The sequence below is a fragment of the Rhipicephalus microplus genome, chromosome 4 (genome assembly GCF_043290135.1).
Source record: "Rhipicephalus microplus isolate Deutch F79 chromosome 4, USDA_Rmic, whole genome shotgun sequence".
Classification (NCBI taxonomy): domain Eukaryota; kingdom Metazoa; phylum Arthropoda; class Arachnida; order Ixodida; family Ixodidae; genus Rhipicephalus; species Rhipicephalus microplus.
Genome location: NC_134703.1, coordinates 181,108,260 through 181,161,968, shown reverse-complemented (window position 1 = coordinate 181,161,968; position 53,709 = coordinate 181,108,260). Strand labels below are relative to the sequence as shown.

At 47.3% G+C, this 53,709-nt stretch overlaps 1 protein-coding gene across 1 annotated transcript; it reads right to left on the bottom strand.

The window, feature by feature from the left end:
* Positions 1-19,417: 19,417 nt before the first annotated feature.
* Positions 19,418-48,573, bottom strand: LOC119172570 (toll-like receptor 6). The gene is made up of 3 exons (XM_037423728.2): positions 47,828-48,573; positions 20,558-20,709; positions 19,418-19,624 (listed from the first exon to the last, which is right to left on the bottom strand). The coding sequence occupies exons 1-3, from the start codon at positions 48,469-48,471 to the stop codon at positions 19,473-19,475; spliced, it is 948 nt and encodes a 315-aa protein (XP_037279625.1). The 5' UTR covers positions 48,472-48,573; the 3' UTR covers positions 19,418-19,472.
* Positions 48,574-53,709: the final 5,136 nt, after the last annotated feature.

The following is a 53,709-nucleotide window of genomic DNA, read 5'->3' as shown; positions in this document are numbered from 1 at the left end:
AGATACAATCGCATATCGTACATAAATATGCCAACATATAACGTGTAAACAGCAAATTTATATATATAACTTAAACGCTACCGCACTGTTCAGCGCGAATAGCTTAGCAAGTTAACGCATTTAGTCCACGTACGCGAGCACAACTATGGGGCGCAAGTTCGAATCCCGCCTTATCTAATTTTTTTCAATGTTTTTAATGTACTGCTATCTTTTCTAATGCGTTAGGTACTAAAACAAAATAAAAGCAATATCGCGTTCAAGTACGTATGTGGGACTGTGTTTCTTGCGCAACAGTTATTGGTATTTTTATTTTCATTACTACATTTTTTCTTTATTTCATAATATAACAAAATTAAGCACTAAGGTGACATTGGGTCTGCTTGATTGTGAAGGGACTAGAGAAATGAGAAAACTCAAACCAAAAAATTTATTTGAGAAAAAACTGAGCATTTCACAGCCATTTCACAGCCCTAGGTATGCGGGAGACTTGCTATATGACTCACCTAAAGCTGTGGCAGTTGAGGGAAGGCAATATCACCGAGAAGCAGTTCCAAAATATATTTTGGTTGATGTTTTTGATTCCTTCAAAATAAGGGCTGCACAATTGTGATCGAGCCAAACCAAGAATTGCGGGCACGAAGTCATGAGACAGAAAATGAATAATGTTCATTGTTTGAAAAATTGGCCGTAATAAAAGGAAAAGTTATGGAGTGCTACGTAGCTTAACTCGCAGTAGGAATTTTATATATACACATAGATTGTTTAAAATGGACAATGTTGCACACACAGGCATTGGTTAAATTTCTTTGCAGCACAGTTGAAGCATCTATGTAGAACTGAAGCATCAAGAGAAGTTCATGCGTCCTCATTTTATTGCGCTTTACATAGCTTGTTTGCGTCCATGCAGTCATGATATATTTTAAAGCATTTGTTTCACCTATAATCTTCTTATTCATTAAAGCTGGCCCATAAGTTGTGTCTTATGTAGCACTACAATTGAAGCGTAATCTGCATGGTGGTCTGAAACAATGCTTTTGAAAATCTCAAAACGACCCAGCTCTATACGCGACCTTCCGAGCATCAATGATAAGCACCATTATGTGTCCGTACATATCAGTTGTGCTCTCATACTTAATTTTCTGACCACTCCCTCTACCCCTACCTCGTTTCTGTCGTGAAGCTGTGACAAGTTGTGTATAGCTGTATTTATATTGTAGGAGCACATTCTATCAAGAAAGAATTATTTTTAGGCTCCTTGCAATTAGTTTTTATAGATTTTCATTTCTTTTGTCGGTGCTCAGGAGGGCTAAGCTCATGGTCGATATTTTAAAGTGACATTTCTCTTTGCCTATGTTAATAAAAACAGTTTCATTAATATTGACAAGTTCATTCGCATTGAATTTAGTTCTCATTATTATTGTTTCTACCAAAAAAACGAGCCCTTGAAGTTATGCTTTGCTTGATTTGTTTTCGTGTGACAGCATAAGAGTAAACTCATAGTTATTGTCATTCCTTGTGAATGACACATTTTCCATGTGACAGACTTTAGCACCTGGTCATCTGCAGAAGTTGTATTCATTCTGGAAAGCGGCGAACAGCGGTGACTGACAACACAGACTAGCCTGCGTTATTCCTTTGTGCTATATATGTCACTGTGCATTCATTTATAACTTTTTAGAGCTCGGATTTCCTGCTAAAAATGTGACAACAAATGTAGATTTTCCACATTTTTGCAACAATCCACATTCCTTTCATACACTATTGCACAATGTCGTAAGCACCTTACAAAATCGGTATATTTCCGTAAGACCTTACGTTCCGCATTTTCCTTATGAAAGCTTCTGTACACTCCATACACTTTCCTTATCCTTCCATATTGTCACGGAGTCGTGACGTGGCCGAAGACAAGAGGCTTCGTGTTGGGATTTAACTGTTTATTTGGGCGAACCTGTGCCTCGTAAACGGAAAGTCTAATTACAGCAGTAGTCTTGCACAGATAGCAGTCTCGGACGAATAGCGGCGAACGGAGCGTCGGCCTTCGATCACCTACTGACAAGCGGCGAAGCGCGTCGGCATTTCTACTCTTGCTATCGAATGTTCTAGCGTTATTGCTGGCGGTGGCGTAGGTTTCAGAACAATCTGTACCGTTCTCACAGTGGGCGTGATCTTATCGAAATGATCTACTACAGTCCGGAACCTTCTCGAAAACTGCAGGCGCGGTTTGCGCTGAGAATCGTGTGGTGTTTTGGGATGATAACAAAACTTGGGAAATGGAACGTGGCATTGCCCCCCTCTGAAAAAAGGCATCGTCCCGATGCTTTAAATAAAGATGAAGGTACAATAATAATGCAAGAAAGTACAATGAATAAATTACGATACAACAATAATACAAAAAACACTGTTTCAGTTTGTTAACGTGCATGAAACGGCTTGAGGCGCGCGACATGTACGACTTCAGGTCGCCATTGGCGTCGTTGAGAGTTCGTGATGCCGTCGGGGACAACCTCGTAGTCAAGTGGGCCGAGATGTCGAACCACCCTGTACGGTCCGAAGTACCGCCGCAGAAGCTTTTCACTTAGTCCACGTCGGCGTATCAGCGTCCACACCCAAACACGTTCACCGGGCTGGTATTCCACGAAGCGTCGTCGAAGGTTGTAACGGTGGCTGTCGGTCGTCTGTTGATTCTTGATATGGAGACGCGCAAGTTGTCGGGCTTCTTTGGTGCGTTGAAGGTACTCGCTCACATCGAGGTTTTCTTCGTCAGTGACGTTGGGTAACATGGCATCGAGCGTCGTTGCCGGGCTCCTTCCGTAAAACCAATTTGTATGGAGATATCTGCGTCGTCTCCTGCACCGCCGTGTTGTATGCGAAGGTCACATACGGAAGAATGGCGTCCCACGGCTTGTGTTCGACATCGACGTACATTGACAGCATGTCGGCGATCGTCTTGTTAAGCCGCTCGGTGAGGCCGTTGGTTTGTGGGTGGTACGCTGTCGTCCGGCGGTGGTTTGTTTGGCTGTATGCCAAGATCGCTTGAGTTAAGTCGGCAGTGAATGCCGTTCCTCTGTCGGTGATAAGGACCTCCGGGGCGCCGTGACGTAGGACGATATTTTCGACGAAAAACTTAGCTACCTCGGATGCACTGCCTTTTGGCAGGGCTTGTGTCTCGGCGTAGCAGGTGAGGTAGTCAGTAGCTACCACGATCCACTTGTTTCCGAAAGCCGACGTCGGGAACAGCCCCAGTAGGTCTCTACCAATCTGCTGGAAAGGTCGGCAAGGTGGATCAATTGGCTGCAGAAGTCCCGCTGGCCTTGTCGGCGGTGTCTTGCGTCGCTGACAGTCCCGGCATGTCCTCACATAACGAGTGACATCGGCGGTAAGACGTGGCCAGTAGTACCTTTCTTGTATCCTCGCGAGCTTGCGAGAAACACCGAGGTGCCCTGCCGTCGGATCGTCGTGCAGGGCCTGCAGGAGTTCTGGTCGCAGAGCTGAAGGCACCACAAGGAGGTACTTAGCTCGAAGCGGTGAAAAGTTTTTCTTTTGTAGAAGACCGTTTCGTAGAAAGAACGACGCAAGTGCGCGCTTGAATACCTTCGGGACTTCGGCGGTCCTGCCTTCGAGGTATTCTATTAGGGCCTTAAGTTCCGGGTCGGCCCGCTGTCATTCAGCGAAGTCGTCGGTAGTTATCGTTCCCAAGAAGTACTCGTCATCCGGGTCGTCGGGTAGCGGTTGGTCGACAGGTGCACGAGAGAGACAGTCGGCGTCGGAGTGTTTTTTGACGGACTTGTAAATGACAGTAATGTCATACTCTTCATGTCTCAGGCTCCATCGTGCGAGGCGACCTGAAGGGTCCTTCAAGGTGGCTAGCCAACACAAGGCGTGGTGGTCGCTCACAACTTTGCAGGGCCTGCCGTAGAGGTAGGGGCGAAATTTCGACGTAGCCCAGATGATGGCGAGGCACTCCTTTTCTGTATTGGAATAATTTGCTTCTGCTTTGGATAGCGATCGGCTGGCGTAACTAATAACCCTTTAGAGTCCATCAGCCCTCTGCACAAGAACGGCGCCAAGACCTACGCTGCTTGCGTCAGTATGTATTTCTGTCTCGGCGAATTCGTCGAAATGGGCAAGTAACGGAGGCGTCTGGAGGCGATGTTTAAGCTCCTGGAAAGCGTGTTCCTGTGGCGTTTCCCACTCGAACTCCACGTCGGCCTTGGTAAGGTTAGTGAGAGGATCGGCGATGCGGGCGAAGTTTTTCACGAACCGCCTATAATAGGCGCACAGGCCCAGAAATCGGCGCACGGCCTTCTTGTCAGTGGCCGCCGGGAAGTCGGCGATGGCGGCTGTTTTCCGTGGATCGGGACGAACTCCAGACTTGCTGATAACGTGTCCCAGGAACAACAGCTCCTCATACGCAAATCTACACTTTTCTGGCTTCAGTGTGAGTCCGGACGTCTTGATGGCTTGAAGTACAGCTTCAAGGCGCCGAAGATGCTCGTCGAAACTCGAGGAAAACACGACGACGTCGTCCAAGTACACAAGGCAAGTCTGCCACTTCAATCCTGCCAGTACTGTATCCATAACGCGTTGAAACGTTGCAGGCGCTGAGCAAAGGCCGAAGGGCATCACCTTAAACTCGAAGAGGCCGTACGGTGTTATAAACGCCGTCTTCTCTCGGTCTCTTTCGTCGACTTCGATTTGCCAATAGCCAGTCTTGAGGTCCATTGACGAAAAGTACTTGGCGTTATGGAGCCGATCAAGTGCGTCGTCTATTCGTGGGAGAGGATACACGTCCTTTCTTGTGATTTTGTTCAGGCGGCGATAATCGACGCAGAAACGTAGGGTCCCATCCTTTTTCTTCACTAACACCACGGGGGATGCCCATGGACTCTTGGACGACTGGATAATGTCATCCCGCAGCATTTCATCAACTTGTCTCTTCATGGCCTCACGTTCTCACGTCGAAACCCTGTACGGACTCTGACGGAGTGGTCTGGCATTTTCTTCGGTTATGACGCGATGTTTCGTGATTGGGGTCTGCCGAATTTTCGATGACGATGAAAAGCAATCTTTGTATTGCAGGAGCAGGGCCTTGAGCTGTTCTTGCTTATCGTTCGGAAGTCTGGGATTGACGTCGAAAGCTATGGGAGGGGCTTGGTTCTTCTGAGCAGGTTCCGCAGAATCGGCGAGGGCGAAAGCACTGGTGGCTTCGACAATTTCTTCGATGTATGCGACCGTTGTTCCTTTGTTCACATGTTTGTACTCATTGCTGAAATTTGTGAGCATAACCGTTGCTTTGCCTCCCCGCAGCTCTGCAATTCCTCTTGCGACGCAAATATTTCGGGTGACCAACAGATGCTGACTGCCTTCAACGACGCCTTTCAAGTCAGGTGATTTAGGAGCGCTGACTGAAATAATGACGCTTGAGCGAGGCGGAATGGTGACTTGTTCTTCCAGCACATTCAAGGCATGGTGTCCTGACGGCGTGCGCGGTGGTAGTGCTTCTTCTGTAGATAACGTTATTGACTTCATTTTTAGGTTGATGACAGCACCATGGAGGCATAAGAAGTCCATGCCAAGGATGACATCTCTCGAGCAACGCTGTAGGACTACGAAGTCTGTAGGATAAATACGGCTGTTAATGGTGACTCTCGCTTTGCAGATTCCTGCAGGCGTTACGAGATGACCTCCGGCTGTGCGGATTTCAGGGCCTTTCCAAGCTGTCCTAACTTTCTTTAACTTCGCGGCGAACGACCCACTGATGACAGAATAGTCGGCTCCAGTATCGACGAGAGCGGTCACACTGTGGCCGTCGATAAGAACGTTGATGTCGCTAGTTTGCCGTCTCGCATTACAGTTAGGGCGTGGCGTCGGGTCACGGCTGCGTCGGCTTGTTCCGCTGCTTCCATGTTGCGTCGTCAGGCCACCTCCGGTAAGTGAGCTTTCGCGGCCAGGGCTTTGCCTGGTTGGCATTGTGTTCGGAAAGCTCCGTCGCGGCGTCGTCGTCGTCGGAGGATCTTCGGCAGTTCGTCACACAGCAATCGCACCTCCACCGGTTGCTGCCCTTAGTTTCCCGGATACGGTCTAGGAGACCGGCCCCGCGTTGGGCCACAGTACTGCCGGGGGTGCGGTGACATGCGGCGGCTGGGCGACGGCGAACGGGAAGGACTTCGGGGTGTCCATTGAGTTCCTGTCAGGTAGTCGGCGATGTCACGTGGCCGTTCCCCTAGCTGCGGACGTGGTGCATCGACGGCGAAGGCACGCAGTCCCATCTGTCGGTACTGGCAACGCCGGTAAGTGTGCCCGGCCTCGCCGCAGTGGTAGCACAGTGGGCGGTGGTCAGGGGTGCGCCAAACGTCGGTTTTCCTCGGCGCACTGCGCTGGCCCGCTGGTGAACGGTAGGTCGTCGGTGGGGGTGGTGGTGGCGGTGGTGTCTGGCGACGGAAATGCGATGGGGCGGCGTTTTGGCGTAGACGGGGAGGAGCGTTGTGGCGCACTGCAGCGGCATAGCTCATAGTTTCTGGCTTGGGCAGCGGTGTTTGGGGAATTCGAAGTGATTGCCGAACTTCTTCTCGCACAATGTCGGCGATCGAATCCACTTGAGGGTGCGCCGAAGGCAACAGTTTACGCAGCTCTTCCCGCACGATCGCTCGGATCGTTTCACGCAGGTTTTCGGAGTCACTGGTTTGAGCAGCAGCGCATTCTGGAGTCAGGCGACGATTATATGTCTGGTTCGCATGTCAAGGGTTTTTTCGATGGTGGTCGCCTCGGATACAAAATCTTGGACGGTGTTCGGTGTGTAGAGAGGAAGAAGAATATGTTCAGCAGTGGGTCACGCCTTTAGGAAGAGGAGCCAAGCGCGAGCGTTTGCCCCGATTGCTGTGATTCCTGAGTCCGTTGCTGCCGCCCGCTTTCCGCATCAATAGACCTACTGTGCAAGTGCTACTTGTGCCAATAAACCCCGTTTCAGAGTGGTGGAGGTGCTGGGTACTTCAACCTGGAACTCCGCAACAGGAAACTACCTGCCATCCCAGAAATGGCTGAAGAAACCACCCAGCAAGGTACGACCCAGCCTCCGATGGTCATCGTGCCCACTTCGCTACGCGTGCGCGATCCACCTTTTTTCGACAGTACCAATGAGCAAGACGTAGAAAAATGGCTGTCGACATTTGAAAAGGTAGGCGCATGCAACAAGTGGGGCGACCCTTCGAAGCTTCAATATGTACCCTTCTACCTGAAAGAGGTAGCGAGTCTCTGGTTTAACAACCACCATTCGGAATTCGCCACTTGATGTGCCTTTAAGCTACGCATTACCGATGTGTTCGGTCGCCCCGAGGTACGCAAGCTCCGTGCCGAACAGCGCCTACGGGGACGCACACAGCTTCAGGGGGAAGGCTTCACAAGCTACATCGAGGATGTGCTCGACTTGTGCAAGCACCTTGACCCTTCAATGATCGAGGCAGACAAGATCAAACACATCTTGAAGGGGATAGACGACAACGCCTTCCAGATGCTGCTGGCCAAGGGCCCCCGTACCGTTTCTGAACTCGCCACTCTTTGCCAGAGCTTCGAGGAATTGCGCAAGCAACGGGTCATGACATGGCGGCCAGCGACTAGCGACGAAATTCTCGCGGCATTGACGCTAGGTGGAGACAACAACACAATCATGTCGGAAATCAAACGATATGTGCGCGAGGAGGTGGCCCGTCAACTTTCGTGTCTGTCGTATCAACCGGCAACGGAACCCTCTTCTGAGCGTCTCGCGCCCGCCATCAGACAGGTAATACAGGCGCAGGTCTCTGAGGCACTGCCGCCTCTCTCTCAGACAACACCTGTCACCGCGCCATTGACTTACGCTGCTGTTGCTGCTACTCCACCACGACCTCCACTTCGGCCGACTACCCAGCACCTCCACCACTCTGAAACGGGGTTTATTGGCACAAGTAGCACTTGCACAGTAGGTATATTGATGCGGAAAGCGGGTGGCAGCAACGGACTTAGGAATCACTGCAATCGGGGCAAACGCTTGCGCTTGGCTCCTCTTCCTAAAGGCGTGACCCACTGCGGCACATAGTCTTCTTCCTCTCTACAGGTGGATTCCTCATTAGTCCCGCGAAGAGCTCCTGTTTGACCCGTCGCATGAGGAAACGAACTTTCTTCTCCTCAGGCATGTCTGGGTCAGCGTGACGAAATAGGCGGGTCATCTCCTCTGTGAAAATTCCAACCTTCTCATTTGGTAGCTGAACGCGGGTCTCTAGTAGAGCAGCGGCCCTTCTTTAGAAATGCGCCGCAGAAGACATCCAACGTTCGGAGCATGGACTCACGATTTTCTAGCCAGGTCCTTGCAGTGTCTTCCAGGTAGAAATACACACGACGGAGCTTTTCTTCGTTGTCCCAGTGGTTGAGGGCGGCCACACGGTCGTATGTTTCTAGCCAGGTTTCCGGGTCTTCAAACGATGACCCATGAAACGTTGGTGGTTCCCTGGGTTGATGAATGACGATCGCGGGCTGGGACGCTGCGGTTGTCATTGTCGCTGCAGTAGAGGCCATGGCCTTGGCCTTCCGCGCCTTGTCTTGTAGAAGCCCGTACTCCGGTGGGAGACCTTGTTGTCGGCGGCTTGTTCGCTGCTCTTGGTTGGCGTCGGTGTCTTCTCCGCGACGTGGGCTGGGTTCACGGCTTGACGGGGGCGTCCGGTACATGAACGAAGCAGCACCTCCACCAGATGTCACGGAGTCGTGACGTGGCCGAAGACAGGAGACTTCATGTTGGGATTTAACTGTTTATTTGGGCGAACCTGTGCCCGGTAAACAGAAAGTCCAAATACAGCAGTAGTCTTGCACAGATAGCAGTCTCGGACTGATAGCGGCGCACGGAGCGTCGGCCTTCGATCAACTACTGACAAGCGGCGAAGCGCGTCGGCATTTATACTCTTGCTATCGAATGTTGTAGCGTTATCGCTGGCGGTGGGGTAGGTTCCAGAACAATCTGTACCGTTCGCAGAGTGGGCGTGATCTTATCGAAATGATCTACTACAGTCCGGAACCTTCTCGAAAACTGCAGGCGCGGTTTGCGCTGAGAATCGTGTGGTGTTTTGGGACGATAACAAAAACTTGGGAAATGGAACGTGGCAATATCTTCTATAATGAAATCTCCGTATGCTCCATATATTTTCTTATCTTTCCATATTTTCCATAAAACTCACTCCATTCACGCCATAAAACTTCCTTATCCTTCCATATACTGCATAAAAAGCTTCCCATATGTGCCATACATTTTCCTTATCTTTCCGTATACTCCATAAACACCTTTCCGTATACGCCATACAATTTCCTTATCTTGCCATATACTCCATAAGAAGCTTTCCGTATATGCCATACAACTTCCGTATATTTCCAAAAAACTCCATATTTTTTCCGTATGTAGCATAAGGAAATGTTACGGAGTCCATATATTTTCCGTAAGATTTCATACGGAATGTTTCAGTAGGGATATATAGCGGGAAGAATACACCTTCCCAGTCGCATTTGTGCTCGTAGCAAAGAGCTCTTAGTATCCATTTAAGAACGGAATGCGTACGCTCTACCGGGTTAGATTGCGGGTGATGTATCGGGCTGTGCACTACTTTTATACCGCATTTATCCAAAAAGGTAAAGGTAAGGCAGCTGGTGAAGACACTACCATTGCCGCATTGGACTTCAGAAGGAAATCCGACTCGTGCAAATATAGTTAGCAGTGCATCCACGACATGCAGGGAATTGAGCTCCTTAAGTGGTATCGCTTCCGGAAATTTTGTGGTTACACAGAGGGTTGTCAGGATGTACCGACAACCTTGCCTTGACTCTGGCAAGACCTGGCAATATCAATTACTAGGCGCCAAAAAGGTTCTTTGATAATTGGCACAAGCTTCTTGGTTGCATTCCACTTGTCCGTGGATTTTCCCGCTCTCTGACAAGTGTCGCATGAGCGTACAGTCTTCGACATCCTTCCAGCATTTCGGCCAAGAAAATTCAAGGGAAACTCTAGCCTTGGTCTTTTTTATGCCGAGATGCCTTGCCAACGCGTTTTCATACACCAGTTTCTATACTTGGCGACGATACGTTTCTGCCACCAAGAGCTGCTTATATTGCGACCTTGCGCATATGTGTAGCTCCGATAGAGGAGCCCTGCTTTCTCAAAAAGAGGAAACATTCTTTTTCTTTTTACCAAGTTTGAGCTTTCCATTAGCGCTTTAATCGAAAGGTCCTCACGCTGCTCTCGAATGAGCGTTTCTCGATCAACCCTCGACAGCTCACTCCAACTTTCCGCTACAGGCGAGAGCGTTGCACCCCTCTCACTTTGACTCAATGCCACCATGTCTCCTCCGCCTACAGAGATCGCACCAGTCCCTTAGGCGAAGGGCCCCTCGAGTGACTGCTCAAATGACTCACACGGAGAATTTCCTGTCTGAAGTTACGCCGACTCGCCGCAAAGGTCACGCAGATCAGCAGCCTTTGCAGGTGGTGTTTGACCGCCCTGAACAATATCAAGTTCCTGCGAAAGCTTCCGCGCTTACGATCACGTGAGGGCCATGTACGCTAAGTTGGAGAAGAATGATTTACCCTGCTCTTTGAGAAACTGCTCTGAGTTATTAGAAAATAGATAAGGAAAACGATCGGGAAGCGTGGCAGACACAGCCGTTTCGGTGCGAAGCTTACCAAACGGGCCTTCAATGACAAATGTCGCGATTGGTAAGCAAGCACTCTGCTCCTCCGCGACGTGTCTGATCCTCGCGCATTCTCCTGTAAAGTCATCCGGAGATACCAACGAAGGATGAACAACGTTCATGGTTGCATCCAAGGGCTCGACACGTTTTTCCGTTCACACTAATTTCTTGGAGAAACGGCTCTAAAACCCGCATGTTCTTTTCCGATTCTCAGATTGTTGCGAAAGCAAACTTGCTTACAGTTTATCGCGATGGGCCCTTCCTTTTTGGAGTTGTTGCAGATCAGCGGCTTCCGTCATTCAAACGTCCGTGTGGTATTAGTGTGCTGTTTAGGAACCTCACTCGATTTCCCCGCTTCTGTTGGCCGTTCCCCTACAGTGTCCTTCGTAAGAGACGGGTCCTTCCTGAAATTACGGTGCGGAGCGGGTTAAGTGGATCAGGTTTCTTTGAAAAGCCCTCTTTCCTTTCAAGCTTCTCAACGCGCACTGCCCGGCTATGCAACTTTCGGCGAGTATAATACTCCTCAGCTAACTCTGCTGCCTTGTTTAGCTGTACTTCATCAAGTTTGTCCTCCAGCCAAAGCTTGACATCCTCCTCAACGCAGCGGTAGAATTTCTCCAATACAATGCATTCTACCACTTTATCGCTATCGTCATAAAACCTTCGCCCTTGAGTCAATCAATAAAATTGGCTTTAAGACGAAACGGGAAGTCAACGCGTGACTCATTGCCCTTTTTTGCGTACCGGTACCTTTGCCGAAAAGCCTCGGGTGAAAACTTAGAACGTCTCAAGAGCACTTCCTTAACCTCGTCATAGCTCTTAAACGCTTCCCTCGACAAGCATGTTAGTACGTCGGACACTTCGCCGGGAAGAAGATCTAACAGGTTCTGCGCCGAAAGAGACCGCTTCAAAAAATTTAGCTCACAGACGTGTTCAAACTTGACGAGATACTTCGCCATGTTTTCGCCTACTAAGAACAGTGGCAGTAGGTCCCGAATACTATAACCGCTGACCTGAACTGCCGCAGAAGCTACGCTAGGCGCCCGCGAACACTGTAGCATTGCCAATTGTATTCGTTTCAACTCGAGGCACTCCTGTTTCTCGGTCTCCTCACGCTCACGACGTTCGCGCCGCTCAGCCTTTTCTTGTTCGCGAAATCCTATTTCTCGCCTTTCAGCCTCCTCGCAGCGTGCCTTGATATCCGCTCAGGCCTCATAGACTTCCTCAGCCGACACTCCTTCATCCTTCATGATCTCAAGGATCGCTTGCTGTCGTTTCGCATGGCCCAAAGTAAGATCAAGTTCCTCACAAATTTCGATGAGGTCCTTCAGTTTAAGGTTCTCCATCGTTCACACTAGCCTCTTGTTGTTTGCCCCTCTTAAGAATCTACTTGCCATAGCTACTATAAGTCTACTAGCAAGAAGCGCAAGTAGTTCTTAACACTGACGTGTTTACACCCTCCGCAATAACCTAGGTTTCGAAGCACTTCGACTTGGCTTGAATTGATCAAAGCTTGCTCTAATGCTTCACACAATCCTTCTCTAAAATACTATAACCTGTGCTAGAGTAGTCTGATGAACTGAAGGGAAAACATTAGCACACACCGCATCAATGTCGCTGACGGCTTCCGATCCCGCAGCTGCCATCCACTGTTACGAAGTCGCGACGCCAACACGGTCCCGAAGGCGCCACTGCTCCGAACTCCGTAGCCAAGGTCATCGGCCGTTTGGTAGCGTGTGTTACTCAGCTCGCGACTGCTTCTCCGCAGAGCTGACAGACGAGCGGACGAGACGACAGCGAGTTAAGGAAAGGTTTATGTACAGCATAGAAATAGAGGCCTTACAAATTCGGCCTTGGGGCCGACAGCTTAGGGTCTCGACGAGCCGAGATGTCTTCTCTCGCACACATCGGTCGGCTTCTCTTTGCCGCAATGATGAACTGCTGGCGACGCGCCGCTTGTCGCTTTTTACAGACACCGGGTGGATCTTTGCGTCACCAACGCCCAACCAGAAGCGCCGCTGGCCGATATGTCAGAATCCTCCAACGGGGACCCGCCGCTGCGCGTGGTTGCTCCCAAGGACGAGGGATGTTGCCACGCATTGCGTAAGACTCGCCAGACTGGAAGGCGCCGATTGCTTCATCCGGCTCTGGGGATGAGGAAGCTCGCTGTGCGTTGCGTAAGGCAGACCGGCACCACCACTTGATGACTTCATTGAGTTGATCACGTCTGGTGGGCTCGATCGCTGGCCTTGACACAGATTGCCTTTGCAGAGGCATTGACGTTCGGTGTGGACTCCCAGGCGTAACAACCTTGAGGTTTGGGAAGTCCTCAAGAAAGTTCTTCCTCACGTGTGCGGCGAACCAAGTGATAACATAAAAACCTGGGAAAGCCTAATTGGTAAGCTCTAATATCGCCTCTTGAGTCGGTGTAAATGTAGGAACACTCTGGGTCGGACAAGGCCAGTGCAACTGTGTTTTGCTCTGCTATACCCGCGGTGGCCGCCTTTACCGAAGCGGAGCAGTGAAGCACCCCCCTCTTGTATACAACCAACAACGCGAACATTCTACTGTTACCATACTGTATTGCGTTGACATACACTTCGGAGTCAATGTCATCCCTAACACTCTTCAGGATTTCTCGTGCAAGAGCTTTGGTCCTACTCTCGTTATGTTGTGGATGTACTTTTCGCGGGAAGGGCCCCACCATGTAGGTCGCCCTTGTTTCCTGACTCAGTGGTGTTCGCCGTTCTTCTGTAAGCCTAGGAGACATGCCGACCTCGTCAAGGATTCTCCTGCCTGCCGATGTCGACGATAGCTAAGCCATCTGGGCAGTGACCTGCGCCTCTATGCTCTTGTCGATGTTATTGCGCATACCAAGTTCATCTAGCTAGTCAGTGCACCTGCAGATCGGCAAGCCAAGCACCTTCTTGATGCTCTTACGCATGAGCGTATTTGCCTTCCTCTTTTTTGTTTTGGTACATACCAGAGCAGATGCCACATAGTTAATATGACTCATGAGAAACGCTTAGTACATTCTCAGGAGGTTGTCCTCACCTAAACCCTTCTTTCGGTTGGACACCCTTGTGATTAATGTCAGCATGTTTTCTGTTTTGACTGTGACGTGGGTAATTGTTCTGGCATTAGAGTCCTTCGCGTCTATGAGCAGGCCTAGTACCTTAAGTGAGTGAACTATAGGAATTTTCGCCCACTCGCGCATATTCTCATAGGTAGCTGGTGAGGGGTGTTAGACCCCTAACTTCTTGTCTATTCGGTCTGTAAAGTAACAGCTCTGTATTACTGGGAGACAGCTTGAGACCCGTGTCTGCAAGATAGGTTTCTGTCTCGTCCAAGGCCACCTGTAAACCTTGCTTCATCTCTGCTAGCGAACCCCCTGGCCACCAACTCGTAATGTCATCTGCGTATATTGCGTGAACTATGCCTCGAAGGCCACTCAGTCTGTCTGAAAGTTTCTTCATCACTATACTGAAGAGCAGTGGTGAAATGACTGATCCCTGGGGTGTATCCTGAGACCCAAATCTGTACTCCCTTGACTGAATCTTCTCCACCTGAATACAGGCAGTTCTGTTCATGAAAAATGATCAATCGAAGGCCTGGAATTAGACTCCAAGGCCTATTCTATCCGTATCCTGCAGTATGTAACAAACGCTACAATGTAACAAGATGTTGCATTATCATTTCTTTTTTTGCTCGGGTTTGCGAAGTGTGATCCGGAAAGGCGTCGCTTGCATAAATGTAAGCACGAGATGTTCGCCGCGCTTGTAGCGTCTGTGTATAGCCAGGAGCCAAGGGAGCAGCCAGCATTCCTTTGAAGACGTGGGGGAGGGGGTAGGGGGCTCAGCTTATGTATTAAAATGATGGTAACGCAACACATACTAGTAAAGAAAAAAAGAAGACAGGATAGAGCGCCTGTCTCTTTATTTTTTCCTTGCTAGTATTTGTTGTGCCACCATCGTTTTAACAAGCTATGCCCCAACTCGCCGAACGTCACACTCTGCTAAAGCTTACCTTATGCATGTCCGGGCCAGCGTTTGTGTGTGCGTTCATATCACATAGATGGGCAAAACTAAAATTTAAAGTCTTTGGACCTCCGAGAGAAATGAATATTTGGTCACGGTTGCCTTCTAAACTTTAGGGAATGTCGTTTGGGTGTTGTGTCTGAAGAAAAGTATTTTAAAAGTACCACTTTTTCTTTCAACACCAAAGGTGGTTTACATGCTAAGTGATCGTTCTTGTGTAAGGTGTTTGAAGCTAAGCATTATTAGTGCAATTTTTCTCGCACGTATGTTTCCGAAAGTTAAGCCAAAATGTGTTTTGTTTGTATTTTTCCATTGCCGTAGTGCACTTTCTACGAATATCTGAGTAGAAAAAACTTACTCAAAAAAAGGTATATTTTAAGGAACAACTACTTTTAGACCTCGCAAGCTGCAATAATTTACGAGGAAAATTCACAATTGTCGCAAAATCGTACTTTTTGTGCATACTGAGACGTTATTCGCACCATTTCGTGGTTCACTTGGAAATCACCTTTAGAATAAAATCTAAAGCAAATAAACAGTTCTTTTAAATTGGCAACTTTTATCTTAACTATTTTGTTTTAAAGAAAAAAATTATTTTTGAACTTTTCTAATGGCACCTATCTTACCAGTTGGTCATACGACAACTTCCGCCATAATTGGTCTGGGTAAAAAGGTTATTTTAAATTGAACCACCACATGGGGCATATCGCATCTCATAATGGATGATTTTGCAAAATATCTGTTTTTTTGTTAAATTCAACAGCTTGACAAATGTAAAAAGTTTTTTCTCAAAATATACCGTCTGTGAAAAAGTTTTCGCTACTTAGATATTCGTACAAAGTTCAGTGTTGTGAATAGAAAAATGCAAACATAACAGATTTCGCCTGAATTTTTGGAAGCGTGTGTGCCAGTAAAACTGCATTAATTTTACTGAGCTTCAGCTTACACAAGCGCCTTTACTTAACATGAAGATGAAATTTTGTATATAAAGAAGTAGCGGTACTTTTGAAATGAATGTTTCCACATGTCCGAAAAATTTTTCCCTCCGAAATATCACTGTTTTCAACGTAGTAAATCAGCACGATTTGTTTTCGAATAGATTTGAGATGTTCGTCAAAATGGCTGGGACGTTTGTCATAGGATGACCCTACAGCAAGCGCGCAACGGGCGCGCACAATCTTGAAGGCCATATTTTGTATATTTTAAGGTAGGTGGCAGCACGGTCTCATCTTAGGAAGGTGTTAGAAACTCGCCTTTTAGTTCATAGTACCGCATTGTTAGCGCAGCGTGATAAACACTGCAGTTCTTAGAACTAGCTATGTATGCCTTTACCACAATAAAGAAACACACCGCTAAATACTGACGCGTTGATATTGTCCCTCAGTTATGTGGAATATTTGCCTTTTAATCGACAATAGCATAAGTATGAACGCAGAAACCTGAACAATATTGGTTGGCGCTGTGGTTGTGGTAGTACTTGAGCCATTTTGGCTGACAAAGAGACACGCAGACCAAACGTTTTACGTTGAAATATCCCAAGAAGGAATATCGTCTTTGAAAGAAGAAGGTGTTCGTAAAATTATACACCCGTAGAGCCGCTGCCAGTGTTGCCAGATGCTTCCGGGGAAAAGATAGTTCTAATCGCAAAAGGATGCCAAACAAAGTAAAAACACAACAAATTTTGCCATTTTGGAAAACGTTTAAAAATATGGTAAGAAAACGTCCTGCACAAGCGAAACGGAGTTTAAAAAATCACTTGTTAACATTGTCTCTGGAATAGCCTCTATTGAATTGAAGGCGGACTATAATCAATGTTACTTCTCGATTGCCATAACGTCTAACTTAAACAATCAATCATAAGCATGTGCACACCCAGAGAGGTTAGGGCAATGACCACTCTCCTAATCAGCTAAAAGGGTGTAGGACACTAAATCTGACCTGTACATTGACTTAGTAGGACAGTGAGGGGTGGGGGGCAACGTAATGAATTTTCTTCCCCTTTGATGGTGCACCTTGAAAACACATATGCAGTCTACTACTCAAAATAATAAACAAACACGTTGTTAGTTAACGAGAATGCGAATGGGCGAATGTAGTGATCACAAAAATGATACATTTGCTGGAAAAATGAAAAAATAACATCGCAAAGCACTATAAGCTAGGCCGTAGATCCTTTTCATTTCCACACTAAGAGTTGTCTAGACCAAAGGCAATCTTTCTTCGCATGCTTCAGCCGGGAACATGCCCAAGCCTCGTAACCTATAACCATTACTACATTATTTCAGAACTTTGTCTGCGTTGCAACAATCGCAGTGATTTTAACCACATGCTCTGAAGGTGCCCTTCTTTACAAGGAAACAATTAAGAATTTCCCGAAAATTCCTTTCATTCACTTCTCGCGAGTGCGGTTGTTATACAACAACTCAAGGCTATCCACAAGGTCCACGGTGTGGCGGATAGGCTAGGCCTCCCCGTCCCTATAGCACGTAGGAGTGGCCCGCGATCCTATCCCTATAAAACGGGGCTGTAATCCTTCAGGACTCCAATAAAGTTTTTATCCATCCATCACTTGCTGCCATAAAAAAAACGCGACAAGCGACTAGAAAATTCTGCAAAACAGCTTGACCAAAAAACAAGCCGAAATCTACTTATAATCAGCAGAACCGGCGACACTGGTTACTGCTGTTACAACATGTATGCACACATTCATGGTCGTGAGATTTGACAGGCTTCGTTCACACGAAGGTTTCAAAACACATTTTGGGATCATTTTTCGACACCGACTCGCCGCTTTCATTCCACATGCGTCCAGTGGCACGACTGGCGGGTATTCGTTTTTCTTATTAGAATAAATAGTGCAAGAATAAATATAGTAAACCACGTGTGTTCAGCCTACTTCCATAACCAAAGACGCCACTTGGCTGTCTCGGTACATGTTTAGCCGTGTTAAACCTTGTGAGCCGTGTAAACTCATTAAAACCACGCTGACGAAATGTAATCAATGAATGAAGGAAGCACTCAGAAATTTCAGTTGTCGTCTTTTTTGTGCTAAATGAAAAGTCATGCCCTGAAGACATAGCATAATAAAAACTTTGAGTCACGAAGATAATAAAATAACTACTGCTAAGTGTGAAAGCACCATGAAATGTAGTTAGCAAATGTTTAAAAGCGACTTTTGATCCCCACTGCACTCTATCATCACACCATGGTGTTATATTGTGGTCACGCACTTGTGCAAAGTATTGTGACGTTTTCACGACCACTGCTCACTCTGGCACCGTCGGTGACACCAAATTGGTCACTTCGAATGTATGGTAACGCATAATTAGGTGGCCAGTTTGAAGGTTTTCGTGCCTGACATCAATACTAGCTGGACTCCCTCGTGAAGTGAAGAGAATTAGTACTACAGCCTTACGTCAAGCCTGTGTCGACAGCAATAGGTGCGTCATTGAGGAACTCACTTTAATTTCAAAATAAGACACCTTGCCACCATTTTCAGAGAGCTACATGTGCCAAAAGTGGTGTCTGTATAGAAGATACTTGCAAGGCAGAGCAAACTCACCTTCGAAAAATGGTGTCATAACCCCTGTATAATCGACACAAATGGCAATACCCAATATTTTATGTGTGTGAATAAAGCTATGGTAAGAGATAGCTTGTGCACGTACGGCTACAATTGTGGAGGCTGCTTTATATACCTCCAACTCTACTGTGAGAGTCAATGAAGAAGTGAATACTGTATCCAAGGAAGACGGAAACTCATGCGTTGTACAAGTTTCACGACAGTGTTTAGCTAAGAGTAATCTAGCGAACGCTCTTTACCTACACACCTTAGTGTTTTTTCTGCACACATCACTATGTTGCTGGTAGAGAAATTACATCTTGATGGAACATTCACTAGCGTACTATATAATGGCTTTGCAAACATCTCGTTCATTCTTTACAATATAAAAATTCGAGCATAATCCCTAAATGCGGCTTAATGTACTTGGTTTAAGCAGTTATTCTATACGTTACAGCATACCGAAAGTATCAGGCTGGTGCAAAAAAAGTATTCCGCAAATGATTGGATTTCTTCTTTCAAGATGGCGTGACAATGGTTACAACGCGAACTCAGAACGACGACAAAAACAAGGCGAGCGCTAATTGTTTGTTTGTTTGTTTGTATCCTCTAATCCATGGCTCGTACCCACTCTGTGGGATTGGCCAAGAGAACATATATTCTCATATGGACGATAACTGCATTATTGCTTACAACGAAAAAAAAAGGAGGGGGGTTGTATAGTGAAGACAGTATGTTAAAAAAAGAAAGAAACCAAAGATTTAGATAGTGAGAAAAAAGTATCAACAACAAAGTAGACACTGATAGCTACAACTTGATTTTGGGAGCCGACCAGACAGCTGGTTTTGCCAAACACGATCAATTTGGTATGTCATGGATTTATCCAGAATTGAAAATTACTTTTCGACCCTTTTTTTGAGTATCTGTTAACGTGGGCTTCATGTTGAAAATCGTTTAGAGTCTTGAATAAAATTACACACCGCATCATAATATTACAACCTAGCTTCTCAAATGGAATCGAGAGACGAGTGCTCGTCTTCTTCTTGTCCCCATGTTGTCGTTCTGATCTCGTGCTATAACAATCATCATGTCATAACAGCTAGCCCAAACCACCACGCTTCAAGATGTTACTTTATTTTTAACACTTCCAGGTATAGAGCTATAGAGATATATTTATGCGCCGTCAGCGCAAGTCAATTGTTCCACAGTGAGATCTTTGAGGGGTTGGTCCTTAAGAGCCTGCGGCGATTCGCAGTGTGCATTCAACCAGCTGGGTGGGTATTGCAAAGCGAATGCTAGCTTGCAATCACAGTGCAGCGGGTTTCCTGTAAAACGAACAGAAATAGAAACTAGGTTATAAAAAAAACTAAAAAAATATGAAACATATGATCCCTCAGAACGCATCTTAGTTGTTTTAGCCATAGGTTTTAACATACTGCAAGAAAGCACTTAGAAACTGAAACTCAGCGAAAACAATTCTTTCAGCTTCCAAATAAATATACTCTAAATTATGAAGACAATGAGATCCCTCGGTATCGAGGAAGTGCTAACCGCTCATTGATACAAAGGCGACTACACAAAATCACAAACTGGGCAAATTCTAATTATCTCAGCGTGTGTGCTACGTTTCAGGAATGAAACCGACGAGAACATGTAAAAACCATAGAACGTGTTACGCACAGCAATGTTAACACTGCTTCGGCAAAAATAGAAGAAAGAAAGCTGTGACATTTACAGTTGCCCTTGTATTCAAGGTTTCCGGTATTAGATAGAGTTAAGAAAAGGTGTTTTCTTAGAGTGGAAAATTAGATTTTTAATCGAATGGACAATAATAACTATTTCTTGCGAAAATTGTGCTTTTTGTTTTTCACCTAACCGAACAAATATATAAACGCTAATAGGCCAATGATTTGATTTTCCTTCACTAAACATACCTGTGGCATGGAAATATGCCTTAATGAAGCGCCAAGAAGTAAACATTACCAGACAGATATCTGTGGTGCATCTTAACGTTCATAATGCTGTAGAGACAAAGAAAGGCAAAAATAAAAATTAAACATTGTGTATTTCTTTTGGGTACAGGAATGATAATTAAAGCCGAGAAGACTTCAACGCAATCATTTATTAGGCTGTTCTGCGTCCAATTTAGAGCGATGTTTCTAACACAGCAAATTACCGACAACATGCTACACTACATTGCCGGTGCATTAGCTGCAACCCTAATTAGAAAATGTAACTCAGTTTCATTTCTTGCTTACCAATGAAACGAACTCTGTTGGCCTCGTTGAGAGTAAGAGGAGCAAACGTGTCTGGGTGGAATGTGGCGATGTGGTTGTGCTCGACGGTCACCGATCGTAATAGCGGCATGTCGGCACTGAAGTCTATTGGAAGGGATGTCAAGTTGTTTTTGCTGAAACAAACACAAATTCAATAAGGACATGTTCACACAACTAAATCTACTGCATATAAAATTCATGAAAAAAAGAACAACATTTTCAGCGCATTACGTTTATTTCGGGTACAAGGTAAGCAAGTTTGTCTGTTCGAACTATTACGTATTTGTGTAGTCAAAAACACAAGGACGAAGACACAAGTTTAACTGTATTCTTTAACGCTATTGTCGGAACCTGTATACGCACGGTGAAAAACGACAACAGGACGTCTTGAATTCCAACTCTCAACAGACTGTATGCCTTCGTCTCTTCGCTCTCCTCGCCCTGCACTTCCCGATTGGTGAACGCGTTGAATTGGCAAGAGTAAAACCGCTCAAGAGAGCTGAAGTGCCGTGTGTTTTTTGGTTGGCAGCCACCGCAGCTTTTTATCTTAGTGTGTTGCGTAACGGGGTTAGAGGTCTAAGCGAGTGGGCTCTCTTAAACGCCGACCTACGTGCGGCAGCCAAGTAGGCACCTTGTTAGCTCGTGCTGGAATTGAAATTGGGGCTCCTGGCAAGGATTACCTTGGCGAAGACACCATTGCATCTTGGCTAACTATGTGGGCTGGTTTGATGCGGTTCAGCAACACCACATCCTCACGACAGCCTCTACTCCTGGCAAAATGTTTTGTTCCCGCAGTGGATGACTTTAAACGCTCATTCAAAGGGTCACTGAAGAAGTCGCTGAACTGCATCATATTGTGCCAACACGGGTGGCCACAATTTGAGTTGCGGGTAAAAGTGCACCACATGCGACCCTGGAGGGTGTGGACACACCGCGCGAAATTCGGTCATGAGACTGCGTAGTTTCCGCAAGTCATGGATGCCTCGCCTGAGCCTCGCGTAAAGAACTCTTCTGGTAGCCTGAGTGTCATGCGGTAGATGAACTAATCTGCGCTGGAGCCAATATTCTCTTTTGAGGTGGACCTTATGCTGAAGACGACGAGATGGAGGGCATCCACACTACTGTGTTCTTCGGTTGCCTTGAGCGCGGCATTCGGCTGACGTTTAAAACACTCCACAGAGCCATCGCTTATTGGGTGGTACAGCGTTGAACCTGCGTGCGAGGTTTCCATGAGCTGAGTTATAGCAGTTATAAATGTGGAGACAAGCTGTCGGCCGCGGTAAGTAGTTATTGTTGAGAGCACCCCGCATTGGGCTACCTGGTGGTACAAGAAAGAACTCGCAACCCTTTTGGCACCAGTGTCCGTGATAGAAATGGCTTTCGCCCAGCAGGGGATCTATTCATGCACGTCAGCAGGTAAGTCCGTTCACGCCAGGATGACAGTAGGCCGACAATGTTCGGTTAAACATAATCAGAGAGAACCCGGCTATGGAGTGTTCGCAGTGCTGTCGGTGTGTGGTGTTGCATTTTGGAGTGGTAGCAAGCAACGCATTCACGTACCCGGCATCACACGTTCCGATTTACGAATTGAGATACAAATCTCGCAGTCACCAGTATTTTAGGGGATATAATCCCTGAATAAGATATGACAACCTGCGCAGGGACGTGAACACAAGGCGACGGAGGCTCGCTGACACTAAAGGGCGAGTTCTGCTGGCGCTTGTGTCACGGAAAATTTTTTCCGAGATCTGGGGGTGGGGGAATAACTGTAGATTCAAGGCAGTTGTCCCGGGTCACGGTCAACAGGTTAAGTTTTAGCATGTCGTCTTCGTGTTGAGCTGCTGCCTAAGCAGAAAAATCAACTTCTGTTGTGGGTACGATGGAGTTGATAGCGTTCCGGAAGAGCCAGTCATGAGCTCTGCTATAATGGCATTTGGCACTGTTCCCGTGCTGTGCGTGCTTCACCCTCGGAATTAGCGAGCGCATTGCATAAGTAAGCGGCTTGGGATTGGTGAGGATGAAACATTCAACACATTCAAGGAAATGAAAAAAAAAGTGTTGATTGGCAGCATACACGAATTCCGAAGTGCTCGGTGAAGGCTAGCGTTCCCGAGAAAGCGAAATGGTGCGCAAGACTCCACCAACATATCTTTAACAGCTCTGTCGGAGCCATTCCTCATCATACACTGTGGGACGCTGGTCTTAGAGTATTCGAGGAAGCAGCATTTTCCAAGGCATCGTAGGCCTTGCGGGAGGCTTTATTTCACTCTTAAGACCAGGAGAGTTTGTTTGAGCAGTATCGTGAGCTGGAAAACAGGTGGTGGAAAAGTTCGAAGATTTGGGCGTAGCGGAGGATGAAACGATGGTGGAAGTATATTAAATACAGAAGATCTAAAATCTGGCACATTGCGGCAGGCTAAAGAAATCCTTACACAGATTTGCCATGGTGGGGCTGAGGTTTAACTCCTGAGGTGTAGATGATCCATCCTAAGGATGACCTCAATGGCCCACCGTGCTTGCATTAGGCAAAGTTCTAGACCACCATGTGCTCCACTATGCGCTGGAAGGCGATGCATAGATGATTAGCTAGATCTTTCAGGGTGCTGCTTGCGACTATCAAGTCAGCAAGATAGGCATGGCAGGCGCTGAAGCCGCGTACGTCAGTGTCCATGAACCACTACAATGTGTTTCCCACGCTTCAGAGGCAGAGCAGTATTCGAAAAACTTAGAAAAGTCTGAAGGGAATTGAGATAGTAGTCTTTGGGGTATCTTCCGGGGCAACGATAATCTGATGGTGCGCCCGCACCAAGTCAATTCTCGAAAACATAGTGACGCCATGAAGTCTTGTCGTAATGTTGTGTATGTGTGGTATTAAGTACCTGCCTAGTGCCGTAACTTGGTTCAGCGCCTGGTAGTCCCTGCGTGATCGCCAGTTTGGTGGTGTAGGCTTTGGAACCATATGGAGTGGAGATGCCCCGACATGTGGTCAAATTCTCGTCGGGTGACTTTCAACTTCTCAGCAAATAAATCGCGAGGCCACTCATACACAGGCATGCCACTGGTGGAGATGTAGTGCCACACATTGCGCTTCACCGTATAGCTGGCTGGCGGCTGCCTCGTCAACTCAGAAAACTCGAGGAGAATGCGAGTAAAACGTTTTAAGCCGGACGGCCCGAGCAACGCGGGACAAAGAAGAAGGTGTTTTGATGGTGCACATCGCCGAAAAAGCGAAAATGTTGAAGAAAGGCTGCATCTAGTAGAGCAAACTTCAAACATGTCACTACGAAAATCCCTCTGAATGTTTGCTCTGTTCAACCTAATTCAATGGTAGCGAGTAATGATCGTATGTGGCATCATCGTGCTGTTGCTTGAAAGATGTAGCAAAAGCTCAAAAACGTCGAGCAGCTGAATGAGGACGCACTGAAGACACGGCAATCCGTTGACCCCAGCGGTGGCACAATCAGTTCAACGCCGTTCTGCACGACGACTCACATGGATTTTCACGAACGGTGAGAAAAAAATCGCAGCATATATCCACGAGTGATTATTGATGAGAGGGGCAAAAACTTGCAGGGTTGTATCAATAAACCGCCTGTCTGTCTGTCTATGTGTCTGTCTGTCTGTCTATATGCCCATCCATCCATCTGTTTGTCAGTCCGTCCTTCCGTTTTTCTGTCCGTCCGCACCTACTGAGTGAGTCATAGAACTAGGCTGTCGCGCAAAAGAGATGTACAGACCCATGGTTTTAGAGTTTCGCCACAAAAAACTCTGATGGACGAATTTTACAGCGAAAGCTGTTATGGAATCACAACTCGGGTCTCGCGCAGCGATGTAGTTGTTCACCCCCGCCACTGCCATCGCCACCGCAGGTGTTCGTAACTACTGTCACACCAAAAAACAATACTAGTACTAATGACACAGTGGGGCTCGAACCCGGGTCCGGTGGGTGCTACCCAAGTTTATACTACTGAACCATGCCATGCCGATGCTTGGGAAACGTTGGCAAACTTGACCTAAACAGGCTTAATGTCGGGAAAGCAATCGCGTTATTACGACTTATAAAGCGTCTTAAAGCAGCGAAAGAACAACCAGTCGTCGCAGAACGCGAATAGTGTTACGAGTGGGTCGTCCAATGCTCCAACCTATTGCAAAAGCTTGTTCTTCTACTGTTAACTGTGGCGCTTACCCACTTCAGGCTAATTCCTCAACGCCATCAGCCACCGCATGAACAAGTAGCACAAAATTCCTTGCAAGTATTTAGCGGATACCACGCTTCTCAGAAGAATGAAGAAAAATAGCACAGTGATTGCCTGCCTACTACCTAAAAAACGTTTATTATTAATGTCGTAGTGGGTATCAAGCGAGTCTTGCAGCAGTTACACAAAGAGTGTTTAAAAGAGGCTCTGAAAGGCCGCTCTTTTAGCTTTCAGTGTAACTGCGCTGCACCATCCGCGCAGGCCTGGCAATTTTTTTGTGATATCCGTGACAGTGATCATCATAAGTGCCGACGCGGTCGTTTCTCGCATGAGTGTGAAGAAGATGCATTTTCTTGCAGTGCTGGCATGTTTCTTGTGCTACCAAGAGGCTCTCTGCAGCGCAGTAGAACGCTTATGCTCTTCGGATGTGTTGAGGACTCTCAGAGGACCCTCAGGTTCATACCACTTCGGTAATACGAATCTTCTACTTAAATTAAAAGGTGAACAAGTTAAACACCTTCTTTGCCCAGCAGAGAGAAGAGGTCGTTCGCTTGTAAGCAGAACGTATGTACCGGAGTTACACGAATCAAGAAGCTCTAAAAAGGCAACCAAGAAAGTTAAAAAATGTCGCCCATCCACAAAATTTGCAAACCAGCCAAGAGACATTCTCATTGTCATCGGCAAACCGTATATGATTACTACCAACATTGACGTCCGAGATGGTCTAGTTAACGGGACGGCGGGCATTCTCAAGGTCTGTGAAAAATTGGTAAATGACGGCGACTTCACGAAACATCTCTAGTTGCAGTTTGATGACGCTGCGAAAACGAGAAAGCTCGCTCGTCTCTGATCTAAACAACTGGTAAGCGAGGCTGGACTGAGTGGTAAAGTCATCGACAATTTCTGGATCGTTATTGGAGCTCGAGTTACCATCCTATCCTTGAACAGCAAGTCTAGCATTGCCTCCAAGCGAAAGCAGTTCCTCTTGGTTGAAGCCAGTGCCACATCTATCTATCCATCCACCAACATCTGGGCACGTCTAACCTTTCACGACTGGTCGGTCACGACATCAATAACCTGCTGTGCCTTTCGCTTGTGTCATTAAACTCTCTTCCGCTGTGACGTGGGGCACCTTCCTTTTTACCAGGGCGCATCATGTGTATGCATTCTCAACAACGCATTTATGCTGTGGATTTCCCAAGTACATTATATCAGAAGGGTTGATAGATGAGCTAGTTCATATAGATTCATTATGACAGCTTGGCAGCGACAACAAACGGGACAAAGTAAAAAGGTACGCAAACAATATAACACTGAAATTTCGGTTTAATCATAGAACGAACAATCAACAAAACACGAGATAAAAGAAGCTTATGAAAGGAATGGTCAAAAGGCCAACAGAAATATCCTGATTCAAGAAGTGTAATCTCACAATTTTACATTGATACGGAGAGTGAAGTGACACCATTATGAGTGTTATTTACAAAAAAAACATAAAAACGCAGGTTGATCCTTCCATCATAAGAATCAGTGTAACACGAAAGTTAAATGTGTTCTTACAGAAGTACTTTACTGTTTACAGTACAATGATATAAGACAGCGTATAGAATGCATGTCGGGGTTCGCAGGTAAAACACCGTTTAATGTAAATGTACCCAGTTGAGGCTTATTGGTACGCCTCCTTTCCGATCAATGATGTCCATGATTAAATGGTGATTATTATTTGATCACGCTTTTGTTGTCAAGGCTGCCTGTGGTAGCTGCAGTGGTTAAAGTTTAGAGCGGAACCAAAGTAAGTGGCGTGAGAACCAGAAGAGCTTGACTGACTGTACGCCAAACTTGGGCTATGGTTGCTTATTCGCGGCATGTTAGAAATAGTGAATTCCACCGCCTGATTAAAGGGAAATTTAGCTCGCGTTTTGTGTTCTATGTTAGCCGCGCACATTTCTTTCGCGGGGCGAGCGTATGCGAGGAAAGCGCACGAAGCAGGCGCGTTGATTGATTGATTGATGTGTGGGGTTTAACGTCCCAAAACCACTATATGATTATGAGAGACGCCGTAGTGGAGGGCTCCGGAAATTTTGTCCACCTGGGGTTCTTTAACGTGCACCCAAATCTGAGCACACGGGCCTACAACATTTCCGCCTCCATCGGAAATGCAGCCACCGCAGCTGGGATTTGGACCCGCGACCTGCGGGTCAGCAGCCGAGTACCTTAGCCACTAGACCACCACGGTGGGGCAAGCAGGCGCGTTGCTCTATGCGTTGCACAGCTATTTTTCGTATTGATTAATGCCATGAGCCGTGCTGGCGCTTTGGGTACGGTTGCCACTGGGTGGTGTGTTAAGGCGGTAAGAAAGTTACTCTATTGGAAACACACGTAATAGAATGGACGCGTAAATATTGTGCATTGAAGGAAATAATCATAGACGTCACAGTCATGATGCATTGCTACACTTCACCAAGAGCACTTTAAAAGGGCAGTGGTAGATATAAAAAAACGTGTGTTAAAGCCTACAAGGTATGAAACCATGGCGCAAGGAATAGCGTACCCGGTAACTCTCGTCGTCTACCGAAAATTCATTGGTTTGGCTCCCGTTGACGAAACTTTTCCTTGTCTTCAAATTGGGTGTAACGTTATTTCCGCTAATAAAGTACGTCGATGAAGCCATGGTGAACTTCGGCATAGTACTATTTATTTTTAAAGAAGCATCACCAATCTCCCCAGTATTCATACCTGATTTCAAGGCAACAAAATAAACGAGAACACAAGAGAGGACACGGTACAGAGCTCAAACCTTTGTGCCTTTCTTTGCAGCAGGTTTATGGAAGCGCTTCTGATTTACGTCGCGTCTACTCTCTTAGCTCAGATGATTGAGTTTTACATCAAAGCATCCGGAAGTCGAATGGGTTCGCGAGTAACACGACCCTTGTGTGCTGCCTTCTTGATTAATTTCGGTAAGGTCTCGAAAACTGCATTGATCAACCTTGTCTTCCTTGCTTTCAGATATGTCAATGATTACCTTGTGGTAGTTCAATTTGCTTTTATGAAATAGAACCGAGCTAAAATAATCGAAATCTTTGAGAAAAGTGGGCATGGATGGCGTTTCACGCATGAGGTTACACGAGATATTAAATTCCACTTTTTTGGTGTTGAGCGATTGTTTCACTTGAGTCCCTCGGCCAGGTATGTTGGGCCGAGGACAGCAAACCAGCGAAGTCACTCGATGCACAAACACACGCATATATATATATATATATATATATATATATATATATATATATATTTGTGTGTGTGTGTGTGTGTAGTCAGAAACCGCAAAAGTACTTGTTAACTAAAACCAGGCTGTCAACGCAGTCTTACGCTAAATACACCTATGAGTTTCATCTCTCTCGTCGTGTTTGGCTTTTGTCTGGTTGGCCGCCGATATCGAAACGATGCACCTCTGGCTCGCTGACGTCATGAGCGTTAGTCAGGAATCATCATGATGCGGCTGTCCTACGCCCCCGCAGCAACTCGGTAGCTGTAGCTCAGTACCCACCCCACTCGTCCCAGCAGCACGCCGCGCTCGTGCCTGCCACTCAGAGTGGCATCCAGAACAACGGTTTACTGCAGACAGGAACTCGCAGCCACCGTGGGTAGGAGCGGGAACCATAGCACCTAGCCTGAACTCTGGTCCAGTCACGCAGCCGTAGTCCAGGCCTCGCCAATCGTTTTTCCAGCTGTCTCGGACGGCAGCTGGAACAGCAGCGCACCGCCTGGTCCCTGGGCCAGTCACTCAGCCGGATTCCACGGATGGAACAGCACCCCGAGGACGTCCACGAGTTCTCCGGATCACGCGCTCAGCCGAGAACTGCCCTCATTCTTTCATGAAGCTTTAGCTTGAGCTCAAGAATTTTGTGAGCAATTTTGTCAGCTTCTTTCCTCGCATCTCTCTGCAGCGCGGTCATTCTTAGTCTTCCCTGTTCGCTCTCAGTCCACTTTTTCAACCCTATGCCTAACAGACCTAGCTGCAAGCCAATATTGGCGAACTTATCGGTATCTATAATCAGGCCGACTATGGTGAGGATGATGCACTCGAGGGACAATATTGTCGTTCAATTCACTGGTATCCTGGCAGACTCGCCAGCTGGGCAACCAACGGACGAGACCTGTAGTCTGGCTGGACAGCTGGTCCGGGGCTAAGGCAAGGTGCCGTGCTCCTACCGCCGTTCAGAGCCGCTAAGACTTCCGGTGGGCTTTGGGCTGCTGTTCCAGCCACCGTTCTAAGTGGCTGGCAATACTTCGGTGTGCTGCCGCGGGACCAGCTGGGTGGCTACTGAACTACCAAGCTACGGCTATCGGGGGGCTGCGGGTCTTGTAAGCCATATCATAACGTGGCCCGACTCCTCACGCTGAGGACATCAGTGAGGCAGAGGCACGCAATTCCAAGTGAACGGCCGGCAACAAGCCACGAGCTGCCAAACGTTGCGAGAGACTGTTAACTCAGACACCTATTTAGCGGAGGACTGCAAGCAATAGCTCCTATCCATAGAAAACTATAAGATTCGCATTTGCGTTTCGTGACTATATATCAAAAGTCTCAAAGGGGATGACGTGGAAGAATGGCTACACACCTACGACCTCGTCAGCGAGTTGAACAGGTGGGATACTCTACACAAGTTGCGTACGCTCTCTTTCTACCTAACTTATGTTGCCAAAACCTGGTTTTGGAACCACCTCCAAGATCTTCCCGACTGAGACACATTCGCACGGCAGCTCCGTCAGATTTGCGGTTCCCCCAGTGTCCGCGCCGAAGCAGCAACAAAGAAGCTTGCTGAACGCATCCAGCTAGCGGGTGAATCATACACCTCGTACATTGAGGATGTTATTGCCTTGTGCAAGCCTGTAAATTCAGCTATGCCTCAAAGCGAACAAATACGCCATATTATCAAAGGCATAAATGCCATCGCTTTCAACGCCCTTGCGTCGCAAAACCCTACCACGACTCAAGATGTCGTCACCATTTGCCAGAGACTAGAAGAACTTCAGTCTCTTCGTCTTTGCCATGATGCCTCGGACATTCGTCTTCCTGCGGCCCTCGACATCCGTGCCCTGGTCCGCGACATCGTTCGTGAGGAGCTTCATGGGCACTACTCTTCCTGCGCCCAATCGTCTACTTTAGCCTCAGCTATAACCAACTTGCGGGGCATCATTAGGCAAGAGATTGCATCTGCGTCACATTCACCTTGTTCCGCCGAATCCAGACCTCGTCAGGTACCAACGTACGCAGAATTCGCGGCGCTCTCAGCACCCACCACTATCCCAGCGGCTACACCAGGTTGCCATGTACCTGTCGCGTCAGTGTCACCACCGATGCGCCCACAGCCGTATTACGCGATGCCGCGTCCTCAACGCCCAATCTGTTATTATTGCGGCTATATGGGTCATATATCTCGCTTTTGCCGAAGGCGTCAACAGGACGAGCAACGTGGCTAGGCTCCAAAGGAACGCGGACGCTTCAGTCCACTCCCGAACTACCGGCGCACGCCTTAACAGTCTTCTTTACAGCGTTCGCCCTCTCCACCTTACAGTAGTGGTCTGCCTGTGAACTCCCATGAGTCTCGCCGCCGCTCACCATCTCCCAGTCGCCGTTCCGTGTCGCCTCTGCGACCCGCCTCCAATGTCCTGAATGCCCACTCAGAAAACTCCCCAATGCAGTTTTAGGAGGAGAAACTGCATTCACCAGACAGCCAGCAATTCCTCCAGACAGACCATCGAACTTGTTAACAGTGTTAGTCGAAGGTATACGAGTCGAAGCTCTAGTGGATACTGGCGCTGCTACTTCTATTATTCGCTCTGACCTTTGCTCCCGTCTACGCAAAGTAACAACACCTTACTCGGGCCCGTCTCTCCGTGCTGCGACGAACGCCATTTGTCGTCCACTCGCCCAGTGTACAGTTCGCGTTTTCATAGACGGTATTCGTCATCATATTGCTGTTGCAGTTCTCCGTGAGTGCACCCACGAACTCATTTTGGGGTGAGATTTTCTGTCGTCTGCACGCGCTTCTATATCTTGTTGCAGCGCCTCATCCACCTCAATCCCACCGACTCTTCTGTATCGGAACCAGAACAGCGCATTCGTCTCGTCACCACTTCAGATTATGTTTTTTGGCCATCCCGAGAAGCAATTAGCGTTGATTGCAGTAAAATTGTGGATGGCGACGTGCTTCTACTACCTTATGGCCACACGGTACATCGAGGAATTCTGATTATTCCAGGCCTTGTTCGTTTTTCTGAAGGGTCTGCTTTTATTACTGCGTTAAATCAGACCCCCGAACCCTTATTGTTGCCCTGTGGATCAACAGTCACATGCGCTATTGACCCGCATTCCGTTGCAATTGTTGCCCTTCAAAGTCAAGACCTACCAGAGCCAAGCACGCCGCCACTCAACTCTCCCACTCCTCTATCAGGGACGATAAGCCCTGATTTAACAGCAGCCCAGAGTCAAGAATTGCAGAATTTATTGAACAGGCATCGCCCTTTGTTTGAAGTTCATTCCGCTGTCCTTGGTATGACAACTTCGGCGACTCACCGAATTTAGACTGACGGCTCCCGAATAATTCACCGGCGCCCATATGGCGTGTCTCTCGCAGAAAGGAAGATAATCGAGGAAAACGTATCAGACATGCTTCGACGAAATAGCATACGTCCTTACTCGAGTCCATGGTCTTCGCCAGTTGTGTTGACGCAAAAGAAAGACGGAACGGTACGTTTTTGCGTTGATTACCGGGCACGGAACGAAATAACGCGCAAAGATGTTTACCCTTTCCCACGAATTGATGACGCGCTAGATTCGTTGCTTGGCGTAGAGTTTTTTTCGAGCGTTGACCTGCGATCGGGCTACTGGCAAATACCAGTGTCCGAATCTGACAAAGAGAAGACGGCTTTTACCTTCCCAGATGGGCTATATGAATTTAACGTAATGCCTTTCGGACTTTGTAACGCGCCGGCTACCTTCGAACGTATGATCGACAGCGTACTGCGTGGCCTGAAGTGGAAAACCTGCTTATGCTACCTAGACGACATCATAGTGTTTTTGTCTACCTTTTTGCAACATCTACAACGTCTCGAAGAAGTCCTAGGTTGCCTTGCAAAAGCTGGTTTACAGCTGAATACGAGAAATGCACCTTCGCAAGCAAGACGATCCAGGTTCTAGGGCACTTACTCAGCAAAGACGGTATTCGACCGGATCCTGAAAAGCTTGCCGCCGTCCTCGAGTTTCCCCGTCCGTTGCTTCAAAAAGACCTGCGCAGTTTTCTCGGCTTGGCCTCCTACTTTCGGCACTTCATACGCAATTTCGCAAGGCTTGCCTCTCTGCTACATCAACTGCTCGCAAGTAACACGGCATTTGTCTGGTCTGAAGACTGTGAAAAGGCTTTCCTGGTGTTGAAGCAAGCCCTGACATCCGACCTGGTGCTATGTCATTTCGATTCAGGTGCACCCACAATTCTTCACAGTGACGCCAGTGGTCATGGTGTCGGTGCCGTTCTACTGCAGCGTGATAACGCCGCACGCGAACGTGTCATCGCTTACGCCAGTCGTGCTTTGACTGCTGCCAAGAAAAATTATACGATAACCAAACAAGAGTGCCTTGCTGTTGTATGGGCGGTACAAAAATTTCGTCCATACCTCCGCGGCCGCCGCTTCACAGTCGTCACCGACCACAACGCATTGTGCTGGCTTTCGTCGCTAAAGAACTTATCGGGTCGTCTTGGCCGCTGGGTGCTTCGTTTACAAGAGCACAACTTTGATGTTATCTACAGGTCTGGTAAGAAGCACCAAGATGCTGATGCTCTCTCTCGCAGCCCTCTACCCAACCGTAATAGCCCACCGTCACCAATTTCCACCGCAGCATTACCCATCGCAGGTCTCAGTTGGCTAAGATCCGGCCGCCCTTCTACCCTTGTGTCACATCAACACGTTGACCCTTACTGCCGCTCCATAATAGCACGCTTAGAAGGTACATCCACTCCTCCGAACGCCCGACTTTGCCGACAACTGAAAAAATTCAAGCTTCACGATGGTGTTTTACATCGCTATATTTACCACGTTGAAGGAAACAAATGGGCCCCCGTTATACCACGTTGTCTACAACGTCAGGTTCTTGAGATATTCCACGATGATCCTGCTGCTGGGCATCTCGGCTATCACAAAACGTACGACAAAATACGCAGTCGGTTCACCTGGCCTGACCTCTCATCCGCGATTGCCAAATATGTTTCTTCGTGTGCCTTATGTCAACAGCGGAAACGACCCACTACTGCTCCTTCCGGCTTTTTCCAACCTCTTCCTTGTCCCGCTTTGCCATTCGAAGTCGTCGGGATAGACTTGTACGGCCCCCTTCCCATGACCTCCAATGAAAATCGTTGGATTGTAACGGCTGTTGACCAGCTCACTCGTTACGCGGAAAGCACCTCACTGCATGCTGGTACAGTCACTGAAGTAGCTGATTTTTTTCTGCGTAACATATTTTTACGCCATGGAGCTCCACGTGTTCTGCTCAGTGACCGCGGCAAGGACTTTCTTTCCTCTATTGTTGTTTAGGTTCTACGCGCCGCCAACACCATCCACAAAACAACTTCTACTTATCACCCTCAAAAAATGGCTTGACGGAACGCTTTCATCGTACCCTCTCGGACATGATTGACATGTACGTTAACCCTGACCGCACGAACTGGGACGCCATTTTGCCATTCGTAACGTTCGCCTACAATACAGCTACGCAACGCACCACCAGCTTTTCTCCCTATTTTCTGGTCCATGGCCGCTCTCCAACTGTAACTCTGGACGCCTCCTTCCTTTCGGCTCCTGCTACCTCAGCAAGCCCTTTATCCACACATTTTTTGTCTCGCCTCGAGCACTGCCGTCATATGGCCCGAATCAACACCGGCATCTCTCAGAAAGCTCGCAAGTCTCACTACGACTCAACACACCGTGCTCTCACCTTTTCCCCAGGAGACAAAGTTCTTCTGTGGACTCCCGTGCGTGTGCCCGGCTTATGTGGAAAATTCCTCAGTCGTTTTATAGGGCCTTATGCGGTGATTGAACAAACGTCCCCCGTTAATTACCGTATCTCACCACTTAACGGTCCCTCCGACCACCGTTGCCATGGGACAGAAATTGTGCACGTTTCTCGGCTGAAACTGTACACCCGACGCAGTCCCTAATATTGTCTCTCGCGCGGCCAGGAGGCCGCTTCCAGCGTGACGGGGAATTAGTGTGAGCGCAGTCACCGACTCTTCTTTATCAATCGGACGTGTCGTCATCTTTGTATAATTTCCTCATCTGTACATATCATCATCAGTGTGTGCCAGCTTGAACTCGCCTCGAATAAAGCTCTCCTCATAAGATATATATACATAGGAGAAATAGGTATAAACTCAAGGGCTCGATTTTTTGTGTTTAGACACAATTTCAAGATCTAACAGACAATGATGCCAAACAAAGTATAGGGAATGTTATTAGGCCAATTGTAATATAAATGTGAAGAAAAGCTAGCGAAAAGATAACTTGCTGTGGGCAGGATCCGAACCTGCGACCTTCAAATGACGCAGGTTCGGATCCTGCCCACGGCAAGTTATCTTTTCACCTATTTTTTTCACATTTACAATACAATTGGCCTAGTAACTTCCCCTATACCGTCTTTGGCATCATTTTCTGTTAGGTCACACACACACACACACACACACACACACACACACACACACACACACACACACACATATATATATATATATATATATATATATATATATATATATATATATATATATATATATATGAGATATGGCACAACGGGAGCGTTGTCAACAAGGATAAATATATTTATTTCCCCTTGTTGACAGCGCTCCCATTGTGCCATATCCAATACCTTCACGAAGACTAACTGGCCCATTGAATTATTACTCCCACTATATATATATATATATATATATATATATATATATATATATATATATATATATATATGTACATCGGGTCTGCCCGGCTACCCGACACACCTAGTAATTACTAGGTGTGTCAACTACCCTGGCGTATGGAGAGTGCCTAATTACCAGACGTCACATCGCCCATAATTTTACAACAAGCACGTCATCTTTATCGAAAGGAATGTATGCAGTTTCGCTGGCGTATTCCCACAAGGGCGAGCAACTCTAGATACAGACTGGTGATTCACGGCAGTACCTATAAGTACTAGTTCCATGTACAGAAGTACTTTACGAAACGGCTTGCGGCCTATACACATTGTGACGCTTAACTCTTGGTGTGGCATATGATGACAGCTTGGTATGGGAACGATTTCTAGAGTATGAGAATTCCACCGAAATAATTGTATTGTAATTGTATGCGCGATGTGAATTGTGTAGTACAGTCTGGAACTAACTCGCTCAATCTAGAACAATAGAAAAATGCCACGGCTTCTTCAGAAGGACGCAAAACCGAAGTGGATGCCACGACCAAGAATTTATAGTCACCTGTGCTTTATGAAACCTGAACTTGGCAACGTTTAACGCTAGAATCTTATCTAGTGAGGGAAGTCTAGCTGTACTATTCGAGGAGCATGAGGGCAATAAATGGGATACAATAGGACTCAGTGAGGTTAGGAGGACAGATGAGGCCTATACGGTGCTATGGAATGGGCACGTCCTTTGCTATAGGGGCTTGGCTGACAGAAGAGAACTGGGAGTGGGGTTTCTAATTCACAGAAACATAGCTGGCAACATAGAGGAACACTATAGCATTAATGAAAGGGTGGTAGGTATTGTAATTAAACTGAATAAAAGATACAAGGTGAAGGTGGTACAGGCTTACGCGCCTACATCCAGTCATGATGACGCTTCAGTTGAAAGCTTCTATGAAGACGTGGAATCGGCAATGAGTAAGGTAAAAACACAGTACACTATACTGACTGGAGACTTTAATGCAAAGGTAGGGAAGAAGCAGGCTGGAGACCAGGCAGTAGGAGATTATGGCATCGGTACTAGAAACGCCAGAGGAGAGCTACTAGTAGAATTCGCAGAACGCAATAATTTACGGATTTTGAATACCTTCTACCGAAAACGAGGAAACCGCAAGTGGACAGGGAGGAGCCCTAATGGCGAAAATAAGAACGAAATAGACTTTATAATGAGTGCACACCCGGGCATCGTGCAGGATGTGGAAGTGGTTGGCAAGGTACGCTGCTGTGACCATAGAATGGTACAGTCTCGAATTCGCCTAGACATGAGGAAGGAATCGCAGAAAATGTTACGCAAGAAGGCAATCAATGAGCTAGCACTGAGAGGGAAAGTACAGGAATTCAGAGTCTCGCTTCAGAACAGGTACTCGGCTCTTAGTGAGGAAACCAACCTTAGCGTAGATACAATGAATGATAATCTGACGAGTATCATTACGGAGTGTGCAGTGGAAGTTTGAGGCAGGGTAGTTAGAAAGGACCCTGGCAAGCTTTCCCAGGAAACGAAGAATCTCATTAAGAAGCGTCAAATCATGAAAGTCTCAAGTACAACAGACAAAATCTAAGTGGCAGAGCTTTCGAAGTTGATTAATAGGCGTGTAAAGAGGTTTATTGGGCGAACCAAACGGGCAGGTCGGAGATTGGAGATAGCGACAGGACGAGGAAGATGGAGGAGCTCGAGCGCCGATCTCGTGGTGCCTTACTCTGCGATGATGCTTGCTGTTTCCTTTTGTTATCATCATTCCTTCATTATAATTGCCCCCGTCGAGAAAGATCAAGCCATCCTGGTGATCTAACAAGTAGGAACGAGCGGGTCGAAGTACGGCTTCAAGCGGTCCTCGTGAACAATATCGTGTCCACGCCGACGATGGTCACCGGGTGGCGTAAGCGGTTCCATGGCGTAATTTACGGGCGATGTGCGCTCTACCACGCGGTATGGGCCATGGTAATTTGAAAGTAGCTTGGTATACAAACCAGGTGCACAGGGTGGTACATACAGCCATACAAGGGTTCCAGGGGTGAACTTGGCGGCAGGAGGGTGGTCGTCATCGCGGGCATTTTTCTGGCGTTGCTGGTCAGCCGTAGTAAACTGCTTCGCTAGTTGGCGGCATTCTTCGGCGTGACGGGCGGCTTCAGACACGGTCGTGCACTCAGATACATCTGGTGCGTATGGCAGCAAAGTGTCAATTGTGTGCGATGGTTGACGTCCGTATAGAAGGTAGAATGGAGAAAAGCCGGTGGTTACTTGGGTAGCGGTGTTGTACGCGTAGGTCGCAAACGGAAGAACCAGGTCCCAGTTCGTTTGGTCAGATGCCACATGCGTCGCGAGCATGTCACCCAGGGTCCGATTAAACCGCTCAGTCAGGCCATTCGTCTGAGGGTGGTAAGCAGTACTCATCCGGTGTACAATATGGCACTGACGGAGAAGTGCTTGGATTACGTCGGATAGAAATACACGGCCCCGGTCACTGAGGAGCTCGCGAGGAGGGCCGTGACGCAACACAAACCGATGGAGGATGAAAGATGCGACGTCCTGAGCGGTCGCCGTAGGAAGAGCAGCGGTTTCGGCGTACCGTGTCAGGTGATCTACAGCAACGATAGCCCACCGGTTACCTGCTGTGGTCAATGGCAGTGGTCCATAAAGGTCGATTCCGACGCGATCGAATGGGCGGTCAGGGCACGCAAGCAGCTGTAGTGGAGCTGCTCCTGCATTCGGTGGCTGTTTTCGTCGCTGACACTCGTGGCAGCCGCGAATAAACTGTCGAACAAAAGTAAACATCCCACGCCAGTAGTACCGCTTCCTTAAACGCTTGTAGGTCTTGAAGACACCGGCGTGAGCGCATTGCGGGTCGGAGTGAAATGATGCACAGATTGTAGAGCGCAGCTTTCGGGGAATAACGAGCAGCCACTTCCTGCCGTCTGGTGAGTAATAGCGCCGGTACAAGAGGCCACCTCGAATGGTGAAGTGCGAAGCCTGGCGTCGCATTTCTCGAGTGATGGGAAGTGTCGGTACCCCAGATAAGACGTCCAGAAGCGAAGTTATCCATGGATCGTCGCGCTGTGCAGAGGTCATTGTGTCGATGTCAAGAGCGGACAGCGCGTGTTCCATAGAAGATATAGAGGCAGCCTCAGTCGACAGTGGTGATCGCGAGAGCGCATCAGCATCAGCATGTTGGCGGCCGGAACGGTACACGACGCGGATGTCATACTCTTGATGTCGCAGAGCCCAACGAGCAAGGCGACCTGATGGATCCTTCAGCGACGACAACCAACATAAGGCATGATGGTCTGTAACTACAGCAAAGGTGCGGCCATATAAGTATGGGCGAAATTTCACAATTGCCCAAAGTATGGCTAAGCACTCTTTTTCGGTAACACTGTAGTTTACCTCAGCCTTGTTGAGCGTTCTGCTGGCGTAGGCGACAACATACTCAGGGGATCCAGGCTTGCGTTGAGCGAGAACTGCACCGAGACCGACACCGCTGGCGTCTGTATGGATTTCAGTTGCAGCCGTGGGATCATAGTGGCGCAATATAGGCGGTGATGTCAGGAGACGGCGAAGAGTGGTAAATGCGTGATCACATTCGGAAGACCATGATGAGATGTCGTTGGCACTCCTTAAAAGTTGGGTCAAAGGGGCAATTATGGAGGCAAAGTTGCGCACAAACCGACGAAAGTAGGAGCACAATCCTACGAAGCTGCGTAACTGTTTTACAGTCGTTGGTTTGGGGAATTCAGCAACAGCGCGTAGTTTAGCCGGGTCGGCAAGAACACCATCCTTTGATACGACGTGACCGAGAATGGTGAGCGTCCGAGCAGCGAAGTGGCATTTCTTTAGATTCAGTTGGAGCTGCGCATTCTTCAGACACGTGAGGACATGTTTCAGGCGTACAAGGTGTGTTGCGAAATCGGGTGCAAAGACGACGATATCGTCGAGGTAGCAGAGGCATATGTTCCATTTCAAACCCCGCAGAACCGAGTCCATCATGCGCTCGAATGTGGCCGGCGCATTGCAGAGGCCGAAGGGCATGACATTGAACTCATATAGCCCGTCCAGTGTCACGAATGCTGTTTTTGGACGATCACCATCTGCTAAGGGCACCTGCCAATACCCCGAACGCAAATCTAACGACGAAAAAAACTCGGCACCTTGTAAGCAATCAAGGGCGTCATCAATTCTGGGCAAAGGGTATATGTCTTTGCGAGTGATCCTATTTAAGCGCCTGTAATCAACGCAGAAGCGAATTGCACCATCCTTCTTCTTAACAAGAACGACAGGTGATGCCCATGAACTTTGGGAAGGTCGGATAACGTCGCGCTTGAGCATATCGTCAACGTGTTCGGTGATAACCTGACATTCTGTGGCGGAAACACGGTATGGTCGCTGTCGTACTGGCGCGTTGGAACCTGTGTCGATGCGGTGGAAAAAACTGGGAGTTCAGCCAAGGGTAGGTTGAGCAACGTCAAAGGATTCACGAAACTGGTAGAGCAGCTGAAGGAGCTCAGAGCGTTCAGATGGCGATAGTCCGTCAGCGATCGATGAATCGAAAAGCTGGGAAGGTGGTACATTGGAAGGGTTGAGGGCACTGATGGCGTCGTAGTCATGGGAACAATCTGGCGGCATGGTAAAAATTTGTTCTTTATCAATGGCATGCACGTGTCCAAGAGATTCACCTTGAAACAGTTCAACGGGATACGGAAGGGGATTGATGAGGCAAAGAGCACTGTTTCCTTCAGAAATAGAGAGGGTTGAATAAGGCAGAAGAAGTGATCTTCGACTAAGAAAGAGGCTTGATGGCTCAAAGAATGCAGCTTCGTTCCTAATGCCGTCACAGAACACGGGGAGCAACACAGCTGCTGTCGGAGGAATTTCAGTGCCTTCTTTGACGACGAGTTTGTGTACGGCGGGCTGAATGCGGCTGGTTGGTTGGTCGTAAAACGGGAAAAGTTCAAGCTCCGATCTTGCACAATCAATAACGGCATGGTTACGCGATAAAAAATCCCATCCAAGTATGATGTCGTGTCAGCATGACGACAGGACAATAAACTCAATAGTGTAGTGGTCATTCGCGATCATCAGTCGGACAGTACAGGCGGCTACAGGCTGAACCGGGTCCCCATTCGCTGTTTGCAAGGACATCATGTTAAGAGGCGTCGTCACTTTACGGAGCTTGCGGCAAAGTTTAGCGTCTATCACGGAAACGGCAGCACCAGTATCCACTAGAGCATATGCTCGAGTACCTTCTACAAAAACTTCGACAATATTCGACGGCAATGTCCGAGGACTTGAGCATTTCGACAGCGCAGTTCTTGCCTCCTGAACTGCGGCGGTTAGTTTCCCTCGTGTTCAGGAGCTGGCCGACGACGCATGGGTGACAGGGAGCGACGACTGGGTGAAGGTGAGCGACCAGACATAGTACGCGGACATTCCCGTGAAGACGAGCTTGACTGAGGGTCAGAATTTTCCAGACGGGATGGAGAAAGGTCCATGAAGCTGTTCTGTGTCCGGGCGTCTGTGTATCCCGGCACGCGACGACGGCAGTAACGGGCGATATGGCCAGGGCCGCCGCACGCAGAACAGATGGACCGGTTATCGCGCGTTCTCCAAGTATTGGCGACGAGGGGACCAGTCCATGCGGCAGACGGGTGTGTCGAGGCTGTGGTGGCAATGGGAGGAACCCAGGCGGTGGACGGCTGAGTCGGGGCTGAGGTATACGGCAGTCCCTGGAACGACGGGGGGTGGTGTCGCTGCTGCCGCTTTAGTGCCTCAGCGTAAGTAAGAGGCGCGGTGACGGTGGGCTGCTGCAAGGGCACCGGCATAGCCTCGGAAATCTGCTCCTGGACCACATGTCGGAGCATGGGAGCCAATGGTGGTGGGTGTCGCAGTGGCTGTTGGTGCGAGAGCTCCTGGCGTTGAGCAAAAGGCAGCAGAGAAAGCTGCCGAGCCACTTCCTCTCGCACGAAGTCTTTCATTTGTGCGAGAAGGTTTGCCTGGTCAGCCATAGCGTCCAGTGCGGTCACTGGTTGGATTGTCTGGAATGAGCGTCGCGTCTGAGCTCGTTGCCTCCGCAATTCATCATAGCTATGGCACAAAGTCACTACTTCTGCCACAGTGCTTGCTTGGAGACTTCGCGAGAAGCATCTGGAAAACGTCATCGTCGACGCCCTTCATAATGTGCTGTATCTTCGCACTCTCGCTCATGGAAGCATCGACGCTCCGGCAGAGATCAATCACATCTTCTATATATGATGTGAAAGTTTCACCTCGCTCCTGTGCCCGTGTGCGCAGACGTTGTTCGGCGCGTAGCTTCCGTAAGGCAGGACGACCAAAAACGGCACGTATTGCCTCCTTGAAGGCAGACCAATTCGCGAACTCGGTTTCGTGGTTCGTATACCACAGTTTGGCCACGTCGGTGAGATAAAAATTGACAGTGCCTAGCTTAGCAGCGTCATCCCACCTGTTGGGTCCACTGACTTGCACGTATGACGACAACCAGTCCTCGACGTCCTGGTCTTCGGTGCCGGCAAAGATCGGGGGGTCTCGCTGATGAACCGGGCCGGGGCAAGTAGTGGCCGCGAGAGGTATTGTTTGTTGGGCAGCGTCAACTTGCATGGTCGACGGCAGGGTGCGAGATCGGAGTTCCAGGTTGTAGGCGATGTGGTTACCCAGCACGATCCACCAAATGTAAAGAGGTTTATTGGGCGAACCAAACGGGCAGGTCGGAGATTGGAGATAGCGACAGGACGAGGAAGATGGAGGAGCTCGAGCGCCGATCTCGTGGTGCCTTACTCTGCGATGATGCTTGCTGTTTCCTTTTGTTATCATCATTCCTTCATTATAGGCGTAATTTATCTGATGTAAGAAGGTATAACATGGAGAGAATTGAACATGATCTGAAAAACGGATTAAGCGTCAAAACAGTGAAGAGGAAACTTGGGATAGGCAAAACTCGGATGTATGCACTAAGGGACAAACAAGGCAAAATAACTACCAATATGGATAGGATAGTTAAAATAGCGGAGGAGTTCTAAAGAGATCTGTACAGTAGCCGGGACAACCACAACTTTAATACTATAAGAACTATCAGTAACCCAGATGACACCCCACCAGTAATGATATAAGTCAGAAAAGCTTTGGAGAGCATGCAAAGAGGCAAAGCTGCTGGTGAGGATCAGGTAACATGAGATCTGCTGAAAGATGGAGGAGAGATTGTGTTAGAAAAACTAGCCACTCTGTTTACGAGGTGTCTCCTGACGGGAAGAGTGCCAGAGTCTTGGAAGAACGCTAACATCATCTTAATACATAAGAAAAGAGATGACAAGGACTTGAAGAATTATAGGCCGATCAGCTTGCTCTGTGTAGTATACAAGCTATTTATAAAGGTAATTGCTAACAGAGTAAAGAAAACATTAGAATTCAATCAACCAAAGGAAAAAGCAGGATTTCGAACAGGCTACTCAACAATCGACCACATTCATACTATCAATGAGGTAATAGAGAAATGTTCAGAATATAACCAACCACTATACATAGCCTTCATAGACTACGAGAAGGCGTTTGATTCAGTAGAAATATCAGCCGTCATGCAGACACTGCGGAATCAGGGTGTCGATGAAGCATATATAAACATCCTGGAAGAAATCTACAGGGGATCAACTGCTACCATAGTGCTTCATAAAGAAAGCAACAGAATACCAATCAAGAAGGGTGTAAGGCAGGGGGACACAATTTCTCCAATGCTATTTACCGCGTGCTTACAGGAGGTTTTCAGAAGCCTAGAATGGGAAAAGTTAGGGATAAGAGTTAATGGAGAGTACCTTAGTAACCTGCGCTTCGTCGATGACATTTCATTGCTGAGTAACTCAGGGGACGAATTGCAACTCATGATTACGGAGTTAGACAAGGAGAGCAGAAAGGTGGGTCTTAAAATTAATCTGCAGAAAACGAAAGTAATGTACAACAACCTCGGAAATGAGCAGAGCTTCGAGATAGGTAATAGTGCACTTCAAGTTGTAAAAGACTATGTCTACTTAGGGCAGGTAATAACCGCGGAGCCTAACCACGAGACTGAAGTAACTAGAAGAATAAGAATTGGGTGGAGCACATTTGGCAAGCACTCTCAAATTATGACAGGTAGATTGCCACTATCCCTCAAGATGAAGGTATATAACAGCTGTATCTTGCCGCTACTTAGCAGAAACCCGGAGACTTACAAACAGGGTTCAGCCTAAATTGAGGACGACGCAGCGAGCTATGGCAAGAAAATGGTAGGTGTAAACTTAAGAGTTAAGAAGAGAGCAGAGTGGATGAGCGAACAAACGGGGGTTAAGGATATCATAGTTGAAATCAAGAAGAGGAAATGGACATGAGCCGGGCATGTGGCGCGTAGACAGGATAAACGCTGGTCATTAAGGGTAACTAACTGGATTCCCAGAGAAGGCAAGCGGGTTAGGGGGAGACAGAAGGTTAGGTGGGCAGATGAGATTAAGAAGTTTGCGGGTATAAATTGGCAGCAGCAAGCACAGGACCGGGTTAACTGGCGGAACATGGGAGAGGCCTTTGTCCTGCAGTGGACGTAGTCAGGCTGATGATGATGATGATGATGATGTTGTTAATGTGCTTTATGGAACGAGAGGTGTATATTCCGCAAAAAACGATAGTCATCGTGTAAAAAATTGTGGGCTCAGGCATTCTTTCAAAAGTTATCGATTGGCCACAAAATTTAGTGGTCAGCTAGGGGTCAAGCTAATGCAAAAGAGATACTTCAGTACCAGAATTTCTGTGCGAGCTGGTGTCACAAGATTCTGATTAGCCATCACGAAACTCTGCGAAATACCGTCGCCTCAGCGTTTATTCAGCGCCATTGTGATGAAGCGATTTTATATTAGAATAACCAAAATGGATGACATTCGGCTCCGTTTTGAAACTGAAGAAACTAAAGCGCAATACAAAGGGTGGGGGGATACACAACAAGAGGGAAGACAGGGAGGTTAACCAGGCACATGCCCGGTTTGCTACCCTACGCTGGGGGAATGGGAAGGGGGCATAAAGTTGAGAGAGAGAGGAAAGAAAAGAGAAAGAGAGAAAAAAAAGAGGATTGTCACTCAATCGGCTGGTGCGTATGCAGCGGTGGCACTACACAAAAGGTAAAGGTGCTCACGTAGGCCTGTAGTCCTCAAAAAGCACAAGACAGCTTTGACTGCTTTTTGAGCCGACGAAAGGAGGTGACGGTGTTCGAGTAGCATCTGCACAGAGAGTGGCCGATCGTCCCATTGTCGCAATGCGTCCGAAAGCTTCTGTCTTTCAGAGGCAAATCGAGGGCAATGGCATATCAGATGGTCGATGTCTTCTTTGGTGCAGCAGACGTCGCATTCCGCATTGTCGGTCCATCCGATGAGGGTTCTATATGCTTTTGTGAAGGCAACCCCCAACCAAAGGCGACAAAGAAGCGAAGATTCACGTCGACGAAGTCCGGATGGAGATCGAAGTTCCAGTCGAGGCTTTATTTCGTATGTCCTATGTCTCGTATGTCCTATGTTTGGGGTGTTCCACTCCTGCAGACTCAGACTACGTGCCAGGTGAAGAAGTTGCTTTGCAGCGTCAGCCCTTGACAAAGGAATTAGAAGGGTGTACTATTTTTGGTGCGATGTGCGAGCCGCGTTGTCTGCGGAATCATTGCCACTGATCTCACAATGGCCAGGAAGCCACTGAAACTTGACCTCGTGGTCTGTTTCTGTGACGTGGTGAACAAGCTTGACAACTTCGTAAGTTAATTGTTCATGGCAACCACGTCGAAGGACTGACTGCATGCTCTGTAGGGCTGGTTTCGAGTCGGCAAACACAGCCCATTTACTCGGTCTTTGGAATTTGATATACTCTAGGGCGCCACGCAAAGCCGCAAGTTCTGCCACCGTAGACGTAGTGACTTGTGACAGTTTGATTCGCAGAGTGATTCCTCTAGCTGGAATTACCACCGCACCGCCAGAACCAGACGCTGCGTTTGAACCATCGGTGTATATGTGCACGTGGTTGTTGTACCTTTCGTGCAGAAGGCTGAAGCTCAATTGTTTTAGGACTGATGAAGGCAAATTTGATTTTTTCTGTACTCCTGGAATTGAAACACGTACTTGTGGAAGTGTCAGGCACCACGGACGATACACAAGTTTCTCAGCAGGCATAAAACCTGACGTAAACGACGCACGATGAGCACACACAATTTCGTGCGGGGCCTCAATACGAAGAGTCAGACTATTCTGCCTCTGTGAAAGTTAAGCTGGAACAAAGTTTGTGCATCGAAAATTGCTTTGCGACAGAAAATGTATTATCTTCGTGGAATTTATGAATTTTTGCATAAGCAACACGGTAGTTTTGTACAGCATGACTCTTGGACATCTACGAAGGGCAGTTCAGGACAAGCAAATACGAATGCTCTCATCGACAATTTGCGTTCTTGATGAGAACGCGTGGCCACAACGCTGCAGCAGCAAGAAAAAAAAAGCTTTTGTATCGTTCTGTATTTTCTGTATTTCTGCAGTAGCTGTATTTTTCTGACTTCTCTGCCCTACCACTTTTTTTCTCTTCCGCCTCCTCTTCCTGTATTGTGATTCACGAATAGTAGTGCCTCATGACCTTTCATGCAGCCCTGACTAAAGTCCCCTTTATTACTAACAATTTGCTCCCATGAAGTTGTACACTGAACTGGTTGAAAGCACAGGTGGCTGCCTCTGTGGAGAGGTTATCGGAATTATTGTGCCACTCTAATATCAATGCCTGACTGGAAGCAGTGTCTATGCAGATATGTAGCTCATATGTCAAGGGGAATTATTTTAACGAAATTGATTTATTTTCATAGTCATTACACTTCGCAACCACTCCGACTTTGAAAAAATAGCCAGCGTATTTGTGGCGACGTGTACGTTTTCGCTAGGGAGTCTTGCATCCGGCGTGCATAACAATACGGAAACATCACCCATATACCTAAGAATCGAATCTTGTTGTCCTGCGGATTTGGTGCGTGATAGAGAACTAATGTATTTTTTCAGCGATATACATGCACTTCGTGTGCAATAAAGTGACACTAGTAAGTGAGAGCTGAGAGCTGGTCCGTGTTGTCGCAGTTGCTTTTGTCTCCCTCTTTAGCTATCTAACTGTTTTCTTATAACGAAGTAGCCCAAAGTTTGATAATACCATGAAACGTTTGACAAGTCATGCACAAAGCCCGAAGCGCTTTTCTCGTAATGGTATTTCCACCCGTATTTCTTAGCCCTGAGCGACGCAGCCACAGGAGGCAGTTCGCCTGCCGCATTTGGTGCACGAGCTGCTCGAGCAGAAGACGTTCATCGGCGCCAACGTCAGAATTCAGATGTGCACGCCGAGAAGCAGCAGCTGGGTGTTCTCGCTGAGAACGCTCAGAAACACGGAAAATTAATAGTTGTACGTAACGTAACATACTTCGTGTCTATCACAAATTTATGTCCTGAGTATTCGCGAAATTACAACCATGATAAAGGATGGCATAGTGAATGCCTGCCTGCTCCACAATGAATAATGTCACAGTTCAGGTGCGCCATTACACCAAATAGGTTCTCAGCAATCAAAAGCTATTATTATTATTCGGGGTGTCTTGTTTGTTTGCACACATTTAACGTCTGTTAAGCAGTATCATTTTCTTAGGATATCTTCGTCTCTCGTACCGCATATAGCCTGTCAGAACTCCGCTTTCTATGTGTCCCAGCTAGGCATGCTGAAATTGTACTAAATGAAATGGCTGACTTGCTCGCTTCGGCGCCTTTAAACGGTCTGGTATTACTTGCAGCTCCCCAGTTTACGTTTATTCCCGCAGAACGATTCAAACACCTGTTAGTCTAAAAAAATAATGAAACAGCGCTCCTATAATCTCAAGAGTTCCGGTGTATACTTCCAGTCTACATGGAACACCTCAAAATGCTTTTATCGTCAATGTGAGGTGACCCTCAAAAGCTTTCACTGTAAACTTGCTGAGTTAAAATATCTCCAAAAATCTGAATTATCAGTAACTAACCTATGTGTAAGTGCAATGAACCGGAAACAATAAATCACTCCCTTCTCACGTGCCGCTGCTTTACCACACTCCACTGAATGATTCTCGAGGGGCCGATTGATACGCTGGGATTGGCATTTGATACAACCACACTTTTGTGATTTGGAGCCAGTCAGTAGGGTGCGGGCTGCAGTGCGATTCTGTCCGTGCTACATAAATTCATTCATACAACCGGTAAGCTACGTTGCTAATGGTACCGCCAGATGAAAACAGTTCTTCGTCCCTCTCCTTCTTTTTGTTATCCTTGAAATCTGGCTTTTAAAATGCTTTTACACCTCTAACGTTTTGTGTACGTTATAATACATCTCGTTATTATCTGATTTCTCTCTCGTATAAGATGCGTTTTATTTCAATTTTTGTTATAAAGTGCAGTGCGGCCAATCCTCCTTGTGGGGAATGAGCCAAGATTTTTTAGGCGACAATACAAGACCAGTGTTAAAAAAGGCCCTGAAAGGCCGCTCTCTCAGTTTTCAATGTGAAAGTGGTGCGCATTTCACGCAGACCTGGTGGTTTTTTCAGGGCGGGAGGCAATTAAAGAATACTCTTTGTATACTCTTGCGCGCATTTGTTAAGGGCGTGTATATATGCATCTTTTGTTCGTTTGGGAATGTAATTACTTTTTAATATGTGTATTTTTCGTCCCCAGCCCACGATATGATTATGGAAGACGCCATAGTGGAAGGCTCCGGAAATTTTGACCATCCGGCATTCTTTAACGAGCACTGTCACCGCACACTACGCGGGCTTCTACCATTTCGCCTTCATCGAGGTGCGACAGCCACTGCTGGGATCTAACCCAAGACTTTCGTGTCAGCAGCCTAGCCGCCTCGCCCCACATCCACCTATGTGAACTGTATGCGAAGGTAAATGCGGGAGCGTACAGATCACATATAGCGAGTGCTTAACCATTCAAAGTCGGCAGTACCTCATATCACTAAAGGCCAAAATTTGTGCGTGACTTATCGCGAATGGTACTCACTAAAGGTCGATTCTCCACAGTTTTGGCGCTGGTCTCGGTAGCATGGATCGGTAGAACACCTGCAGATTACAATGACGAATGCCGACGACCTCTAGGTTCACCAGACTGGACACCCAGTCTTCGTCAACCGATGCGATATCCGAGAAGGCGATGTTGATCACTTTGACACTTTGTGGTAACTCGTTGAAGCTTCTGGAAAGCACGACGTTTCTTGCTTCAGAAATGCGGAGCGTCTTCAGCTGTCCGAGAGACGAAAATTGTGCCCACGATGTCGGTATTGTCGTTCCATGGCTCAGGATAAGCTTTCTCAGAGAACTTTCCAGTCCTGCGAAAGGATTCTCTCCCGGCAGTGCAACGGTGTCCAGACGCACATTGTTAAGTTCCAGAACGCTGGCGTTTATCTGCGCGAATGCACCCTCAGGCAGGTGACTCAAGCTACTGTCCTTGAGAATGAAGGTCAAGTCTTGGTGAAGTTGAGGGCGAACGAGGTGCGTGGAGAAGTCGTCGGGGCTGCTGAAGTTGAAGCAGCGGTAGTATTCAAAGTCTGACTCACTGGGGTCCGTGCATGATGGCCGGCTTGCATGAGCTACGCCTTGTGCTGCAGCGACGGCGAATACCAAAACCGCCAAAGGACAATGGTGCATCTTCGGTGTATTTGTGAGAGCTAACAAGTATGCGCAGTCTTGAGCCCCACCAGAAACCTTTATACGACTGTCTGTCCCTTTCAGGCAAGATGAGTGCAATAACTTGAGCTGCACGACTTGGAAAAAACGGACGCAGATAAATGACGATCAAGTGTCGTGACGCGGCTTTCGCTGAATGTGAAGATAACACTTAGTGCAGTTCATATTTCAACTGAAGCTTTTTTTGCTTTGAAGTGTTGGTCTTGGAAGGCGCTTTCAAATAATAGCCCGGCGGCGGTAGATACGGGTCTTCTTAAAGATATCTCAAGGTCTGTGGTGGCTTGCCAAACTTTAGTAGAGAGATTCGTGGAATCACAACAGGAATCTTTTCTTTTGACGGCCGTGTAGCGGCACTGGCAAGAGGCTGCATCATGTGACGCATAGTGGAGTTCGTGCGCTATTGCCAGTTAAAGACACAACACAACGTCATATTTCAAGAAAACCAGCGTAGCTTCAAGTGCTTTTCCGGCATTCGTGGAACAACCTTCGTCCTATAATTGATTTTCGCTTGCCGATGCTTCTGCAGGCTGGTAATTACATGCCGATGCAGTTGAACTACCCAGTGTTATAGGAGGTTAATATTATTTACTGGTGTTTACCATTCCAAAAGCAGGATATGGTTATGGGAGAAGTCGTTTTGGAAAGTTGGAGAAATTTTGACTGCCGTTCTTTAACGTGCGCCTAATGTGCACACAGGCCTCAAGTATTTCCACCTTCATCGAGAACGCCGCAGCCGTGGCCGCAATTTGATCCCACGACCTGTGTGTTAGCAGCTGAGTGCCATAACCACTACACCATCGTGGCGGGTCTTCAAAGACGCGCATATTATGTCTTAGCAGTATCCTCTGAATCATTGAATTTCTTGGAAAATATGTGAAATTATGAAAGTGAATAAGTGGGTGAGATTTATGACGCCACTGCCACGTTACCAAGTAGCAAGCTATCCAGCGCAACAGCGGTCACTGTGCTTTAACGCTAATTCGGAGGCAAGGTGTACAATATAAACAATTTAGGTGGTGACACTTCTCGTCTTTATTTAATCGTTATGATTGGTTTAGCTCGAAAACTAGGCGAAAATTGAAGTACCCAGACATGCGATATACGCACACGATGTAATAATCTGGGTGACAAGAAAATTCCTAGGACAAAAACAAGACCTTCTGCAATGCTCTGTAGATACAGTCCACGACTACGTGCGACAATGCGGCGTTGTTTGCTCCCTGGAGAAACCCGAAGTCCCGAGAGTCTACAGACTAGAATTGAACCTGCAAAATTCATAAGAGTCTATATAGGGGGGAAGAAGATTCCAGAAGTATCCCAAATCAGGATTCTCGGCATGTGAATACCTAGTAACTGTGTATAGACTACACCATCAGACAGCTGTTAAAAACTGCAGCGCAGATCACGAGGATGAACACCAGAATCTCCAACAAAAGACAGGGTATGAAGGAGGAGGACACTTGTAGGCTAGTACAGGTCCTCGTAGTAAGCAGGACTGTATACAGTGTCCCCAATCAAACACAGCTCGCGCAGGAAAAAGAACAATGACAGGCAATCCTTATAAGAGCCTACAAATGTGTGCTTGATCTACCAGTCAACACCTCGACAGAGAAATTCCTTAAACTTGGGATAAACAACACAGTACAAGAACACATCGAGGCACATCTGGCGCAGAAAATTAGACTACTGCTGGCTGCTACGGGCAGGTACACGTGGCAGACATTGGGCATGAGGGATGCTTGCGGAAAAATCAATAACAGAGTTAGCATACCGAAGGACATTCGGTAGATTATTGAAGTCAGCCCAATACCTCGAAACATGAATTCGAAAATCCATAAGGCTCGAAGAAAAGCCAGATCAGAAGCACACGAAAAAAATTTCAAGGCGAGAACCGACGTATTGTATGTTGACGCGACCACACACAGAGAGAAATCCGGGACAGTTGTAAGCGTTGTTGATCACCGAATTCCCCTCTTGACTTCCCCTGCTGATCAACAAGGGAAGTCAACAGCTCTTCGATCAGAAGCAATAATATCCTCGAGGCTAAGGAAGTAGCGATCGCACTCGCCATCACACACCAGAGCGAGGAGTATACTACAGAAATAGCTACTGACTCGCAAGAAGCGTGTCGACGGTACAGCAGTGGACGCATATCTACTGCGGCCATCCACCTACTCAAGAGAAGAAAAATGACCTTCTCGAGCTGCTCCATTACGTGCACACCAGGCGCTGAAAGTGTGACAGAAAACCATCGTGCCGACGCTAGTGTCCGGGCATAAGGTGGCCGGGGAGTCCACAACTACGAGGAACTAGCCACAGTTACGAGATGCTATCAAACAATTTTAGAAGACCAGAAAGCCCTGAAAAAATGTACCCCCCCTCCCTCCCCACTAAGGCCTCAGCAGAAAGCAGTCTGTTGCCTGGAGACAGCTGCAGACAAATTTATACCCTTATCTAAGTCTTCTGATTATAATCTGTCCGGGAATATGTGCCAACAAATGCCCGCTATGCAGAGAACACCCCAGACTTTGCCACGTGAAATGGGCCTGCCAACACATACAGGTAGTATCAAGAAAGTGTACACCTACACCGGTGCAGTGGGAGGCTGCGCTCTCCTGCTCTAAGCCTGAAGAACAGCTCAAGCTGATCGACAAAGCTTGCAAGGTGGCAAAGTACACAGGGGCCCTGGACTGAGGGCTCCAGCTTCACAGGAAAAAAATATTTGAGATAAAGTTTTGCATTCATTCATTGATCTTGGCTTTCTTATGAGACGCGATCGACCAGATAAAGTAGAAGAGACGCACGATGATCGGACCGCTTCCGGCAGCGCGTCTAGCGGCAAGCCAGCGCAACTTAAAATAAAATTTCACATCAGCGAGGCCAGTGCAAACGCTGGCGTTCAGAGCGCATCACGTTGTCACTGAACATAAGTTGAAGTTTTGGTGCAGTGAGCACAATTCTGACGCAGATGCCAGGATCCTGCGTTTTTCTATCACTACGAGAATGCAGCAATACTGCAAGACGCAAGGCCGAAATACAGCTGAAGAAAGCTGTAACAGAAAGAAAGAGGCAAGGCTTTGGAACGTTTAGACTCCTCTTGTTGCACTGTTCGAACATGTTTTGACTTTGTGGTGGTGCAAGTTGCAAGAGATTCAATAGGTACATTCACTAAGTCGTGAATGTAAATTAATAATCTTCACTGTTTTATGTTCGTGCAACACAATGATACGTTGAAATAGCGTTTTTTTAGTTACAAACGTAGTAAACAAGTTTTCCCAACATTTTGTTGTGCATTCACTGTTTTCTAAGAGCTCATTTGTAGTGGCATTAATCAAAAAGTCCGCTGGTTGTTCAATGCGTAAAAACATTTCTGTAATGTTCTTCCCGTGAATGTTAAGAAGGGATGGTGAAATCAGCGAGAAGATTGGCGCAGGGTCCCGCGTTAACATGTCCCGATCCCAAAAGGTAATCGTGAATGCCACGCCGTATATTCACCGCTAGTGCCACGATGATAGAATTTGTCGCAACATCAAACGGTAGGTTTATAACGCACGCCAACAAATTGGTCTGGGTATGTAAGTGGTTGCTTCTATTTTTACGAGTAACCAAATGGTCTTGTTCAAATCCTGCTTTGCTGGTCATCCAAAGCATGTGCGTCCCACCACTCTGTTTGCGTGCTCCCCAGGTCATGCAGCTTGGCGATTTGAGTGCACCACGTACCAAAAGCGAATACTAGAAAACCAGCGGATTTAAATGAAGAGCCGCTTTATAGAAAATTTTGGAGATGTCAGTTATGTTCGTGTCCGTTACGCCCCAAGCAGTATAAAGTTCACAGGACGTGTGAGAAGCATCTTCAAATACCTACATGCGTTGAATAGAGAAGCATGGAGACCACGCTTATCGCGCGTCGCAAACTTCCGTCATGCTTGGTGAGAATAATCAATTTTCACAGTCGGCCGAAACAACGCTCTTGTGTAAATGAATTGAAATTTACCGCGAAGGACCGGTTGGTGTATCAACGCCTCTTTCTGTTTGAAGTTGCGTCTACTCGCCGCTGGCAGTGGTCCGAAGGACGCACGTCACTGTTACTTTATCTGTTTGATCGCGTCTCGCGAGTGTCCCCACCTGAAAAGTTTGTATCATACAGTTTCTTACAATAATACCTAGAGAGGAATATGGCGAACACGGGTTCCTTGAGCGGCGCTTGTAGCCCCACAAAAATTATGGGAAATACAGGTTTCGGACCCGCGTCGAATGGATTACGCGCTTGAGATTTGCGACGCTTCTCTTCCGAGCGGGAAACAAAGTGTTATAACTTATATTTCTTTAAAATTTGCTTGAATTATTTGTATGCAAACTTTATTGCAAAAAGTTTTTTTGTGACCAGGAAGCAAAAGTGAAATCCGGGCAGATTTAATCATCAGGGTATGCATCGCTTTGCCATTGCGCTCCAGATTCAATATCAATCTTTAATGAATCATTTTTTACAACACTTCAAAACAAACGTGCTTGTTTTTCTCTCGAAAGTAGGTACTGTGTATTTATGGAAATGACAGTACAGTTTTTAGTGAGAAAAACTTACATACGGAGGAGCGACAGACCCATGCCATGAGGAGCTTCGCCCCTAATACGACTCTTGAAGCTACAACGTCGCAGTAAATCAGGCGATATAGTGGTCGTCAGCCTCTTCCAACAACAAAGGCACTAATTCAGCCTTTTTCACCGTGCCCCACTACCTACACTGCGCAAAAAAACGAAACTTATTCTGTAGAAAAAAGTGCGTGACAGTTCGCTAGCTAACCCTATTCAATCCGAAGCCTGTACTTCCCATAATTCCCATAAAAGCACACGATCGCAGCGCCAGACTCCTCTGTAGGTATGATGTATGAAACACTATGGTTTGTATCTTACACCGTGCTTGGATTTTGCGGGATGAAAAAACTGGCCGCCGCAGGCATACTCTCAGTGGATGCGATAATGCTAAAGACCCACGTATTTATGTTTACGTGCACGTTGAAGGAGCCCAATGGTCAAAATTCCAGAAGCCTTTTACGGCGGTGTCCTTCATGATCACATCGCCATTTTCAAACGTTAAGCATCGGCAATTATTTTTTATTATTGTAAGAAGTCCACGCGTAATATATATCATTGCGTATGCTTAGTTTAATTATCACCACAGTTTACCCTTACTGCGTCTAC

Excerpts from the sequence above, each read along its gene's own strand:
- LOC119172570 (XM_037423728.2), bottom strand. The coding sequence starts at position 48,471 with ATGCACCATTGTCCTTTGGCGGTTTTGGTATTCGCCGTCGCTGCAGCA. Across the intron at positions 20,710-47,827 it reads CTGTGGAGAATCGACCTTTA|CAAAAACAACTTGACATCCC; the intron begins GTGAGTACCATT and ends TGTTTGTTTCAG. Across the intron at positions 19,625-20,557 it reads CAACAGAGTTCGTTTCATTG|GAAACCCGCTGCACTGTGAT; the intron begins GTAAGCAAGAAA and ends TTCGTTTTACAG.